Source organism: Triturus cristatus, chromosome 5_2, assembly GCF_964204655.1.
Source record: "Triturus cristatus chromosome 5_2, aTriCri1.1, whole genome shotgun sequence".
NCBI classification, from domain to species: domain Eukaryota; kingdom Metazoa; phylum Chordata; class Amphibia; order Caudata; family Salamandridae; genus Triturus; species Triturus cristatus.
Window position 1 is genome coordinate 460,240,066 of NC_140588.1, and position 72,089 is coordinate 460,312,154.

Below are 72,089 nucleotides of genomic sequence, written 5' to 3' on the forward strand. Positions count from 1 at the left end.
ACACCCAGTAGTCAATCAATTTCAGACAAACCGGAAAGGACATCAAACTGGTTAGGGTGAATGAATGGGGTTGGCTGTATAAAGGGATGTGAATTTGAGTCCGTCCATACTGACTTTTTTCTTGCAGTAAATTCATGATATGGAGGATAAAAAAAAGCCCATAGGGTGGATCTCTATCGAATCACCAGGCAAGCCTCTGAAATGCATTAGGGCAAAACGGGCGCACCATGCAATACTAAAATTAAGCACAACACGAGCCCCTTCCCCATGTTTGATCGTATGACATAGCCAGCTTACTCGCCTGGCCATAATAATTTTTTCAGCCCAATTTAACTTCTGCGAAATTCTCTTATAACACCAGTGAGCCGATTTATTAATAAGGCTTTGGCAAGTTTCTTGCTGGCCAAGGGCCAGGCAGGGGACTCCCTTCAAAATCAAAGTATATGGTGTGCAATCCGGGGGTAGGTTTACAACATCTTTTGCACCCCTCCCGGTTTTTAGATCGTGCACTGAGCCAAATAAATTTGAAATTCCATGTAAAGGTCTACCCCTGTCTATCGTGGTCGGTCTTGATTGGTTTGTAACTTTCTTAAAGACTGAATGTGTAAAGGGATTATAACTATAGGTCAACTATTTTCGGATAGGGCCCCTCTTGAATTTCATGATATTCAACACAAATTCTGAATTTCCTTCCATTATGCTGCCCGATACGAACACCTCAGGGTAATTGTCCTACAACTTCTTTCTTCATCCCCAATGTTACCTTCCAACACTCAAACCTCATTTTATATCCTTGATTTCTTCTTGGAAATAAGTGCATCCTTAATTTGTAAGACTGTAAACAAATCCCTGGTCGATAGACGAAAGTCTGATGTTGTATTACAATGGGAAAACAATCTTCAACAAGTTTTCTCTCCTCATATCCGTTATAAAATTTGGTCTCAAATTGACTCTACTTCTCATTCAGCTAGTACAACACAAACATTCGACTTTGTTTTCAACAGACTATTTCTTACCCCTATGTAACACCATCAGTTTAAACTCTCCAATGACAAGTGTTGGTCCTGTCTTATGGACAGTAGTGATTTTCTACATATGTTTTTGAATGTCCTCATGTAAGTGCATTTTGGTTACAAGTTTGGGATAAAACAAGTAATATTTTTTTCTACAGTATTCCTTTGGCTACACTACACATTTTTTTAGGAGACTCATCTTCTATGTGGCATTCTCAAATTTGCTGATTTACTTACTGCTATTGCATTAGGAATCATCACGTCTAATTGGAAGTATACTATCAAAATGGTTTTTTTATGGTGGAACATGCAGTGTCCTTATCTTAGAATGGATAGAGCTAATGCCACTAGTACTCACTTAGTGATAAAACAAGACTTCGTATGGTTGTCACTCACATCCATCTTATCTAGACAAGCTGTCACCTTTATTTATTTATTTTATTTGAAGAGTTTTATATAGCGCTGGATAGACCTGGAGGTATCAGATCGCTTTACATGAGGTTAACGTTACAAACAGAAAAATAAAAATAAAAACAGAGTTACATAAATTACATCAATTACTAGAGCATAGCATAACACAGAAACAAGTCCATGGAGAGTAAAAGTTAGTGAGGGAGAATCAGGGGGCTGGAAAGTCGATAAGGTCTGGCAGACCAGCAATGGAAGATAGTACTTCAGGGGAAACATAAAAAAAAGACAGAGTTAAAGAGTCAAACAAACCAGTTGGGGTCAAGTAAACACAAACATCCAGTGCCAGACTCCCTCATTGCGTCGGATCACATAGGATATGGAGCGGGTCAGAGGGGGGGTGGATAAAAGGGTGCCTCGCAGTGACTAAACAAGATGAGAGGGGTGTAGTCGTCCTGGGGGGGTCGACTTGAGGCAAAGGTCAGTAAGGCAACACAGGGAGCAGACCAGCAGCATGCATCAGTCCGAGATTCGGTCGAAGCCGCCAAGATGGAGGACCCAGGTCACGGACCCAGATCACATCATCACAAGATGGCGGGATTGCAGATAAACAAAAAATCCAATCCAGAAAGCCACAAGGAAACCGACTCTATGGAGCAGGACTGGATGGGGTAGGCAGCCACAGGATCAATGAGGGAGGAAGGCTGGAGATCGCCGATCTCAACCGGGTCATCACGTACAAGCACTCGGGGCTACAGGGGCAGCAGTGTCTTCATTCAGCATGTTGTAATGTCAGGGGAAGTCAGCTCGGGTGCCCAGGTAGCAGCCCCGGAAGAGGGAGGCAACAGCGGGGTCAGGAGGGCACGCTTCCTCAGACTCGAAAAGTAAAAACAAGCTTGGGGCACAGGGCAGCAGTGTTGCGGTATTCTCATTGCTGCATTGTCGGGGGGAAACTAGACTCGAGTGTCCCAGCCGCCGATTCCGGAAGGCGAAGTAGGAGATCAATCAACCGTTATCAAGCCCAGAACGCAGGCGACGGCCTGAGGGATGATCCCCAGCCCATCTCCTCTACAGCTACCTAGTCAGCTCCACCGCACATCAGCCAAGTTGAATTGGCCTCACTATTCGGCAGATTTTCAGTGATTCATCGGAAGGCGAGGGAGGTAGGAGACATAGCGGAGAGACGAGAAACTGTGACCATGTCCGGAGGGTAGGTGACGGCTGAGGGGTTGATCCACAGCCGACCTCCTCTAGAGCTACCTAGGCAGCTCCACCGGGCATCGGCCATGTTGCTAGGGCTGATGGTAGAATTTAAATGTTCCTCAGAAGTTGCTGAAGCAGACTTAGAATTCGATCGCGGGAATTGGAAAATCAAAGGACCGCAGTCCATAGATCCCCAGGGGTGTAGAGAGGTCCATGGAGGGGGTAGATTCCAGGGGATTACAGCCAAAAAGGCAATCCCCAGCTAGGGAGCTCCCGGCCAGAGCTCCTCACCTGTCGGACATCTTGGTTCCCTTTATCAAGAATTTGTAACCTTTCAGTTACCAATGCTACCTTCGACCCCCTTTAACTTTTTTACAGGATTATTAGGCTGCTTACCTATTACAATGACATTGTTTGTGTTTACATCTCTATAATTCTACTATGATGTTTCCCCTCCTTTTCTCTTTCGCTCCCTTATTTTTCTCTTCTTTTTGTTCCTTTACTCTTAAAATGCTATTTGCTTGGATGACATTATTATAGCACTATTCTATATGTATATTATGCTATGTACTTAATATCTATCCTATATACTTCATGCTCAATTCAATTAGCTTTTTCTCCTGGTCAGGGACTTGCTCTCCCCCGCTGCTCCGCAGTTGAGTGCCACCGCTCCGGGAACTTCCTTGCTCGCTCAGGTAGGTGTTTGAGGCCCTCCTTCATCCGCAGGCTCCTACCTGCGCCTCATCCCTGGTGGTCCAGTGGGAGAGCCTTACTATTCTGCTGGCCGCTGTTGTCTGTGTCTGTTTTTGTGCTGTTTTTCTGTCATTCTGTGCCTGTGTCTGTCTTTGTGCTATTTTTCTGTCTTTCTGTGCCCGATTTTCTTCCAGCCTCCTCACTGCATCTCTATTGTGCCTATGCTATTTTTCTGTGTTTCTGTGCCCGTTTTCTGTCTTCTTTCTAGCCTCCTTACTCTATCTCTATCGTACCTGTCTTTATTGTGCCATTAATTGTACATGTGTCCTCTTTGCTGTTTAGCCATTTCCTGTCTCCGTGCCCCTCTGCCCTCCGTGCCCTTCCTGACTCTGCTGCCCCTGTGGCCCCACCCCCCTGCTAGCTCCCACTTCCTGCCTCCCAACTGAGCTTCCCTCCTCCTCCCCTACTTAATGACAGCCGCTGCATGGCCGCGCGCCAAAGGCAAGCCCGTCTGCGCCCGTCCGCGACCCGACCATGGCCAGCAACAGGAACCCTGGATCTATGACCTCCCAGCGCTACAACTCCACTGCCCTCCTCGCACTCAACCCCGGAAGGAACGACAGTTGTCAGCAAGCGACGCCAAACACCACCCTCGGACAGTTCTCCTGCCGACACTGCTGACAATCCTTCACCATCGACAGCCCCCGTACGACCGCTGAATCCACGCCGAATGCCCGTACCACCGAAGCCCTGATGTGCATCCTCCTCAACGTGCGCTTCTTACACAGACACGCCGTAGATATGTAGGACCTGCTCGACACCCTCTCGCCACATGTCGCCTTCTTTACAGAAACATGGACCAACGCCACCTCTGCCCCGACATCACCACCGCCATTCCAGACAGATACAAGATCCAGAGAAAGGACTGCCACTAACGCCGAGGAGGAGGACCCGCCATCGTGCACAAGAGCTCCCTCCGACTCTCCACCGCCAGCATGAGCGTGCCCCTCTCCAACACAGAGCACCTCCACTTCCAGATCCAGAACCACGCTGCGCGGGACCCTCACCCACAGACCCTCTGGGCCTCCTGCCTCTTCCACCACCACCATTGCCGACCTCGTCGCACCCCACGCCATTGCCTCCACGGAGTATATCCTCATCGGAGACCTGAACTTCCATCTCGACAACTGCTGTGACCCCGACTCCACCACCCTCCTGGACAACCTCAGACTAAAGCAGTTCATCACCACCCTCACCCACAAAGCCAGACACATCCTCGACCCCATTTTCGCATGAGGGACAAGCATCCACTTCAGCCACACTACACGCAGCCCCTCTGGACAAACCACCACTGTGTACACTTCACCTTCAGCACCACCCTGCACCCAAGCTTGTCCCGCACTCGCCACAAAGGAACTGGAGCAAGGTCACAGAGGAACACCTTAACACCACCCTGTTCCACGACCCCCCCCTCCGCCACGACAGACACCAATTCTGCAGCCAAAGAACTACACCACTGGATCACCAGCTGTGCAGACAAGCTCGCACCCCTCCGCCACCCCATCAGACAACACCCCCTAAAGGCCATCTGGTTCACCACCGACCTCCAAGAAGCCAGGCCTTCAGCAGATGCCTCGAGAAACTTTGAAGGAACAGGAAAACCACCTAAGACCAGAACACCTACAGGAACGCCATGACTGAATATCACCAGTGCATAAGAGCCACCAAGAGGACCTTTATCCAGAACAAAATCCACACCAACCCCAGTAACGCTAAATAACTCTTCAACGTCATACAGCAGTTCACCAAACCCCCCAGCGAAGCCACGGATGTCACACTATCCCAGGACCTCTGCAACAAGCTCAGCTCCTACTTCCACCTGAAAATTAAGGCCCTCTATGACAACTTCAGTGAACAGACTCCAGACACATGCCTTCTCTCCGCCACCGACAACCACACCACCATCACCTCCTGGAAACCGGCTACCACCGAAGACACCGCCACGACCACGAAGAACACCCACTCAGGAGCCCCCACAGACCCCTGCCTGCCGCACATCTATGAAAGAGCCGCCGCCACCACAGCACCCGAACTATGCCGGACCATTAACACCTCCTTCGAATCCGGCATCTTCTATGATGATAGAGGTCAAGCCCCTCCTCAAGAAACCCTCGGCTGACCCGACGGACCTGAAAAACTACCGTCCCATCTCTCTCCTTCCCTTCACTGCCAAAGTCACCGAGAGATTTGACAACGCCCAGCTGACCACCTTCTTCGAAGAGAACGCCATCCTCGACTCCTCCCAGAACGGATTCCACAGCAACCACAGCACCAAGACCGCCTTTCTTGCCACCATCGATGACACCCGCATGCTACTCAACCAGGGTCACACAGTGGCCCTCATTCTACTAGACCTCTCCGCAGCCTTCGACACCGTCTCCCAACGCACTCTCGCTGCCAGACTCCATGACACCGGCATATGGGGAACCACCCTCGACTGGATCCACTCCTTTCTCACTGGCAGAACCCAAAGAATCAGACTTCCACCCTTCCACTCGAAACCCACAGAGATCAACTACAGAGTACCCCAAGGATCCTCGCTCAGCCCCACGCTCTTCAACATCTACATGGCCCCGCTCGCCACCATCGTTAGAAAGCATGGGCTCAGCATAGTATCTTACACCGACGACACCCAGCTCATCCTCTCCCTCATGAAGAACCCTGAAGACACCAGACTCACCTTCAAGGAAGGAATGAAAGACGTCGCAGCCTGGATGAACAACAGCTGCCTTAAGCTCGACTCGGAGAAGACAGACCGGAAAAACACCTGTGGTCCTCCACCCTCGGAAACACACCCACTCCATCATACCACGCCCGAAACCTCAGCAGCATTCTAGACTCCTCCCTCACCATGACCCGCCAGATCAACACCATCGCCTCCACCTGCTTCAACTCCCTCCACATCCTCTGCAAGACCTTCAAGTGAATCCCCCCCAAATGTAGAAAGACCGTCACCCATGCACTCATAACAAGCAGACTGGACTAGAGTAACGCCCTCTATACCGCAATCAACAAAACTCTGCTACACAAGCTCCAAACCATCCAGAACACCGCAGCCAGACTTGTCCTTGGAACCCCACGACATGAGCACATGACCCAGCACATACGAGACCTCCACTGGCTCCCCATTGAGAAGAGAGTAACCTGCAAGCTACTCACCCATGCCTACAAATTCCTCCACAACATCGGACCCATATACCTCAACAAAAGAGTCTCCTTCCACATACCAAACAGGAACCTCTGCTCTTCCAACCTCGCCCTGGCAGAGACCCCATGCATCCGCAGAACCAGAGTAGGTGGAAAAGCCTTCTCTTACATCACAGCAAATACCTGGAACGAGCTCCCAGTCAACATCAGACGCTCCCCCACTCTGCACACCTTCAGGAAGTGCCTCAAAACCTGGATCTTTGACTGATCCGGAGCTGCACCCCTACCAGTGCATTGAGACCCTCACAGGTGAGTAGCGCGCTCTAAAAACCCCTGACTGATTGATTGATAAGTGCTTTTACATGCTCATTTCAACTTAGAGCATGTTATACTATTTTTCTTCAATAAAGATTACTAACCTTATGAAAAAGCAGCACTCTGTCCTTAGAAAAATATATGTCTTAATTTACTTAAAAATGCTTAGTCATTTTATGAAGTATGATGCATTAAACTCTATCTCTTAATTTAAGTATCACAGTTACAGTGTGGCTTAATCTAGAATTTCAGACGAGCCTCCTCTATTCTACTGGGATACAACTACACAACTTTTCATAAGAAGTCTTCCAATAAGTGCAGTTAATTGTTCAGTTAATCGGGTCCCACAGTCTGATACCTTTCTTGGGGCTCAATGTGTATGTTGTGGTATGTATACTCCTTTGCAAGGGCACCGGAGCCAACAAGAAGATCCACCCACCCGATTAAAATGCAGGCTGACATTTGGTTTGGCTATGGCAGTAACTACTCTGTAGCCAACATAGCCAGTTTGTGGCATGCTGATGCAGTCCTGCACCAAACAGCAGATTGCATTGACAGGAACCGCCATGATAGTGGTTCTTGACGATAATTTATAGCTGTGGCGGTTGAGACCTCCACCAGGGCGATGGAGGTATTTACTCCATCGCTGAACAATGGCCGGACCGCCAAAGTATAAATGAGGTCCTTAGTTTGCAGTTGGGCTCGAATATATCAAAGAAATAATCACTGCGGTACTCCAGAGACCATTTAATTTGAGCCCTGGTCACTGATTTTACAGCCTGTGAGTTCAGAAAAAGCAAAGATCATTCTTTTCTCTAGAAGATTGTGCAGGAATGGCACAATAGCATGGCTATATTCATTGCCGCTCGAGAACAAACTTGTGAGCTGCAGTGAGCTTAAATGATCTTTTCTTCTCCATTCAAAGAATATAAATTCAAACCCAGACCATTGTGCCTGGCTTTATAATCAATTCCACGGGGAATGGGGGATCATGGAGAGCTGCTCAGGCAGGGAAGGAGACAGCAGCCACCATTAAACATTATGGAGTCCCCACTACTTTAAGAGTTATATACATCCAGATGGAATGCAGCCAAGGCATACCCTCTACTCATGTACCAAAACGTTCAAGCACACAACCAACAATCAGGGGGAGTGAGAGGGTCCAGTCATGACATACTGCACGGTTATACTAGGGAGATCCAGTATTCATCTTCCCATTGGTTGCAGGTCTAAAACCTAACACTATAATCAGCATCAGCAAGTGTTAGTGGTGTCATGGCCTGCTCTTCCTTTGACAGAACTCCTTTAAACATGGACAGTAGCCACACATATTAAAAAAATCAACTTTTGGTATAACCCTTTCATCTAATAGTTTAGTACTATATTGGAGACTAACATGTCTGTTCATGAGGACCATTTGTCAAGAGTCTTGTGAAAAGGTACTCCTGAAGAAGGTAAAATATCAGATTAGTCAGAATGGGAAACTAACAAGCAGATCGCCACATAGACAATGTATTGGAGACTTTCCAAACTATAATACAATCGTATAATATATTAAGTAACATTAAGTCATAGAAAAGCATGGTAACCCAACATAGCAATACATAACACAACTTAAGCTATCATAATGCTTTCCAAGTTCTGGAGACAATTTGTTTACCTCTGTTTGTGAACATCTAATTTTAGTTGCAGTGGATGAACCTATACCTACATAATCTCCATTACCGGATGTGGAGAATGTCACTTATTTGTCCTTCACTTGGGCTATTATTAAACCTTCATCTCTCCTTTTAATTTTCTCCAATCTAACCATTTTTTTTATAAATCCCAATTTACATCATTGTTCGTGTTTATGAGTCCTTATTCAATGTACAACTAGAGCATCGTATTAAATTTCTTAAAGTAGAGCTTACATCAGTTACTGTTTTGGAAAACATAGGTGGTAAGGCTTCAGGATTGTGCATGCACCAGTCTTCGATTTGACAGAAACTAGTAAAAATGCAGGATGCACCGGAGTAGATACACGAAGCACCTCAAATCACCTTTGTACAGCTGCACTAGCTAAGAGGATATGTGCGTGTAATGTTTGAGAGAACAGAATTGCAAAGTAGAACGTGGAACACAGGCATAAGAAAAAGTAGGAAGTGGTTTTAGTCCCAGGAGTAACATAGTGAACATTTGAATGATTTCTAGATTATACAATTCACCGAAAGGTTTTTCTTATCATAAATATTACATCCATTGGTGTATCTCATTCTAATGCACGTTTTTCTTTAGGAAAAGGACAATTAATAATTAAGTCTGCGGCCTTAGAATACACCTAAACCACCTTCAAAGGATCACATACACAGGTTTTGCAAAACTACAAAAACTCTTAGATTCAGAATTTCAAAACGTAATTTCTGGTATATCTGCAACAACTATATACCTATCGAAATTGGCCTTTAAACGAAAGCCACTAATTTAAACAATGTATTATATTTTTAAGGGCACACTTAAGAGTAAGAGTTCATGGCAGATGGATTGCCCAAGGCCTCAGAGGACATCCTGGTCAAAACTGCAGCAGCCCCTTCCTTTGTCTTTCCTTCACCAAGTGCATTTGCAGTCAACTATATCACAGGAAAGAAAGTGGCCGGAAACCTATTAGAATTAGGCAGAGGAGGAAACAAGCATTTAACATCTGCACAATGCATTTCTACAGTGCATGTGGTAGACTGGAGAAAAAGATATTTCCTATCCATTGCACTGCCCTAAATTTCACAGCCCATTGTTTTAATTTTCACTTATTGAGTGTAAACAAATGAGTGTAAATTAGGAACACTGAGGGAAGGTGATAGTATTTTTTGAAACTCGAACATTGTCAAAGATTCCTGACGTTTAGTGGAATGTTGTTTAGCTGTCTGGTGGAAAAACTTTGAAAACACAATTCAAGCCACGAAGGTGACTGTGAGATTTGTCAAGTAAGACATGATTGTTGTATCATGTTTGTAAAGTTCAGTTTTTGAGGTGACAGCCAGCCATTATCTTTTTCTAAACATACTGAGATCTATAACATAATACGCCAGGTCCATCGCCTGATGGAAGTCATAATGACAGTCACCATGTTCGTAGGGCAGGTATATAAGTATTAGGGCCGTTAAGGCCAGTAACACCAGTGCTTTAAATTTCAGTTTTGTTGTAATGTGCAATTGAATTTCGATTTCCAACTTTTGCTGAGCTGCGAATTTTCTAATACAGGAAAAAACAACAAGCTCACGCAGAATAATCATTCAGAACGGTATGTCTCAAAAATCTTGCTTAGGGCACTTGGACGTTGTAAATCGTAGTATTTGTAAAATAATTACCTCAGTGACACCTGTAGTTTATTTTTCAGTACTAAATTAGATACAAATATAAATAAATGATGAGCCAGCCATTGGTAAAACAAAAATAAAAAATAATAATAATGTACAGTTATTTTAATGTGTGGTGTGGGACTTAAACTCCGACAATGTCAGATAAACTGTTAGATTCTAATTGCAATTTAAGGTTTTACATATGTTTTTCCCAAACATGTAACTACAGCATACTTATTTAGCCACTTAAAAGGGCTATGAAATTAAAACCACGAGAGTGCAATGTGTCAGAACTGATCCACTATCCTCATTAATTACCTTGCAGCGTCATAGTGAAAATATGTGGACACTTTTATTTAATTAGTTTGATATGTTTTACCAACGATCAACATGAATCACTTTAATTTTTGTATTACCTCAAATGACAGTTGTTGGACTCAAAATGTCCACTTTTCTTGACACTGGTTTAGTGGAGGGATTTCACACATCACTGGCAGCGAAGTATTAGTACTGCTGGCTCAAATCTCGTGATTTTTCCTCCCGTCAATATATTGTTGTCCATGTAACATAAAACAACAGCTCCCTTACATAGTGGGCCATTTTGTGGCTCAGGATAGAAAACCCAAGGACTCATTCCCAAAAAGTCAGAAGTGAGTTTCTTTCAACATATGGGGTATATTTTGAAGATTTTGTGAATTCATAAACGTTTCCAGGAGTATGCCTGGGAGGCTGCAACCGTTGCAGGTTGCCAGGAAAGGACCTTTACAACGTTTGTGAATTCCTATTTACAGCAAAGTAAAGCTAACTGTATGTAGTTTACATTTTTACTACTAAATGCATGAATGCAATTGCACTTTAAATTAAATCCTTTACTCCTGCTCTCGGTAGAAGTACATTTTTCATTAATTCAGCCTATTCTGAGTTTTATAATAGAAATTGGAGCATAACCTGTGGAATCGTTTTTTAACACAGCGAATTCTGCATATTCTGTCTTTTTTCCAGGCCTTTTCCCTCATAAATTGTGACTGGTTTGAGTTTTCGGAGACTCTCACGGGAAAACTGCAAGGGTTTGATAATTAACATAAAACAACAGCTCCCTTACATTAGAGGACCATTTTACCTCCCAGATGGCAATGAGCGAAGAAAGGGGTGCCAAATATACATTGAAGAGTAGCGGGCTCAAAGCCGAACCCTGCTGTATCCCACACCACAGTGATTTAGCTTCGGACTTAAAGGGTTGGAGAGTGACCCTTTGCGTGCGGTCACTGAGATGGGATTGTAACCAGGAGCGAGCTGTCCCCCTAGTCCCATCAATTTAAGAATTGCTAATAGAATTTGGTGAGCCACCGTGTTGAAGGCTGCGGACAGATCCAAGAGCACCAGCATCGCTGAAGCTCCTGTGTCCACAGTAATTCTTACGGATTCCACCACCTCCAGCCGTGCCGTCTCGGTTCTAAAACTGGACCGAAAACCGGACTACGTATCATGCAGAATGTCATACCTATCAATGAAGTGGGTCAGTTGGCGCTGCACCAACTTTTCCAGCATCTTTGCAGGTGCTGGCAGTAATGAAATCGGGCAATAGTTGTTGAGCTCTCCCAGATCCTCATTAGGCTTTTTCATGCGGGGCAATAGCATAGCATGCTTCTATGAATCAGGGAAGATGCCCCTGGAGAGTGAGGTATTCCATATATGATTCAGGGTGGGATTAATTCGGGTGAGCCAATGTCCTCCACAGTTTTGGGGGGAACTGATCCTCTGGGGACCCTGATTTACATTTCAGAATCTCCACCATGGATTCGTGCTGTGAGATGGGAGAAATTCTGAAAAAGAATCCTCAATGTCGCAGATTCCCACAGCTTCCTTTTCAGCTATTTCCATCCCTGTCATGAAGGTGACATAGACCTGCTGAATTTTGTTCTCAAAAAAGTCAGATAACTTTGAACACAATAAAGGGAACGGTAATATCTCACTCTCAGGCGCCACAGACTAGGAGCTAACTAGCCTGAATATTTCTTTTCTCGAGTTCTGCTCACTATTAATGCGCTTCACAACGTAGTCCCTGCTTGCCACCCTCATTGACTTGTGTAGCTCTTTTAGAGCTTCCTAATAGGCCAGTTTGGCCGATGGACTATAGTCTTTCCTCCAAAGGCGTTCTTTTCTTTTACATTTGCTTTTTTCCACTCTGAGGTCCTCGGAGAACTATGAGGCGATGGAGAATTTCTCAAGATTCTGCCTAATCTGGCCGGAGCTTTGTTGTCCATGGCGGCAGAGATCCACCTGGTCATAGCAGGCTTGTCTACAGTAGGGTCGTTAGTTAATTGCGGTTGACTCTCCAACAGCACTGGACCCAGGGAATCAGCCGTTAGCTTCTTCCAATTTCTTTTTTGGCATGTTGCGGATTTCTCCACCAGATTGTAGTATTTCCATACTAACTGAACAAGCATTTGCAATGCAATAGGTCTCGCCTTTGGGACCTTATATGTATTTAGCTATGCTTTACATTAGCATGGATGCTGAAACATCTACTGTTCTTTAACATGAAGGGATAGTAAGCACCAAACTGCGTGACACGCCAGGTATGGGATCACATGGAGGGAAATATTGCCTTTCAGCGGGAAATGGTATAGTCCAAAGCTCTGTTTTGAATATAAAAGTAAGGCCTTCGGTGGTCATATCACTGAAAATACAAGATTTGAAAAAAATATAAAGTCTACGGGTGCTCGTGGAAGACAATTTCTATGTACTGGAATCTAGAGAATGCTAAAGTGATTCTGGTATTTTACTGACCTCTACTGGTCGTTTTCTATCAAGAAAGTTAAATAGAGGCAGTTGCCAGAAAAAAATCCCCCCAAAAAGTCCCTCAGCAGAACGCAATTCTGGTATTTTACTGAACTCTGCTGGTCGTTTTCTATCAATACAGTTAAATGGAGACAGATGAACAGAAATAAAGTCTCTAAGCGGAAGCAGACAAGTCCTAGGGTTGATCTCCAAAGCCCACAAAGTACATACACATATAAGTATATACTAAAGTATATACTAAAGTATATATCCTAAAGTATATACAAGAGGTCTTGAATGCTCGACCTAAAAAAGGACCAAGTAGTGGTCTGTCCAGACCACTTGTTGGGGGTCTCAGCAACCAAGGACAGGATATTCAAGAATACTAGATCTAAAATGTGGCCTGCACAATGGATCTATCCTTTTGGTAGAGTTATGACTCAGGTCAGATAGTCCCTGATGGACATAGTTCTACAGAATGTAATTGGTGGTCGATTGACCAAATTGTCCCTAGCAATTGCACCCATCTTCAAAAGGTTCTAGTGTTTACTTATGAGCTTATGAATTTGATTGTTTTCTGCTGTATTTTATAACAAATCTATGGACAATGTGCATGTCAACATGGGTTTGGCACCAAATAAGAGTTCATTTCTAGCTTTGAAATTTACCTTCACCTTGGCCTGATTCACTATCCTATCATTATAGCCTCTTGCATTATCATCTAGCTATGAAGATATCCTGTTCCTTTTCAAATGATTCTGGTGTGCTACAATTGTGTTTAACTTGGAAGCACTCCCTAAATGGTAAGTTATTTTTTGTAGATAATGGGTGGAAACTCTGGGAATCAAAGAGACTCTCAATCAGCCGATTTGTGCCTAAACAATGAGGCACGGATCTTATGATCAATGTATCAGTGGCAGAAACTATCACATCCAAACAGTCATGTCTGTGGCCACTGACTGTACTTTCAAATTCAAATTGAAACTGCTCTTATTCAATATATTGATACATTTCTTAGCATCAACCTCTGTATCTTTCCCTATAAGGAAGAGGTCATCAATACAGCACAACTATATGATTATACCCTGTATACATTTTGCTAGATCACATTCATATTTATGTTATACATTTATATATTTATAGTACATGTTGGGATGCTGTTAATACATAAAATGCAGTGGTATTAAAACACATATTTCGCACTGAGTCATCAATTATTGGAAATAATTCACAGTTTTCTGGGAAATATGAATTTCGACTTTATACCGACAGCCCCCAAACCACTCTGTAGAGCTTTGACAGTGTCTGTGCTACTAGGCCAATTTGATATAGTTTGTGGACCGTCCACATATCCAATGATGTAGACTGAGCAATGGTCCGTCCTATACAATAGTCAGACTATTGTCCACAAACTATATCAAATTGGCCGTTCTACATAACTTTATGGAAACCTTGTATTAGAAATTCGTTTCACAATGTACAGTCACTTGTTTGGTTCCATGTTTCACTGGGGGACACTATGCACAAGTTTTTGATTTAATGAAGTGTATATATAGAAGTGTATATACTGATTACTGTTTTTCATAAAATAACTAATTGAATATACTGTGTAGAGAACTTATTTTGCCCTCTGACACCATAGTCCATACAGTGCTATTGCGATTGTGCAATATTATCATTTATTTGATTCCTTATTATCCACTGGAACCGTTGTCTTTTTACATTACTAGGATTATGCAGCATGGAAGACAGAGTTATGTAATCAGGTCTTCAGAATCATGTGTCAAAATTGCAAACTATATGGCACAGTCTCTCAGAGCATTATTTTCATATATTTTAGTTAGAAATCGCGGGACAGATCTACAAGAAAGTGCCGCAAGCCGTTTGGCTGCGCGACGCCGCAGCACTTTCAGACCACAGGAATACAACATATTTACAATAATATGTTGCATTCCTGTGCTCTCCCCTGTGTTGGCACACAAACAGCTGCCGGCGCCTGGGAAAGCACCCTTGTACCATGGTGCAAGGATGCCTGCACCATGGGGAGATTGTTTTTGTGTAGGAAGAGGCAACTTCCTGCACAAAAACAATCGCTACATACATTGTCCTCTTTCAATGCGTGCTGTACAATGCAGGATGCATTGAAAGAGGAAAAAACCAGGAGAAATGAAAACATTTCTCCTCGTTGCGCCTGGCTACGCCACCCATAGGGTGGCCTAGCAAACTCACGCATTTCCAGGTTTACTATTTCTCGTAAATCTGGAAATGTGTCTGGTTCCATGGGTGTTGCGTGGGAACACCCACAGCAACACCCATGGAACGCCCCTTTCATGCAAAGTGCTGCGTGTAAAGGGGCCATATTTACTTGTAAATATGGGGCAGAGAAATGTGCTGCCAGTGAGTCACAAAAAGTGACGTACTGGCAGTGCAAGGGGCTTGTTAATCTGCCCCCGCATTTTTTCTGTGAAATCTGCAAATTTTGCAATTTATGCAGGAAATTGCATGGCAACATTAGAAAATCCGCAATTATGTGGTAAATAGTGCAGCCATAGAATCACATAAATCCTCTGTCTCTCACCATTCACTGTGTTAGCAATTATTGTACTTAATTTAATAATGAAATGTAAATCTACGTATTCTAATTGCAATTATTACTAGTTAGCGCGATGTGGAGAAACGCCCTTTTCAAGATAACTGAGGTAAACTAAAGATGTAATATGAAAATACATAACGGTAACATTTAATATGGTCCTTTATTGACATCTAAGGGTTCTGGTGACATTTATACCACTAGGCCCTCGTATATATAGAAAAAATGTAAATGTATTGAACCCTTTCTGTTGATGCCTCTAGTCAAACTACCTCTATGTTTATAAAGTGCAAACCTTGTCATGGACACTTTTACACCAAGATAGAGTTTAGTGTGGTGTGTATACATTGCAAATCAATGAGTAGAAATAAAATGTTAGAAGTAAACAACACATCTTATTTTTCCTCAGTGCTCAAGCACGAACAACATTATTGATTAGTAACCATATATATGATTCATGTACATTATGGTAACTCAAGATACTTACTTTTTCCAGTCTGCGTCCTCACAAGGTTTCACCACGTACAAAAAAAGCAGTGTGAACCATCAGCAAAATACAAGCTTTTGAACATGATGATGTTTAGTTTAAGCTCTCATGGTGTCCCACGGAACTGTTTGGGGGAAAGACCATATATATACCCACAGAGAAATAAACAGTGCTTAATTTGAGTCAGTGGTTTCCGCTGCTCGGCACTTGATTGTCAACACCATCGGTTGTGGCAGTCTGCCACACAAGGTGATGCTGTCTCAGATGGCCACAACAACAGTCAATTATTTATGCAATATACATTAAAAATGAATATTACCTGCTGTCTAATTCTTATAGCTTTGGGGTCCTGGAATAGTCTGAAATGTCACACTTGTAGGAGTGTGATGCTTAGTAGTTTTGTTGTTACTATCACTGGCAGCATGGGACAATGTGTGGTGCAAGCTGCAGTGGTCTCTGACGAGAGCCCTGACACTTATTTCTTTTTTTTTACAAATTAAGCACTGGAAATAATAATGATGTATGCATTTGCTTAAGACCTAGAGTGTCTTCTACTATTAAAATACTCACGTCTGGAAGGGTGCAACTGCAGATACTTTGTGGCTTACCTTTGGAATCCCATGCTAAATGTACTTTCAGAGGTGGCAAGCTAACTTAATTTCCGGAGAGCCGAACAAACTGCTTGTTTTCATTGTTTTTAAAAGGAAGTGCATCAATGGATAGTTTATCTTAACCTAGTGCTTCTTTGTTTGTGTTGGGAGGCATTGAGCAATATTTTATCTTGCATCCTTTTTCAGTGTAAACAACAGATAATCTGGAAAAACACATTATTATAAAAAACATAGCATTAACAGATATATTCCTTCCCACTATTAAATATACTGAATGTCTCCTCATACAAAGATCTTGTTTTGCAGTGCATCTTCCTTCACTGCCAATTTTTCATACATGTGAAAACATTGTAAAGATGAAAATGGGCACACATTTTAGTCAACCACATTTTATTCAGAAACCTCATTTACATGCAATATTCTTGTCTGCCTTGAGTAAAAGCAAAATCATGTATAGCTATTTCTCAGGTAAAAGCCTTTAAGGACAGAGGCTGCCTTCACAGCCGAAAGTTTCAGACCAATGACCATTCCTCTGGAGGACCAATACAATGGAGCAGTAATCCATAAACAGAGCACATATTGATTTAGCAAATAAGGCTGGCTTTGGCTGCTTAGAATTGTTTTTACCAAAGTATAATCAAAAGCATTCAAAAATGCATGCCAAGGTGAGCAGCTTCACATGCAGTCATCTTGGAAAGATTTGGGCTAAACTATTTCAAACATCATTATAAGATGGCCCTTATGAGTACTCATTCTACCCACTTATAGGCGGCCTTGAACAGTTGACAATGGCAGTATCATTTTGAAAGCTATGGAAAATTGAGGGTATTTGAGAGTGCTCTGTTTAGCTATTGCATTAACCTGAATGCAAGATTTTTTTAACCAGAAATAGGTAGTCCACAGCTTGATGATCAACTGCCAGATGATTTTTATACATTTTAGTCCTCTCCTTAGAGCCCAGAAGTGCTTGAGATCATTCAGCTTGCTTGTAAAGTTTCCCTCAAATATGTGGTTTTCCCAGTGGAACCCCATCTGCTGCAATGCATGTTTAAGGCGTGCAAATCTGTAAATGATTATGCGAGGAGGTGCTACTGCCAAAGCCAATAAAAAAAACTATTTAAAGATGGCAGTCGTATGTGCATGCAGTTAGACAAATGAACACATATGGGCAGCCTTGGAATTGTTGATCAGCCCATTATGTCATTTGCAGTACTATCAGGATGCATAGTGAGAGCCAAGCGGCAGTGCCCGGGGAACTAAGTGTCAGGCCTTTGCAAAAGAAAAAGAATAAGTAAATATGGGCATATGTTGAGACAATGAGTCCAATGAAGAATAAAAAGGAATTTATTAATAAATAGATAAATATTGTTAAGGCCCACACGCAGGTGGGAAGCATGTAACTGACTAGATGCGTCTCAAAGTCAAGAATGCACGAACATTCCATTACATCATATATATAGTGGTGAAAGAGGGGAAGCGTCATAGAAGGAAAGGATAGTGATAGGTTGGGAAATGGTGAGAAGAGGAATAGGGATAGAGTGAGATAAGAGAAGGTAGGTAGGTACAACTAGCACAACAGCATATTCAGCTACCAGTACCTGGTACTGATGGGGATTACATTTTAGAATATGTGCACATTGCTGTCACTATCAGTGATGGAAAACAATGGATAAAGAGGTCTGAACCATCACACATCACTGTATGCTGTGTTAGGTGGATACATAATGTGAATGGCACTACAACATAGCAATGGATGAAGCGGGCTGACTGAAAGGCCACCCCTATGGCATGCAGGTGGATGACCACCATGTGTCGAACCTTAGTGAAGCATGAGGGAGAGGAAGAAAGACCAAAGAGAAGACAGCAGAATTACCACATTTTATACTTTCATTTACCCTTTAGAAAGGGCTGTTGGTCTAGGAAAAACAGAATTGATCATAACTATTCCTGCAATCGAATCTGAGTAACCAGTCTCTGGGCAGGGGATTATCTCACGGGAGAGGGATACCATCACTCTATTTTCTTTTGGAAAGTATATTGGAGTTTACCAAATACAATATAGGGATACAACATCATATTGTAGAAAAGAATAACATGTAACCACTCAATAGTACATATACAGTAATGTCAGAAGATATAAAAGAACAACATTTTACATGCGTCTCACTTTTCAATCTGGTTGGTTTGGCCTGTCTAGCAGCCGAAAGCTTGTCCAAGCCCAGTGCAGTACTTCTAATAGAAATTACCAGACCTGATCAATGATCCCTACTTTACCATTGCCCAGTAAGGCAAGTATTGACTGAGTATGTTTTAAGAAATGAAGTAAGAAGAGGCGGGGGAACCTAGTAATAATGCAGGTCTTTGAGGGATTTGGGCATCTATTTTTGGTTAGTTCACAAAAGATCATGTCCAGGGCTGAAGGTAGGGCTGGAGCTATTTTTTCTGTAGTAATGTACATTAAAACTGCTAGGAATCAAAAGTTGTACAAAAAGAAAAAGCTGGTGATGGTTAGACCTTGCTGCAGACTGAATCAGGTCCAGATCTGTGATTTATGTAAAACACTTGCCAAAGATGTTGTTAAAGACGTCCAGCTGATCATTCAGTTTATATATACATTTCTCATGAGATTCCGCATCTGCTAGGGCTGTCATCCGTTCTTCAACTGATGGAGATGTGGCAGATTTCCAATGTACAAAATACAGATCATGGCTACCACTAGGGCGGTGTCCAACCAATGCGTTTGATGATTGGACATGCCCTCTATCTCCTGTGTTGCATGCAGGAGGGTCTATGTGGGAAATGGCTGAAGCTGAATGTCAGTTGCACTCAAGTATGTCCATGACTGTCTCTCAGTAAGATTGGATGATTGAACAGTCCCACAATATATGTATCATATTTCCCCTCACATGGGTGCAGCTCCAGCAGTTGGGAGAGGCTGTAAGTTTTGCCATGTGTAGTTTAAATAGTAACCAATGCAAGTTGTAAAGGATTTTAAAATAGCAAAAGTTTAGCTTAGCATCTCATAGACTTTTATCATGTGAATGAAGAACTTCCAGCCAGTCCATTTCATTCAGTGAATCCGAGAAGTGTGGAATCCATCAGTTATATAGTGAATTCATGGTGAGTTTCAAGTATAGGTGATCAATGAGGGTTTCGTAGATGCCTGAGATACATTTCTTGTGGTCAGGTACCATTGTAGAGTTGAGTCGCCCTGGGCCTGTGGGTCATTGCCTAGCTTTCAGAGAGGGATCAATTTCAATGGACGATATTGTAGAAATTGCTTTGGCTCCAAATGAACTTCGTGTTGGAGGTCTTCGAAGGTAGTTATTTTGTAGCATGTGACTCACTGTCAGAATGCCTTTTTGGGACCATAGTGGCTAAGCAATCAGTCGGCTGTCTAGGAGGATATCCACATTGTTGTAGATGGAAGCAGAGAAATGGAGAAATCACTTTTTCTTCAAAAATGCATAGCTCAATTTACAGACCTTTTGTGTGCCCTGAAGGGTAGGGTTAGATCAGGAAAGGGATGTCACTCTCCCTTTGTATAGAGTTGAGATGGTGTTTGATGTGCTTTGTAGATCTATCTCCAGGAGTAACCAATCTAGGGCTTCAAGTGTTGAGTGAAAGTAGCATGTGTACTGAAAGAGGTGTACAGCCCTATGGTACTCCTCAAGACTACGTAGAAGCAAAACCTCCAGCTGCTCTGCTGGCATGAACTTAATGGTGGCGATTCTTGGAAATTCCCCCTGCCAGGCATAGCACCGAATTTGTGAGTCACGTTGTTGCATCTGAAACATTTTGATTGTTTGTACTCTTCTTCAGAGTGAACTTTGTGGATGCTTTAATTGCACAAAGTCTCTTTGTATTTATTCAATAATGTTTTTGATGTTGTCAATCACCAGGGCTAGTCCTGATCAATATGCCCAGGTATCTCATTCTTGTCTGCACCCACTGAATTTGTAGGCCATGAAGACATGCCAAGCCAACATTAGCTCAAATTCACTTGCTGGCATGTGTATCCCTTTGATTGAGGGCGCCCTTCAGATGGCACCCGCTGGCTTGTGTAGCCCTTCTATTGGGGAGCCGTTCAGATGGCAATCAGTAGAGTTTTGTCAGTGCGCAGATATGTTGGTGCACAAATCTGTCACCCTTTTAAATGCCCAAGGTGCACCAACAGCTCGGACCGGGAGTTTTGTAGTTCCTGTATGGACTTTGGTGCTCCCTGATTGGACCTGTCTCTCTATTGTAGATCTTACACACCAGGATATAGCTGTACAATTCTGAATAGGAATCACAGACACAAGTCAAAGTTGAAAAGTTTATCTATGGGATATTAAAGCAGAAATACATGAGCTGGACTTTCAATCAGCTAGTATAGTGGTGCATAAATCATAAGTACAAAGAACTCAGTAATGTTTAACAGAAAATCCAGCAGGGATTGACCTCCTGAAGCGGGAAAAATGGTTGCTTACTAACAATCAAAAAGCGGGTCTTTTTATAGGACTTTAGACAAAAGGATTTCACACATTCACAACATAAGAACATGGTTCCCAGGATTTCCACCAATGGAAAACGAACATTAAGAAACCTTTTACTACAAAATACATTTGAATATTCTCTCATAATAATATTACATTAGATTCAGTGTTTCTCAGAGTCTATTCAGGTAACATGAGTTGATGCAAAGTATGAAATACAGCCTTGGACAGCCAGTCGGGCCTTAGTTAGATTCATTGCGCCCAGTATGCCTGGGAAAGCTTCAGTCTCTTCAGTGTAAAGCTCACAATTCTTTATTACAGTGAGAAAAATAACAGCAGAAGTGATCCTGTGGTGTACTGCGGTGTCTCATTCAAAATGAAAGAAAACATGAAAGTGGTTTAAGTCCGTGTACGTTTGATTTCTAATACATTAAACACTAAGAAATGATTCCATAGGTTCCAGGGCCAGTATGAAGAAGAGGAGGGAGAGTAGGCATCCCTTTCAGGTTCCTTTGTAGATAATCAGTGGGGTACAGTAAGAGTCTTTGTAGCTTATCAATGCTGTTGGAGCATGGTATAGCCATCTAGGCCAAGCCAGGACGGTCAGTCCTATGCAAATTTTCCACCTGATTAAAGGCCTACTTGGCGTCTAGAGACAGGGCTATCTGTGTTGTTGGACTGCTGTCCAGAATAAGTGGGACAGGGTCAGTAGGTGGTTACGCGATGAGCATCCTGGGACAAACCCCACTTGATTCTTATGGACAAAGAATGGAATGTATTTTTCAGTCTGTTTACCAGAAGCTTGGCTAGAATCTTCACATCCAAATTAATATAGGGAGATCAAGTGTTAGTCCTCACATTTCTGGTGATCTTTCCTCGGTTTCCAAATTGGAGAGGGAGTGGCCTGGGTGAATTCCAGCAGCGGACACCCCTGAGAGACAGCACCTCGAAACAATCGTCCATTGAATGGGATGGAGTGTTTAGCAGTGATCTTGTAAAACTCAATCTAAGATCCATCCACTTCTTTTGCCTTACTGGAGGACATGTTTTTGATGGACTCTGCTATTTCCCCATCCTTGATGTCATGGTCAATGACTGTCTGCCATAACTCTTGGGATTGGGAGAGATCTGAAGAATCGGAGTTCCTTCAGTTGGGGCCTCTGAAGTGTAGTGATTAGAAAAGTATGCAGTGAATTTCTCAAGGATGTTTTCCAGATGTATGAACAGTCTACCATCTCATCCTCATATTATTAGAATGGAAGTTTGCACTGATTGTTGTCCCAATTAGAAGGTAAGGAATCTGCCTGCATTTTCCACCTGTTCATAATGTCAGTTTCTAAGGCGTTAAATCTCTTTCTTTTTCTTACTGTGAGTAGTGAATCAAGTTTGTATCTTTTTCCATGAGGTTGCAGAGATTTATTTTGTGTCGGCTTGCACGGATATTCATGGGTGAGGGTGGTGACTTCTCCCTCTAGGTCTATTTTTCATTGTCGGGCCTATTTACTAGCTATCATTGAGTCCCAAACATCAGCTCCCCTCATTTAAGCCTTGCTCGCAGCCCATAATGTTGGTGGGGAGGATGCGGTTCCCTCATTAAGTTTTGCAGATTCCTGTAGATAGCTGGAACATATTGCAGGGTATCCATCCTCCAGATCCCCTCCCATGGAGCTTGTAAATGAAAATTTAGGGTTAACGATATTGATGCGTGATTCTATATGCACTGCTGTTCTATTGAGCATGATGTGACCCTTGCAGAGAAGAGAGGTATATAGTAAAAAGTAGCCAATTCGGGTTTCCACTTTATGGGGTCATGAAAAGAAGGTGTAATATTTCTCCATTGGATGAAGTCTCCATGGGTCGATTAGTCTGTTATTAGATTGTAAATCACACATGGTGCTTTGATCAGTATTGCGTCTCAGGAAGGGATGGCCGGGGTGGTCCAGGACTGGGTCTAGGACCAGATTCTAATCCCCTCCCACTGCTAGAGGATGTGCCCCTATTTCTATTATTAGTCTTAAAAGGAAGTCTTTTTTCCTCTCCTGTTGATGCTTAGATGGAATCTACCACACATATGTGAGTTTGTAACATCAGGCATGCAAATACATAAGCCCCAGTGGGTCAACCCATGTTTTATGAACTGAGGCATTTATGCAAGAGAATGGCCATTCCTCCTTTCCTGTACAGGTGTTTATTTGTGAATGTGTATAGTGATTAGTAAGGACCCATATCTGAGTCAGCAATTTCACTTCCTACCTAGCCTCTCTTCAATCCATCAATTTCCAGTAAAGACAAGTAGGTTTCTTGAATCATTGCAATGTCCTGTTTCTTGGATCCTAAAAAGGACAGCATTTTCCTACGTCATACAAACGTAAGAGGTACCGTATACGTTAAGGGACCAGATCGACAGAGGCTTCACCAGATTATTCGCTTTCTCTCCACTGTTGGGGACGTTCTAGGATGCTGACAGTGCTCAGGGAAGGGCGGGGTGGGCAACATCTTTTGAAGATGGGCAAAGAAGTGGTCCAGAATTAGTAAGGGATGAGCCTGTGCCACTGCAGATGGCAGGGCCAGTGGTTCATTCAAATGACAGCAAAAATATAACCTATTTGTGGGTAAGTATGTTGTGGCGTGTTACTATGAAAGCTTTATACGTTTGAGCTACTGTTTCGATGCCTTGGCTGGAACCTGATGTAGCTGAGTATGAGCCTGGGGGTATAAAGGTTACATTTTTGAAAAGTGGATGGCAATCGCACATCGATGATGTGGTGAAGTGAAGACATGGGGGGTTTTGAGGGGTAGGAGCGATCCATAGGTTTTGACAATAGGAGTGAGGGGATTCCTAGGATTATAAAGATTTTTTCTGGTCTCTGATCCCTTCATCTGTGGGCTAATAGGAAAGATGTTTTTGTAAGTTTTGAATCCTATTGGGTACCTGATCTGTGTCATTCCTGAGTGTGTGTCGACTGTATCCCAGGAGTATTGCAACCCCTCAGGGTATCCATTGGTGGGGATATTGCTGCTTCCATTCAAGCATTTCCGGTGTATTTGGAAGATTTTCCAGGGGTTGTGGATCTGTGAATTGATGAGTATGGCATCAATAATCAGAATCATCGTGGTTGGTTCCAACAGAATGTAGCAAATCTCCTTTTGCTTTAGGAGGGGACAGAGGGCGAGAATTTCTTAATTGGAATATGCATGTCATATGAAGTCTGCAAAGAAGGTCATGTAGTTCCCTTCGTAGTCATACAGGCCATTTTGCCATGCCAGTAGAAGGATTTGTCTAGTTTGTGTAAGGCCCAAGTGGAAAATTTAATTACACTGTCAGAATTGGAGGAATTTGGTGACTCCGTATTACTCTTGTAACGCGGAGTTCCGGACAAATCCCGCCAATTGCTGCATGGCAGAATTATTTTCTCCATGAAGGCTCCAGAAATGTGAGCTGGCAAACAAGAGCAATATTTGGCTTCTAGTAGCGTGATTTCTTTTATCGAAATTTGCTAACACAGGCGGCTGTGAGCGGTTACAGTCAGAGGGCTGCTTCTCAAGTAGGTTTTCCACTCAAGCGGCAGTAAAGTCAACTCAAATGGCTGCACTTCTTGCACACTGTGTGGTACGGTTCCTGCTGATTTTCCAGCATTGAACGTGCTACTGACACTAAATTGTAGCTTGAGCAGTGTGACCTGCATATTTCCACCCATTGGCAGAACACCGTGGAATCTCATAGAGTTTTTATGTAAACCTACTGAATTCTGCATAGTGAAATTTCACAAGTTTTGCCCACCCCTAGTTTGTGTATGGCACAGAAAACACGTGATTATCGGGCAGGGCAGTTCCAGCCATATAAGTGGCACTGTTTCATCCTGTGGGCCCTTTCAAACTCCAGAGGCATTGAAAAGTCTATGCAAATTATTCTTGGGAGGAAGTCACGAAGGAAAATGTGGATTTCCTCACTCTCTTCGCTTTCCGGAAGGCCATACAGTTGGATATTATTGCATTAATGCGGATACTGCTGCCATCTGCTGGGGACTTCATACCCATAATCCAGCATCTGCCGGGGGAGGAGCCGAATCGCCAGCCTCGCGCTTAAAAGCGTGCAACATCACCCGCGGCACGAGACCCGTGCAGGTGGCGCCCGGGCCAAGGGTGGGCCCGTCCTTGCCTGTCATTGACAGGAAGAGGCAGGGCAGGGCCACCCCCCTTCCGCGTGCTGGACATTTGCAGGTAGAACAATTCCCCATCTGTACAACTGCGTCAGGTTTCCTGAAGAGTGTTGCTAAACTGATAGCCAAATATCATCTAATCATATAGCATTACATGCTGTTGTTTTGAATGTGCTGGTTTTGGGAGATCCTAAATTGATTGCTTTAATTGTTAAAAGTTAAGTCTTGTATAGATATCACGAGACTTAGAGGCCACTAATCCATCAAGGATTGAGTATGGGGAAAAGGAAAACAATGGATGGGAACAGTGGAGATCTTGGAGGGGGAGACAGCGGTAGAGAACGCAGGGGAAAAAGGGTGAGAAAAACGTTGAAGCAGAAGATATCAGGTAACAATTGCACCATAGATAGAATAGATACGTTGATCAGTGAATGTGAGGATATTTTAGACAATGCCACACCCACCCAACCTATTAGTATTGAACAAGCTGTACCCTCCTCCCAAATGGACAAAATTAGTGCAGGACATCATGTAACCATTCCCGCAATGTTCCACAAACCAATGAAAGGAATCCCACATTGAAGGTTCTATGGTTACGAGGCCTGAAAGAGCGGCTTCAGTGATAGAAAGTGTTGGTAACTCTGAAGCCGGGGAAACAGCGATTGCCTGTTCCAACAGGTTCACGCCCCTCATAGATCTGCAAGAGGAGGAGAGGGTGGATGTTTACTTGAACAATTCCTCGTCGCTGTCCTGTAGTTGCCCCCCTACTTCCAATTTACGGCAGAATTCATATCCCACAGCGGATTACCAGGGATTACCGTCTCTTTTTGTGAACTAAAAGCAGAGGTAGCTCTCATGCGAACAAAGCTAATAGAATTAACGTCTTTGGTTGAACTTTTATCACAAAGGATTCCTGCACATCTCGAAACTCCCAACTGTAGGGTAAGGCAGCCAGAACAACCAAAGAAAGTAAATTGCCAGGAATGGTACCCAGCTACAATAACAACGCTCCCTCGGAGTAAGGATAATATTCCGCCCTGCCATAACACAGGGGAAGAACGTAGACTTGAAATAGAGCCAATATCATTGGGGCATCCCGCTCAAGCATCTAATCAAAAATCAGATCTATCACAAGTGCAAATTAGGCGCCCTGCCATACCAGGATTAGGGAAGACTTCAAATAACTGCAGGCAACAAACAATCATACCGTTAGGTTTAAATCTGCCCCAGGCGCCAAAAATGTACATGGTTAATGTCCCCAAATACGTTAATAGGAATAGTATAGAAAACGCAGATTCCCTTACCAACAAAACAATCCACTGGATCGGCCATGTTAGGGGATGTCGCTCGGTTATTATAGAAGACATTTCTAGAACTCGTAGAATCTCCTCCCGAACAAACCCGCTGGACTTTATTAAGTTAACATTAAAAGGGCAAGATCTAGTTGAAAACTTGTTAGCCTTGGAATTTCGTACGTCTTCGCCAGACCATTCTTTAATACAGTTTAGACGTTTCCCCATTGTAACTGGTAAGAGCTGCGTTCCAGGGCAAGGAGATTCCCTCTTAGGCGGGTCCTCAAACCTAGAATCTAATGATTGACTCTTGTATGTGTCCCAGAAGGAATTAGGTACCAATGATGTTATCCCATTAAGTAGAGAATCAAGTATTTGTCCGTTCCCTTCTAGAGAGGTGGAATGTAGAATGAGCAATTTACCCCCAGATAATAACATAGTGACAAGCAGAGAATCCAGTATTTGTTCTTACCCTCCCAGAGAGGTGGAATGTAGAATGAGCAATTTACCCCCAGATATTAACATAGCGACAACTAGAAGAAATATATAGCTTGTTGATTATCAAGGAAATTTGTTAAACACAGTGAAAGCCCAGAGCCCAGGTAAAAATCCACCGGCTAGATTTTCCGTGTTATCATGGAATGTAGCTGGGATAAAAACCAAAATAGTATCTCCAGATTGGCAGACATTTGTTGCAAAGCATGATATCTGCCTCTTTCAGGAGACCTGGGTGGTGGATTCTATCCACAATGCAGGTTATTTAAACTATTATGTCCCTGCAATCACTAGTGGTAAGGGTCGACCCTCGGGAGGGTTAACAATCTGGGTTCGACAAGATATTGGCTTTGCTGTGCAGGTCCTTGAGGATCACAACAAGGATATATTAGCGCTCAGGTTGAAGTGGGGATAGTGTGAAAAGCTTGACATCTATAACATCTATGCAAGAGGGACAAAGGGTAGGAAATCCGAGGTTTTAGTAGCTTTGGAAACTTTACTAGACTAATATTCTAGGGGTATAAATGTAATAATAGCGGAGGATTTCAATGCAACTTTTGAACCCCTCCTAAATGGGAACCCAAACATTATTGATGAGGAAGATGACCTGTGGAGAATTCCTAAAGTAGATCTTATTCCAGTAAATAAATGGACTGATGTGGTGGTCCATACAAATTCCATCTGTATGGAGAAAGGACTGAGGGCTGTAAATGGTGCATGTACATTTAACAACGGCTCTAGTTCTAGCTGCATTGATTACTTATTGATTAATTGCCAGTTTTGGCATGCATTAAGGGACATGAAGGTAAATGAGTGAATAGAGAGCGATCATAACCCCTTGTGCGCAGTCTTTGATGGAGTGATAGAGAAAGATGTCATTTATTCTGGTAGAGAAATGATAACCCTAGATCTTGTTCCCACAAATGACATGAGGCGCCTGAAATGGGTAAATGTAACAGAGAAGCCTGAAGTCCTAGATAAAATCTCACTAGATGTTGACAATGCAATACTAGAACTAGAAGACCTCCTGGTAAACCTGGCACCTCTTGAGTTGGTAACTGAATTTAATGCTGAGTTCTTCTCACACCTACGTACCTACTTTCATAAAAATTGTAAAAATAGAGGCATTCACCACAAAAATGGAAATAAATGGTTTAATAAAGACTGTAAGGAGGCTCGTAGTTCCCTGGGGAAAGCAATTAAGGAAGGTGATCTGTCTAGAGTGCAGCATACCAGGCAAATTTATAAGAAAGCTCAGGAGATTGCGAAGAAATCTTTGGATGAGAACAGATGGCAGGATCTTAAATGTGCCTGTGAAAGTAAAAATCGTAAACATTTTTGGGACGTAGTCAAATGGGGCAGAGATGCTCGACCTGTAGAGCCGATAAATCATGTAAGCCAAGATCAATGGGTAACGCATTTTCAATCTCAATACGCCTGTAGTGTAGATGATAAGGATGCGTTTGAGTTTGCATATACTTACTTTGATGTTCCGGCTTTTAGTGAAGCGGATGTTCACATTGCTTTGGGCTCTCTAATGGGAGGTAAAGCACAAGGCCCCGACGGGATTCCCGCTGATATATTTCTTTCCAATAAATTTAAATGGTGCCGATATATCCTGATTTTAATGAATGAAATTGCTAAAGGTACGCCGGTACCAGATTTATGGAAAGGAGCGGAGATAATTCCAATATTTAAAAAGGGGGACAGGTCACTGCCTGGGAATTCTAGACCCATAGGTCTAATCGACTCATCACAAAGATTATGGGACACCTTGTGCTAAATAAAATCCAAGATTGGATTGATAAGCAAGATGTATTATTCCCATTCCAGGCAGGTTTCCAGTCACGTATAAGTACTATTGACAAAACCTTTCGCTTCACATTGCTCCACTGCACAGCTGAAGGAAAGATACTGGGGATAGGTGACTAATAACACCTTTAGGAATAGTGATCCTTTGACACTAACAGGTCAATTCCTAGATGTAAAACCAGTACAAAAGCTGGAACCATATTGGGACGCCATAACGAAGCCTCAGGATAGAAAGCTCGATTACTAACTTAGAGTGGGCACATCACCCATAAAGTCATTTATTGCGAGATGGGACACTGAAAGTGATACCTCCTGCCCTATTTGTCATGTAAACTTGGAGTCTTTGTCCCACCTATTATTCGTGTGTCCTGCTTATAAAGTTCTGTGGCGTACTTGGTTGGCCCCAATCTGCAGAGCCCTAGGTACATGAAATTATGAGGTACCTCTTAGATTAATTCGCACTGAAACATGGTTAACCCTTGCCATATCTTTAGCTAAATTTTTAGGATGGGCATGGGTGATTAGATCAAAAGCGATTGTTGCATTGTAATGAACGTTTACTACATGCCTAACCTTCTTTTTTCTTCCAGTTGCTTAAATGATATTGGGGTCTGTCTTTCTTATTCCTTTTAACGTTAAAGACTTTCTTGTATATATGTATCTAACATTGAGAGGAGTTTATACATTTTATTGTTGTTTTATAATATTTTGTGGACTTTTAACTTTGTGGGAAGTTTCTTTTTAAAAGTTTTAATATTTTGGTCACATATTTTGTATTGTACTCAGCTTTTATGACTTTTTGTCGAATAAAGCTATTATGACTGACTGGCATTAACTGCGATCTTCCAGTTCTGTAATCTTCCGTTTTATATCCAATAAGAATTGTACAATTTATCCTACAGTGCTGTGACCCTGGTATCTGTCACATCAAGTTTAGATATAAAGGAGGATAATTCGGAATGGATAATTTTTAATTTGCTCATGGTGGTTGAGGAGTCCTCTTCAGTTTTCATTGTACTTCTAATATTCTTCAGTTCTTTCATTAGAGTCTCCAGGGTGATAGCCTGATCTGCTGCCATAGTTGGTGCATGAGGTCTTCCCTATGCACCAGAAAGCGCTTCCAAAAACATCAATTGTCGTGATGTTTTGCCTTTTTAAATCAGATAAATAATGTAAGCTCAGGGTCTTGAGTACTGCTGGGTGGGCCCTTTCTTATAGCCAGCTCCCACCAATGTGTGTTGCAATTGAAGGAGCGATACAGGGCTTCAGGACAGGGACAGTGGCATCATATTGTGTAGGAGTATGGTCTAGTTGTGTCGCTGTCCAATATGTCCTCCTACTAATCTGTTATCGCTTCCCCCAAAGATGGCGGCCTCAAGGTCCAAGAAGTATATGTCAGGGTAAGCCCATTTACATGAATGGTCAGAAGTCCTTTGGAAGGGAGATCATGTTGGTCCGCTTCAGAAGTCGGTGCCACTCCCAGCTTGCCAGGGTATCAGTGTGTGGTAGCATCAGTACCTACCTTCCAATAATGTATGGGTGCAAACAAAGGGGATCAAGTTTGGGCATATAAAAGTGTTCAGTCAATACACCCATTTAGAGAACGGCAATTCCTGTCCTGTTTCCAATCCAAGTTAGCCATCATCATGGTTTTGCAGACTGCGTTCAAGCGGGTGAACGGCAATTACAATATGGGTGATCATGGCTACAACAGGTGTACGACCAAAGATCTTGGTACTTGGTCTTCGGAAGTGCAAGCAGCTGTCCTTTCACAGGGCCTGGTTCCACACTGGGATTGCAGATGTGTGTCTTGCCAGGAGCTGCTTGCCATTGTAATGATTTCCAGCAGCACCTCCACCCCCTGTTAGGCCTACATCATAATGAGGCGCATGGTATTTATATAAAAAAGTTATTTTAAAAAAATTGTAAATGCTTGCATGGTAAATGCATGCATCGTATTGTAATGCATGGTAAAGTTCATTTTAGTGTTTAGGAATGTAAATGTGTGGTAAAGGCATGCGTGTTCAAATAAGTGTTGCTAAGGTTTTTGTGGTAAAGGCATAGTGGTAATGTTGTACAACACAGAATCTCTATCTCTGGGGTCAATTATATGCCACATAACCTTGTTGACCAAACATGTGTGTTAAATAAATACTAGAGTGTTAATGGTGTAACTGAGGTTTAAAAGGCATAAAATATGTAGCTGTACATGATGCTAAAGAAGCAAGATGGGCCCAATTCACAAAGGGAAACGCAGATGTTTGGTCTTAACTTAGACCAAATGCCTAAGGGTTAGACTTTGGAAATTCACAAATGGCATTTACAAGTACCATCTTTATGTCTGAGATCCGTCCTAAATACATACATACTAAGGGGCTCATTACGATGGCGGGCGGACTCATTGTTGCGGTGGTTGGGACTGCCCGCCAGTCATGCGGCGGTCCCACCACTGCAATTACGATTTAACATTGCCGACGGTGCTGCTGGTTGCAGCACCGTATGCAATGTTAAATAGCCATGCTGTGAATTTCCCTGCACTACGTGGCAGGCACCATGCGGTGCCTGCCAGGCAGTGCAGGGAAATGCAGTGGGGTACCATGGGTACCCCCCCAGTGCAGCAACGCCTCCCTCCAAGGGGGCCCGCCAGCCTTTCCATGGTGGTTCCACTGCCATGGAAAGCCTAGCTGATGCCACCATTGTAATCTGGCGGGCGGTGCCACCGTTTCCCCGGTCATGTCCACTCCGCCAGGCAATCCTAGCGATTCCCTGTGGTGGAAGCGTGGCGGGCTGTCTTTGCGACCACCACACTTGCGGAACGATTCCAACCGCCATTGTAATGTGGTGGGGGAAAGTGGCAATCGGATGAGGGATGGCCCGTCACCGCATTGCTGGCAGTGGGGGGCCTTCCGCCATACTTATGACCCCCTAAGTCTTTCGTAATTATAGCCGGGGCAAGGAAAAGAGACACAATCCCTTATCTGCACTCGGACTCAGAAAGAATAGAGGTAGTTGACACTTTTTCCTACCTGGTGGTCCTTTTTGATTAAAATTTATCATGGCTAAAGCTGGTGGAAGCATGGAAGCTGATAATGTAGAGAAGTGTCTCCACCATAAAATCTTTTATTAAAAAATTGGGCGCACAACCATTACTACCGATCAAGAAAATTTACCAGGCCAAAACAAAGGCGGCAGTAACATATGGGGCTGGCGTCTGGGGTACGGTAGCGATAGACACACTTCAAACTATTGAAAATAACTTTTTTAAGTCCACAGTGGGCCTCCCTCTCTCTTCCTCAAATTATATCCTACATTTGGAACTGGGCCTGCCTCACATTGCAGATACAATTCTGTTAGCCCCAATTCTCATGTGGCACTCAATTTGGTGGAGGGATACAATGACCTGGACCCAAATTATAATAAGGAATTGCCTAAATATGGAAAACGACAGAAGGTCTAGGTGGCTTCAGTATGTAGAGTTAGCATTGAAGGATATTGGCCTTCCTGACCTATTTGAGGACCCGTTGGCATGCAGAAAGGTCTCAAAGCACAAGGTCATCAATATATTTTATCGAAGGCAGAGTTTAAGCGAAAGGAAAAAAAACGAGAGAAACAGGTACCTATCACCAGAGCCCGCTACTGATAGAGGGAGGGTACTTCTACCTAGCAAATGTCGCTAGTGCACAAGACAAATTCATACTACTAAGATTTTGTATGAACATGATACCGTTGATGTTAGGCTATCCAGAAAAATCTTATAACCACTCAGATCTAAGAGTGTGCCCATGTGATAACCTCTCAGCACAAACTGAATCGCCCTTAGTCTTGTTTTGCAGGCTCCATGAGAAAGAAAGGAACGGCTACCTAATACCAATTTTAAAGCAACGAAATTTCAAACAATGCCGGGTTGCATTATATTGTTTAAAATTGTTATCTGACCCACTGATCTGCTTCTCAGTAGCCAGGTTCTTATGGGCCTGCATCAGAAAGAGGAAGGGGAGGTTTGTAAATAGTACTGGGTTTGCCATGTGGTAATTTTGTACAACACAGTTTGGGGCTGTTGGTTGCAGTTGATTTTTTTTTATCTGAGATGAAATATGAACTATTTACTGTTTTATCATGTATTTATTTGCGCTTTTATAATCGTTTTTTACTGGATCGAATAAAGAACCAATTTGAATATAGAGGCTCTTTTTGATAAGCAGACATAGAAACTTTGCAAAAACATTAAAGGTAAGTATATTGCAAAACACATTGCCTAATGAACTAATTTAAAAATGAAATGCATTTTTCATTTTTGTATGACCAGCAAAACACAACTTCATTAAAAAAAACTCCCGAAGTGACAATCTCAAGGTAACTATATTTGCATTTTTCACAGCAAATAAATGATCGATGTTCTATTCCAAAAAGGGAATTAATCACCAAAATGTTTTTCCTTCCAACAGAATACAACAAACCAATGCATATTCTTTCAAATTACATGGGTGAAAGTTTATAAAAATGTATTTCTCTCAACAGCTTTGAACGGAAACGAACAAATATATCCAGACAAAATGCGAAACTATCAACAACTATTACCAACATCTCCAAAAGAGAACGAATCTCTACAAAGTCACAAAGTGAAAATTGTAAGTCAACTCTTAACTATTTGTATGCAGTAAATAAGTAAACAAAATGTGATTTCTTACTTTTTTAAAACAGAACTAAACTCATTAGCTATTGTTTTATCTTACTGCAGGTTAATTCAAATCTAAAACATTTTCTTTTTCTCTGCAGTATAAAGCTGAAAGGGTTAACATTTTATAACAACATATTTTCTTTGAACTTAACAAGTTTTTGTCTTTCTTTTCAGATCTTGGAATTATGGAAAACCCATGTCATGCTAAATATGTGAGATTGAAAACAAAAAAGCATCTACTTAATATTGTAGGTACATTTATTGTAAGGAGAAATTAACTGAGCCCTGGAGTCTTTGGAGGTGTGTTGATTATTTCTGAACCTGTTGCAAAGGCAGAGCAGTTAACCTTGGTGACAATGTTGAGTGGACCGCCAAGCATAACCTCTCTCCCTCTGTGTTACAAATGGGGTCTCTAGTTGGCAAAGGTATGCACCCTGTCCAAGTGGGGACCACCAATATCGATCAAACATAAACCCACTGCCTGAAATGATTAATAAATAAGCTATATGTCAAGGATCAAAAGAAAGGGAAATACATTATCCCATCGCTGTAAGGCATGGAACAGTGTGCACAAGAAAAGAGGGAAAAACTGTACAACTACACCATATAGCAATTATTTTGGGACAAATGCCTTACGTTTATTATGCAAATTAATAATATGTCAAAGTATCAAAATTACATTAATAAATATTATAATAAATACAATGACAGATCTATAAACAGTTGTACATACAGGTCAAATATACCATATTACCAACTAGCCACGCAACCCATTCAGAACCATACTCATTCACTCCCACAACACACTGCACAATGGCACTCCACTACATCAGACGCCAAGAACCTCAACAGGGAATGGTCCAAGATGTTATACAAATAATTACAAACAGGAACCATAATAGTGGTTCCATAAAGCACAATTTCCACAGTTCGACAATTTTTATCCAATAGGTGGTTGATGCATATTTTTTGAGAACTTCGAATGCAGATAAAAGGGAGCCATGAAATGATGATTATAATGAGGAGGTCGTGCTGATCAGTTGGGGACCTATGCCGATGCGCGTTTTGGTGGACACGGGTCACACCTTATTCTGGGTGCTAAAATGTAATGCAGCAGGGGCTGCAGGCGCCTGGGGAACCTGAAATAATAATAAAAGACACAGCTAGAGCCCCTCCACAACTTGTAAAAAATAAGCACACTGATGACAAAGGGGTGGGAACAAAAAATCCCACATGATACCAAAGGGGCAGAGACGTGTAGAGGAGGAGAAAAATGAACCTTATATCCCTAAATAAGTGAAAGCGTGCCAACTGAGGAAGTGGTGAGGTACAATGATAAGAAAACACCACAGTTGCCCACAGGCCTAATAATCACACCCATCTTATTTGTATTCAATTAAAAGCTGCCTGGGCTAATGCAAACTCGATAATAACCGAATAATAGTTCGATAATAACCTTTTCTCATAGGTGAGGCTTCTAGGGCTGAGGCTCCCTACATGGAAAATATAGGGGGACACTGGAATTAGAACAACCACCACTAAGTTAAGAACGATTTGAAACCCTAGGTCCAAGAATACAATAACTTAACAAACCTCAATAAGTAGCTATGAAGTGCCAACTGCATAACACTGGCAGAAGAGATGGGTAAAGGAGTCTTCTATCCAAGAAATGAGGGGAAATGGAAGTTCATTCAAGTTGGGTACCGGGGCGACAGACCTGAATCAAATAATTTGCGTCCCAACACTCTAGACGAATAAGAGATATACATGTCCAAGTCATGTAAAGAAAAAAACAGGTGAAGCAAGCTCCTCATCTCCAAAGAAAAATCTAAAGTCAAAATGGAGGAATTGGTAGCACATACCCCGTAACCGTGATCAAAATACTCAAAGACGGGGGCCATCAATGGAGTAACATCCAAGGGGAGACCTTGTAAAATTAAAACAAGCTTCAAGAGGGGAACACACTGTCCCTCATTGCTATATATGAGCAACCTATATATAGATATTCCAATATTTAAGAACCAAGAAAATAACCATAAAATAATTAGCGGACTGGGGAAAACGGCAGGAGGTCCCTTATAGCTGGATAATAGAGGGCCCTCCTGACCGGGCAAGAGTTAAAAAGGAGGACACAAGACATAGTCATGAAATCTCGAAAGAAAGGGAATAGTACCTAAACCTCCTGGATGAGACAAGTCAAAAGGCAAAGCTCCAATCTACTTACCTGCTGGGATATCAACTACAGGCATCGTGACTTGACCGGATGGGGACCACCATTCTAATCAGGGTAGGTGTAGTACACACTAAAAGCTTACCTGTGGTCACCCACTGGTAGTTTGGTACAGAGCAGTCAGGCTAAACTCAAGAGGCAATGTGTAAAGTATTTGTGCACAAACACACACAGTAAGACAGTGAAAACACCCCAAATGTACTCCACACCACTTTAGAACAATAACCAATATTTATCTGAATAAAACAAAAACAAAACAACACATCCAACATGCACAATTCAAGATATGAATTTTGCATGATTAAATTAAAATACAGTGCTTAGAAGTCAATAGCTCACTGTGGAGCTATCTGGTCATGCTTCACCAGAAAAAAACAAAAGTTCCGTCCTACAATGACGGAGTGTGGGCCAGATACAAGAGTCACACAGACCCGCTGACAGTACCTCGGCTGCGTCGGAAATCATAGATGATGTGGTGCGCGAAGGAGGTGATGCGTCATGGATGTAGGTGATGCTTCGATTACTAGAGGCGGTGCAAAGTCATTGAGACATTGACGCTTGGGAATGATGCGGTATGCAATGGAGGAGATATGTTGGTTGCTGGTGCGAGGCTTCAGTTCCTGAAGGTGACACAGTTTTGGTAATGCCAAGAGCCCGGTGTGGCTGTTCCACAGAGTTGATGTCAAACAACTGGGCTGAAGGCAATGCGTCAGTTGGAAGCCACGCAAGACCGGGAATATTTCAGAGTCAGTTTGGTGCACCACGGACATCGGTGATGCTGTGTCCTAGACTCAAGCAGCAGCGATTCTTCAGAGGTGCTGCATTGTAAGTTGAGGTTGTTGCGTTGCGCACACTGCAAGCGGTGACCCCCGGCTTCAGTGCAGGTAGCGGTGCTGTGTTGACAAAGTCGGGCTGTGATGTAAGTCAAAGTTGAATGCATTATGCACTCAGCAAGCGGGGACCATGGCTTTGGTGCAGGCCACGGCGAACTGTTGCAGCACAAACACTCACTTCCAAGGGCCCAGGACTGGATTTGGCACCACTTGGTAGAGCGGGACTCTCAGAAGACTAGCTCAGGTGCTGTTAGCAAGATGTGGGTGAAGTCTGTGCTGTCTCTGAGACTTCAGCAACAGGAGGCAAGCCCAATCAAGCCCTAGGAGAACCTTTAAATGCAGGATGTAAAGAGGAAGGTCCAGTCCTCTCACTCTTAGTCAAGAAGCAGAAGGAAGCAGGCCAACACAGCAAAGTGGCACTCCCTCCTGGCAGCAAAACAGCTCTTCTTCCTGGTAGAATGTCTTCATTCCAGAAGTATTCTGAGTATATGGTTCAGAGGTTCAGTACTTGTGCCCATTTTAGCCTTTGAAGTAGGGAGACTGCAAAGTAAGGTCTTTGTAGTGCACAAGACCCTTCCATTTCTGGACCTTGCTCCGGACACACTAAAGGGGGGTATGCAGCTCTTTATCTGGTGACAGGCACAGTCCTATTCAAGTGCAAGACCGATTTGCATATGGCTACGTCCAAACTGGGGTGGCGAGGTGAGCAAAAAAACAATGGATTAAACACTGGGGGTGAATATTTGATGATTTGTTCAGCCTTCCATCCATCATTTATTATTTTTTCAACTTTCTAAAAGTGGCATTTTCAGACCTGCAATTTAAAAACCAACTTCACTAAAAGATGTATTTTTAAATTGTGACTGCAGAGACACCAAACATGCACTTTCTATCTTTTCCCAATTTGAAGTTACACTTGTAAAATGCTACAAGCAACTCCAATGCTAACCTATGGGAGTGATGGGCCTTGCGGTAGTGAAGAATTAATTTAGCAGTTTTTCACTACCAGGACATGTAAAACTCAACAGCACATGTCCCACCTTTTAAATACACTGCACCATGCCCAAAGGGTTACCTAGGGTCTAACTTAGGGGTGCCTTACATGGAATAAAATGGAAGGGTTGTGCCTGGCAAGTAGGTGAACTTGCCAGGTTTTCTACACACATATAACTCTAGAGCTTGCTAAGGGGGGTAACTAGAGGCTAAGGGGTTTTCAGGGTAAGAACTAAGGGGCTATTATGATGGCGGGTGGATCGCCACCGCAGGGCCGGCGGTGGCGATCCGCTCGCCATCTGAACCTGATTTACCCCCCGCTATATTAGTATGGCGGGGGTACCGCGGCGGACGGAAAGACTGTTCGCCGCTTTTCCGCCTGCAGGCAGTCGTTACGATTGCCTGTCATGCGGATCTGGGGCATAATATGGTGGCGGTGCTGAGCAGGCACCGCCATCCATATTAAGATGTGCAAATATGAAGGCCTTTCCACGGTTGCGATGCCGCCATGGAAAGGCCGGCGGAGATTGCTTTGGTGGCCCGTTATGGGCCCCAGGGGGGTGGGGGGTGGGGGGCAGCACTTGGGGGGTACTTATGGAACCCCCTACATTGCCAAACACAAGGTGGCAGGCACCGCACAGTGCCTGTCACGTTGTGCATGGCAATGCAAACCATGCACGTTTAACATTGTGGACGGAGCTGCACCCAGCAGCACCGTCCGCAATGTTAAAGGCCAGAATGCACCCGCCAGTGTGGCAGGTGCATCCTAATTGGCCACATGGGACCGCCGCACCTCTGGTGGTCGGTCCCATTTTCCGTTACAGTACGCCCGCCATTGTGATGGGGTCCTAAGTGTGGCGCCATGATAAACTGAGAGGTTGAAAATCAATGCAAACGCCAAATACAATTTATTTGTTAAGTGTTTGCTCGATATTAAAAATCAAGCATGGAGAAATGGGGAGTTAAACTCTCACTTTATTACGGGCCCCAGCTTAGTTCTTAGAAGTGCCTCTCTGTCTCCAGGTGAAGGCCTGCTCTCTACCAAACTCAGTTTCTAGAGAGCGAGGGCTGCCAATGATGAAGCATGACACCAGGTGGTGTGTGAGGACAGCCCACATTTTTTTAGATGCCCTGCACCTCACTTAATCAAGTGTAGTGTGCCTATTTTCACATATAGAATCAGAGATATATTCAGGGTAGCTTCTTTTGTGTATACATATTTAACTTGCCAGGCTGACATGGCAGTTCAAAAGTGCATACACAGGCTCTGCAGTGGCAGGCCTAAGACAGGTTTGAAGGGCTACTCATGTGGGTGGCACAATCCGTGCTGCATGCTGACTAGTAGCATTAGATTTACAGGCCCCAGGCACATGTGGTGCACTGTACTATTGATTTACCATTAAATCAAATATGGTAATCATGGAGAAAACAAATGCCATTACATTTTAGACACAGAGGACATGCATTTTAGCACTGGTCAGCAGGGAAAAAGTATCCAGAGCCCTGAAACTACCATGAAGTTCAGCACACAGTAAAAAACTGGGGTCAGAAGCAAAAAGAGAGAGGAAACCACGACAAAAGATGCCAGGTCTAACACTCTGCAATTGAGCTACAGATTGTGGAAAATGTGCAACAAATTAAAACACTTGGGCAAACCTCCAATACACCCTTTGGTTCAGTTTTCCGGAAGGCATGTAAAAAACTCCCCCATGCACACTGCCAGTAGGATGCCCACAATCTCAAATTTAACAAGAATGATACAAAAGGCAAAAACTGGAGAGCTATTCACATCTCAAAACTCCTCAAACCTATCCTGACATTAACATCCCCTCTGAATTAATGGAATCTTTCAATCATAATCCTTTTTTTCTCCTCAATAACAAGCACCCTCAAAAATACATATACATTTTTGCTACGCTCCATAACTCAGATAAGCCTGAAACCACTGAAATTTGGAAGATGGATGGCACTATTAAATTCACTCCCCATCTATTCAGCCAAATCTACACAGTACACACTTCCATAAATAATAAAACATTCATTTAGTTAATCCCTTACTTCCTCACAAAGAATTCTCAACTTACACTGAATTTTTATCAGTGTTCAAATCAAAAATAATGGATGAAAGTCCTGGGAAAACCATAAGTGGTTTTGAAATTTAGATGATTAACACTATTATTCCTTAGTGGGCAGGATGACCAGTCTCCCTGGGCCACCCTCAAGTATGGGCACAAATGGCAGTTAAAATCACCGACTAAAATCAGTTGTGATTGGGCCAACCCTTTCTCACGTGTATGCTCCAACCATGTGTTTAGTTCTTGGAGACTGCTTGATCCATGCACATTTGACATTCCATTATAGAAATTTATTAAAATTACCCTAAAGATGTTATTCGAGAATTGTAATCCCTGGGCATCATTTGAATCCCATGCCAGGTTCTTCCAACTACTCTGTATTCCCAGGTCTATAAACATAATCAGGCCCCCCTTTCCTCGGCCTGAGACCGATCTGACTGCTGGGCGGAGGAATGTTTTATATCTTTCAATGAAAAAATTATTACCTATCTCCCATGTTTCCTGTAGGCATATTATGTGGAACTCCCTCATATAGGTGAGCCCCTGCTCATCCCCAAGTTTACTCGACAATCCTGCTATGTTCCACGAGATAATTTTTATGTCTCCCCACTATACATTACAACAGAGTCAGCAAGCCCAGTTCTTCTCGGCAGGGTAGCAGGTCTAGCTGTATAAGTTGCCCCCAAGGTGCCAAACTCCCTACAATCCAATTGGGCTTGTGATGTTATCCTTATTTGGGGGTCCTCGCTCCTCTTCGCTACATCCATATTAGCCACAAAAGTATCACTGAATCTCTCTCCTCCCTCCCTGTGGTTTAGTCAATCAATATAATTCAAATCTCTCAGAGGCGCAAATGTGTTGGTTACTGCCATGGGCCTAATACCCCACCCAGGTCCCTACTCCTGTTCTGCGTAACATTGTATGGGATTAAAACTTGGCAAAGGTCTGTAAAAAAAAACATAGGGAGAGGTTTGATACCAGAGTTTACGGCAAATAAGCCAGCTGAGTACGAAAGGATCCTGTGCGTTAATTCAGTGAGTCTATGCGTAACAATTACGCAAACTCGTGGGAAAACTTTCCTCGAATTGGCAATCCAGGAAACCCTCCTTGCCCTAAGAATGTGCCGATGCTTTTGAATATTAAAGTTTGCATACTTGCACATCTAGTGCGCCACTTTGTTAATTAACTGGGCAGTGGACTCCTCTTGTGTGTTATTATACCCTGGCACTTCTGTCAAAACCACTGTATATGGGGAGCTTGCCGGTGGAAGATCTATTTCTGGCAGCTCACTGCTGCTGGGGGCAATTAACCTATCTTCCCTCCTCGGTTGGCTCGCCTTTTGACGGTTCTCCTGTTGCGCCTTCTCAGACCCTGCCTCCGCTGCCCTTGATTCCCTTGCTCCCTGAATACTGGCCTGGGCGTGTTACTACAGAATTGAATTGCAGGGTGTGATTTACCGTGTCATCCTGGCTATCTGTTCGAGGCTCAAAACCCATTAATGGAAATGAGGCTGTGATCCCTGAGGCTGGGCCTCCCGCCTGCGGCACCCTCTGGGACACAAGTGTAGAAGATAAAGCCGGTAGTGGATGAACAGGACAATTGCATCGACAAACCCTGTGGTGGATGGATTTGGTGGGGCACCATTTAACTGATCATTCCGCAAAAGTTTCTCCTTGATTGCCCGCAATTTACATAATAAGGGATCCAATAACACAGACACCAATGTCTCGAGCCTTCTCTACTGATCATTATTACAGTCAGAAATCAGTGGGCTAGAGGATGTACCCTGCAGCCTGGTGCTCTGTGATGACCCTTGTATGCCTTCCAGGGTCGTAAGTTCTTTGTTGGACAACTTCACAGGCAGCTGCTTTGGTCTGGGCTTTTGGGAGGCAACTCACCTGGTCAGTTTTGCCAGTGGTTCATTATTTGAAGTTCGTCCTGCCACGCTGCCCCTTGGGCTGGCCCTTAGGTGCTTTTTGGATCTAGTGGTAGCCTCTCTGGGCACGGGATTTAATACTGTTTGTACTCCACTAGAGGCCGGAGGTGCAAGGGGCACAGCGGGCAAGACCTCTGAAGAACGGGGTGCCACCAACACTGGCGGAGCTCCACTCCGCACCATGACCGGCACCGGCACCGGAGGAATAAAATCAGCTAGCATGGACAGTTCGGCATCAGCATCAGTCAATTCTATTGCTATATCAGCTGGCCCCCCAGGTCTGTCCTTAGGTATTTGGTGATCATGTGAGCACCCAACAGCTAATTGGGTGGCTGCGGGGAATCTGGCCCTGCTGATACCACCTAGTGATGATCTTTTATGTGTCACAAGAGTGTACAGGGACAGCCTTGTTTCCGTTAGCTCTATTTTATGTGTCAGCACCGATTCCTCCCGTGTTAAAAAAGCGTTGAGGGTCCCCACCAGGCCACCCCCCCCCCCGAGGACATGAGGTCATCCTTACGTTTAATCTGTTTGGTCATTATAGTGTAATGGATAAAACGGTTTATAATAAAGAACGGTACCTCAGCTGTAAGAGTCCTGCATCACAGATCTGGTGTCAGAGGGTAGGCCCAGCCCAGCCTCATCCAGGCTCTGATTGCACAGACGGACCTGCGTGTGTCCTGTGCCGCGGGAGCCCGCCTCGATATTTAAAGCACTTCCGGGCGCGGTGTGGCATCGGTGGTGATGGTGGCCGCCGGGGAGGCTGGGGCTTGTAGTCCGTGCCCCCCTCTTCTTCCCTTTACTGTGGCAGCAAGCTAGAAACAGACAGGATTTCCAATGCAGGCTTCCCGCACCGCGAGAGCCCGCCGCGATATTTAAAGTGCCTCAGGGCGCGGTGTGGCCGCCGGGGAGGCTGGGGCTGGTAGTCCTTGCCCCCCTCCTCTTTCCTTTACTGTGGCAGCAATCAAGCAACAGACAGGATTTCCAATGAAGTCTAAAAATGAAAAGCAAATCAAAGGTGCTTCTATTCTGTGTTCCTTCTTTTCTTCTCCTCTTCTTGAAATAGCGATCAAACAACCAGACAGAAAATAAGAAACTTTGTTTTAAAAAAAAAATTAAAAAGCAATTTAAAAACCTTTTTACATTTTGTAATGAAAAAATGGCCCAAAGTGAGTTTACGAAATCAACCTGAGTTGGGATTCAAATCTTGTTAGAGCACAAAATGCATACAATACTTTTTTAAATTACATAACAGTATCTCCCTTTCTTTCTCCTTAAAATACATTTCCTAACCTGTGTTTTTAAGTAAAATAGAATGATCCTACCGACGTGGCTGCAGATTCTCCTTGCTTCTGATGTGACCGCAACACTCCACCAACTGTAGAAAAAGATGCACAACCATAAACATCAACATAAAAAATTCAAATTTAAAAATGGGCAAGTCATCCTTTTTACATCAATGGAAAACAGAGAGAAAATGTGTAAGTATTATTGTTTTCATCTAAAAAATTTTTTAGATGGCCTAATTTTATAAAACTAAGTTAGCATTAATAAAAATGTGTAAATTGGATATTGTAATGTTTTTGAATATTTAATCATGTTTAATAAAGATTCTTTTGTATGATTTAATAATTTGTGTTTTTTTAAACATTTATACATTGTTAGATATTTTTAGGAATTAAATAAAGAACTTGATCAATTATTAAACGTATTTATCACTCTGGCATTTTATTTTATTTTTTATAACTTTTAAATGTTTTTAAATTACTAATTAATATTTAATTAAATTAATACTCAAGTATTAATGCACTTCCCCACCCATTATCTCTCAAACCCTTACAGCCTGACACTAAACAATGAATTAGCATTTTATAGCATACATATATTTCAATGTTATTTATTATAAATTAAATATTATTAATACCCAGGTATTGTAATTAATGCCTAAGTAATAATCCACTTGCCCACCCATGACCCCTAGAACCTTTACATCTTGCCCCTTAAAAATAAATGTGCCTATTTTTAGCATATATCCATTTTAATTTTATTTATAACAAATTAAATATTATTATTAGTACCCAGATATTTTAATCAATATCTGAGTATTATTGCATTTCCCCATCTTTTAACCCAAAAACCCTTTCATCAAGTTACTTAATCTACATCTACTAGCAGATATGTATTTAAATTTTACTTATTATAAATGAAAAATTATTATTAATATACAGATATTTTATTAATATTAAGTATTAATACACTTCCCCACCCACTGCCCAGTTCCCTTACATCCCGTCCCTTAAAGCCTGTTGCCTGTTTTACATAGTTGTAATATCTAAACATTAATATTAAATAATATATAATTAAACATGTACATTTATAAATGTATTAAAATTAAGGTCAAATATTACTCAAAAACATACTGACATATACTACTCATAGTAGTAAAAATATGAATGGGAAAGGCATGCGTGGTAAAGTCTTGATTATTAATAATAATAATAATAATATTAATAATAAAGTTTGTAGAGCGCGTGGCTACCTCCAGCGGAGGTGTCCCGGCTCTGGGTTGCAGATTCACAGCAAGGGAAAAAAAAAGAGGAGGAACTACAGAAGATTAAGAAGTCAAGTTTTCAGAGCTCTAATAAAGGCAGGGTCTGGCTCTGTCATGCGGAGGTGGAGGGCCATAGCATTTCAGAGTTTTGCAGCTCTCACCGAGAATGCTCTGCTGCCTATCCTGGCCTTAGGGAAACGAGAAATCCTGAGCAGTTTCAGGAGGTTTGAGCTCAGGACCCGGACTTGATGGTAGCGTCATAATCCATGCCTCAGATAGCCCAGGCCCCACTCTCTGGTGGCTCTGTAGGCTAGAGTGAGAGCCTTGAACTTGATCCTCCTATTGAAAGGCAACCAATGGAGGCTCCGCAAATGCCAGAAGATGTGATGATGGAATGGCACATTCCCAATTAATCTGACCGCAGCGTTTTGTATTATTTGCAGCCATTTGCAGCCTGTGGACCAGATAGGCAGGTAGTACTTGATCGAGACTATTTGAATAGTCAAGTCAGGAGGTGACTAATGCGTGAACCACTGTCTTCCTGCAATCCATTGGAAGGGAGTGGAGAAATTTCCTCAGAGCTTTCAGCTTCCAGAAGCATGAGGAGGAGACCAGGCAAATCTGGGTTTTGCATGAGAGGTCAGTATCGAATTCAAACCCCACGTTTCTGGCCGAATCCCCCAGAATCGGTGGGGGGTTCAGCTCTGTGGGTAACCAGAGCTTTGAAGGTGGAGGTGTTGGCTGGTTGAAGAATGCAACCTCTGTTTTCTCGGTGTTAAACTTTAAGCAATTCTCAGTCATCTAGGCCTAGGTGTTGCTCAGGCATTGCTTAAAGTTGACAAAGTCAGCCTCCAAGTGTTCTTTGAAAGAGAACACCAGCTGAGTGTCATCAGCGTAGGAGACCACTCTCACTCCCCATGTCTCAAGTCAACCAAGGTCGCAAGAGGAGTTAGGTTTACATTAAACAGAAAGAGCTCATTGCAGAACCCTGGGGTACCCCACAGATAAGGAGTTTCTTGAAAGAGGCGTACAAGCATATGTATACTTGTTGTGAGCGGTTCTCTAAGAATGACTGGAGCCAGTATATAGCAGTTCCCATCACTCCCATGTGTCTTAGTCTCTCCAAGAGAATCGAGTGAGCCACGGTGTTGAATGCTGCAGACAGGTCAAGCAGCACCAACATAGCTGAGCTGCCCTGGTCCATAGAATCACGCACACATTCAGCAACTTCCAAAAGTGCTGTCTCCATGCTATATCCACTTCTAAAACCAGATTATGAATCATGGACGCAATTGTTAGATTCAAGGAATTCAGAAAGCTGTTTCTTCGCTGGAGCAGGCAGCAGGGAAATGGGCCTAACATTCTTGTGTTCTGCTGGGTCAGCGTCTGGTTTCTTAAGTATAGGCAGTAGATAGGCTTGTTTCCAGGCATCTGGGTAGATACCAGTTATCAGGGAGGAGTTACAGATCTGGTTCAAGGGTGAATTGAAACAAGGGGCAAGCAGGTAAAAAAAATATAAAGATACCTTGTGGTAATGTGTGCGTGGTAAAGGCTGTTTCCCTTTTTGTGCAGGTTCTTGGCTGCAGCCATTTAATCCCCACACTGACTTTTCAAATTCATGAAAAACTATTGTACCTTACATATTTCTTACCCAGATTTAGGGTGCCTCAGCACGTTTACCAGATCTATTTAGATTCTTTACAGCCCCCATTCTGCCTTTTATTTAATGCTGATAATGCACTTCATGTAAATATTTGTTGTTGTCGCAACAATGAATTGTATAGTGACAACCACATTATATGTTCCCTACTTCTGAAGGTTTTCAGCGCCTACACATCACCTGCCATCTTATCATGCTGCCAATCCCATTTTTTTACCAGCACTATATTATACTAATTTATTAAACCAAATTTCCAGGGATAGCTTCCCACTGGTTATATTGCATCATATTGAAAGCTTGGTGTAGTGCTATTTTGCCACCTTAAGACACTGTTACCTGTTTGCTTCTGAAGGGTATTTTAACAATCTGCCGCTTTTAGTTGGGTAACAGTATTTGTTGACATATCTGTAAGAACTTGAGTTTTTAGCTGAGTGAGGTGGAAGGACCCACTCAAATAATAAACAAAATCCTCTTCAGTGTGCACCACAAAAATCACAAAATTAACCTTTGCTTGCTCCTCTTGTATCTTGGAATAAAACAGTCAGATTTAATTTAGAAACAATGTTTAAAGTATATGTGCAGCACTCAAACAGTAATAAAGTGGAAACAACACACAAGAAAAATTCCGAACCAATTTAGAAAAAATAAAGTAGATTTTAATGAATAAGAGTACACTAAAAAGAAAAATTTAATCAATAGAACCGGAGATTCCAGTGTTTAAAGTTTGGAGTGAAAAGAGCACCACGAAAAACAATGTGCCATTGGCTGTAATCTGGTCAAAGTTACAATTTTAGGCAGGCCACGAGGGAGCGCAGGTCAGATACAGGGACCAGGGGACTGATTAGGATGGCGGGTGGACTTTCGTTGGCCCGCCACCCTATTGTAAACTGGACCGCCTGACAGGATGTCGGCAGCCCGACAGAGGCAATACAATGCAACCACCATCACGGCGGTCACAAAGCCTATATTTTGCATTGCGGCGGGTGTTGCTGGCTGCAGCACATGCCGCAATGCAAAAATTGGATACTTTACATATTCCTGCACTATGTGGTTCCTGCCACATGGTGCAGGATATGTAGGGGTGCACTATAGGTGTCCCTCACAATGCACAGCTTGGGGCAAGCTGGTAAGGGGGGGCTAGCTGCGGGCATCCAAAGTCCCTTTCCACCTGCCTTTTCATGGCTGATTAACCCCCATAAAAAGGTGGGCGGAAAGGGACATTGTAACCATTGTAGGGCATACAACCCTCTCCACCACAGTGGCGGACTCAAGGAGCCTGCCAGATGCATGGCGTCGGTCTTTCTGATCGCCAACAAATTGCCCACCATTGTAATATTGCGGGCTGGGAACTTGTTTGTGATAGTGGTGAGAACACCACCGACGGGCTGTCGGTGGCGGTCATACCACCGTTGAAATCACCCACCTAGTTAGTCCTATTCTCAAGTCCTGCGTGAAGGGTACTATTTGCATTGGTGGGAGTCCAGGAGGAGGAGGCTGTTGGCACAAGAAGCAGGTTGAGCGTAGCAAAGATTAATTGCTGTAGTGCAAAGAGCTAGTTGTGCATTGTGAACGGTTGCTGGTGTAGTGCGAAGAGCTGGTCATTGCTGGAGCTTCGCATTTGCAATAATCACAGGCTGTCACTATTAGCGCAAAGTGCAGGTCTAGTGTTGCTGGCCAACATGGACGGTCGCTCTTGGCATGAAGAGATGGTCCCACTGGAGCTTTGCGCTGACTGTTGTTGTGGGCGGTCTATTCTTGGTTCAAAGACGTCACATTGCGGTAACTAGGAGCATCTAGTGGAACATCTGTGTCTTAGCCTTTTTTTCGAAAAGAGTTAAACTGGTGCCAGACAAGGGTCCAGAACTTGGAGAATCAGGATTCACTCAAGAAGAGTAGAGTTGCAGGCCTCATTCAGATCCATGCAGATCCAGTTGGTGCTGTTAAGCTAGGCAGTTTCAGGGAGGACTCTGGAAGGTTGTTGTGTCCCTGTAGCTCATTCAGCCAGCTGACCATTGGAGTCACTCTGGGTAGCCTCAGTTCAAGCAAGGAGGTCCAAACTTCCTTCTTTAGTCTGCAGGGCAGTCCTTCTTTCTTAAACAGCAGGGCAGTCTTTCTTCTCAATCTTCCACAGGCTCAGGAGTGTTCTGATGAGACGTTCTGAAGGCCTCATTTTTATACCTGGTGCCTACTTTTGTGTGGATGAAATCCCTGGCATACCCCCAAAACTGGTTCTGGGCAGTTCCTCCCCTTCCCCTGGCTCACAACTGTATAGATTGACTGAGGTAAGGGCAGGCCTGGTGTCAAGTTCCTTTTCGTGTGCTGCAGGCAGAGCCCTTTGAGTTGTATCAGTGGAGGCTGACCCAGCTCTCCAGCCATCATATCAGGAAGACCCACGCCCCTCACACAAAGGCCCTCTATGTTTCCATATCTTGACAAAAAACACAACACACAACAGATGAACAAACCATTGACAGTCTTGTGACCCAGGTCACTGGCAGAAAGGCACAGTTAATTTGGACATGAAAATGGCACCTTTCTAAAAGTGGCATTTTCAAAATTTAAACTTAAAATCTGACTGTGTAAACATCATATCTCTAGCTGGTCCCAAACTTATGTTAGTGCTTATTAAGTGTAATAAGTAACCCTGTGTTGGTCTATAGAAGTGGTGTGCCTTACAACAGTGAAAAACAACATTTGGAGTATTTCACTGTCAGCACATAAAAAACGTAAACACACATGTCCTACTTTTTAAATACCATGCATTCTGTCCTAGGAGACCTTATAGCCTACCTTGTGGGTGACAAATATGTATTAAAAAGGAAGGTTTAGGCCTGGCAAAAGATTAAAACTGTACAACGTGTTGCAGCACCAGACCTGAGACATATTTTACAGGGCTACTTTAGTGGGTGATACAAGGAGTCCTTCAGTCCCATTAGTAGCATTTAATGTACATGCCCTGGCCACATGCAGTACCATTTACTAGGGACTTACAAGTAAATAGAATGTACCAATCAGGTACAGGCCAAATTGTACCATGTTTTCAAGGGAGAGTACAAGCTCTGTACCACTGATTAACAGGGAAAAAGTAAACAGAATCCTAAAAGCTAAAAGAAACTGGTAAGGCAAAGGAATGCAAAATCTGGGTTGACCCTGCAGAAAGGGCCAGGCCCAACAATATCTAAACTAAACAATAGAACATATCAATATAATATAACAAAGCAATTAAAATATTACAAAGGCCAACAAAACAGTCAAAACAGAACACAACACATCAACCGCAGTACAACACAATAGCATCACATTGCAGCAAAAAACACATTACCACAAAAAAAGAACAGAACACATCACTACCGCAACAAGATGCCACACAACATTCTTGTCACTCATTGAAAGATCCATAATCTTGCCTAAACCAAATGGCAGTAAGATGGATTTGCACCAATACTAAGGGCCTCATTATGAGTCTGGCGGTCGGAGGACAGCCAGACTAGTGATGGCGCAGCTGTGGCGGATCTAGCCACCGCCGCATGGCAGCCTGACCGCCCGATTATGACTCAGGCAGTCAGACTGCACTAGGACTGCTGGCTCCACCAGGGAACCACCATTCCCTGGTGTACGAGCAGCATCCAGAGGCTGCAGTATGCTTGGCGGGAGCGCCACGCTCCCACCAAGCATATTACGAGTTTCCTCCCAGCCTGCCTGAGAGGAAACGAAGGGGGCCCTACAGGGCACCCTGTGCCTCAGACAAATATGGATGAACACAGAAGGCCATAGCATGTGCCCCCCTGTGTGCATGCACATAGGTTCCTACATGGCATTGACTTTCAAATCCATGCCATGCAGGAACCTTGTGTGGCGTTCCCATTGATGTGCCTTTTTCAAAGGCACCACTGCCTTTTAAAGGGCACCGCAGAGGGGGCCGCCACGCCACCTGCCCACCAGACCACTGGAAAATAGTTCTCTGGTGGGCAGGTAGAGACGAAGTTTGGCAGAGGGATGGTGCCATGGTTTCCACCACCGTGTCACTGCTCTGCTGAAAGGTCGTAAATTTGCCCTTAGTATACTTTACCATCAAAGGAATGCAACAGGGCCAGTCAAAAACTTTTTGTGATCTGGCCAATGACTGTCTCCTACATGCTCCTGTGGGCACAGGCAGACAGTCACCATTAGAGTGTAATCTGTATACTGCACATTTTTAGGTAATGGTGAGCATGTCTGGTGTGAGCTTGGAACACAGCTGGCTGACTCCAGTGCCCATCAGCACAGTATGTCTCCATAACTTGTACAGTGCAAAGTTGTCTAGTGGTCAAAAACTGTAAACATTGGAACCCTGGAACTGGGGTGTATATACCAGCTTAAGGCAGTTCCATTGGCACCATCTGTTAAAAAACAAAATGATTTCAAACATCCAAAACATTGCAATATAAGTTCTGAATCTTAGTGGCACGTTGAGAAAATGGCTTGAAAAATTATCTCATCATATCCCACTATCTTACATGTAAATCGTACATGTAAATCTTCAACTGATATGAATCAAGATTTATATAATTATATGGTGTAAGACACTACAGTTTAGGCAATTGTTTTTAAAGAGGAGTTTGACAATTTATATAACAGTTTAAGTAAGAAAGATGATTTTTATTCAATGTATGAAAAAATAAAATGAGAGGAAGAATTCCATCATTTTCATCAAATGATGACTGTTCGTATCTGTAGGATAGAAGGCATGTGTATCTGTGTTGCAATTGGTAGTGCTGGCAGACCTTGCATAATTTAGGGGGATGGAGTTACTATAAATAAATCCATTTTAATTGGACTTAAATGGTCCGATTCACAAAGGGGCTCCATACTCGCTGTGGAGGCCCTGCAGTCGTGGGGCAATCTCTGCACTTGGGGCCGAACCTCCACAATGAGAATTCGCTGTAGTGCATCACACCATATACTGATATCTATCTTGATTCATATCCATCTAATTGAAGATTTACTGTGGGAAGGAGAATTCTCATTGCGGAGACTCTACCCACGACTGCAGGCCTCTGCCATGAGTGTGGAGGCCCTTTGTGAATCAGACCCAAAGAGTTCTGGACAAGAACAAAATATTACATGTGACCAGTGTAAGTAACAGATCAAGATGATAATGTGCGTGACAATTTCCAAGGCATGTGAACTCGGCAGAACAAGTATGTGGCAGACACAAATTGAAAACTTATATGCAAAATAACTGAGAGTCTTGTAAATAAGAATATTTATTTTACGGTTTTATATCCTGCAGTACTTGCTAGGAAAGAGACAACCCGGAATTTTAGACTCTGAATTGTTGTTTATCACGTGAGGACCTCACATATTTTTTCTGAGTGTAATCTCCTATCCTTATTTTTTCACTGGAGTTTGTTATGCTCCTGTTTCCCCACTAGATCTGTATACTCTCTTTCCTATATCAGCTTAAGCTTCATGTTCACTCCATGACCAACTTCCTTCTTCCACCTGTCCCACACTTTGACCCGGATTACGATTGTACTGGTTTTGGTTCTGGGATAACAGAGGGATGGAATTCTGATTCCAGCTAGTATTACCTTACCCAAACCATAGAATATGAGTTTTATACTTAGAATATGGAATAACCACAAGCAACTGGAGATACTGGGTCCTTTTCCTTGTGGTTTCCCTGATTCCTGTGGGCAAACCTTTTTTCCATCTGTTCTGATCAGGTCGAAAGTATAAGCGGGAGGGACGTTGCTGCTACAGGTGTTTGGGGGGACCAGTCTGGGATCCTGTCACCAGCCACTTCACTGCTGCTTGTGACAAGTTTATGGTGTCTCTGGGCCCATAATTATTGAGCACAGGGTTTGGGGACCTGAAAATTCCAGGTTCCCTTACACTCAGAATGGCGGATGGCAAGATTTCACCTGAAGTGTTCCCTCCAGTTGAAATTCAGCCACTCCTAATAATGGCCCTTACGTATACTCTGGAATGTTGTTGGATGCTTTGATGTGCATTGTTTCCCTTGCTGGATACGGGTACTAACATAGGGTGCTTCCAGAATTCACCTTATATAGATTGAGGGTGGAGCAAACAACATTGTCATGGTGGCAGGGGAGAGAAGGACAAGGATCAAGAGACAGTTTGGAACAGGAAGAAAAGGATCAAATGAAATATAACAGATCTAAGCACTCAATTTTATGATGTACAGGTAAAATAGATCATGTAACTGGATATACCTAGAGGAAGATAAGGTGTCAGTCAGTATTGACTCCTCTGGTAATAATACAAAAAAGGAAAGGAGTAGGTCAGAAAGGTACACCCTCATAAATGCAGGACTCAGTTAGAGACGAGAAAGCCTGCCAAAGGAGGATAGTACTTTCTGTATGCTTCTCATAATGCGTACAAAATATTATTGAGAAGTTAAAGGCTTAGGGGCCAATTACAATGTCGGTCGGAAAGCATTCCGACCGACTCGGTTTCAGGATGGTTTCCAACCGACTCGGGTTCGGGAAGTACGACCGATTATGATGATTCAGAACACTGTTCGGTCAGACTCCCACAGACTTCAGTGGAAGCCAGTGTTCCGACCGACTACACAGGCTCCAATTGAAAAAAGGGATGGACGCGTAAAACCTTGCACCCTATGGCAGGCTTCCCATGGTGCCTGCCACACTATGCATGGTTGGAAAGAGGGGACCCATGGGTACCCCCACAGGCCCCAACTGGATAGACTGTCCAAATAGTAATCGCTCGGTCAGAAACACGGCCTGTAGAGTCGTATGTGCCAGGGGAATCTACAGAACCCTAGTTCTGGCAGTCCTTAAATGAGAGGTCAAATGTCTGGCAACCCTTCACCTAAAATACTTCCATATATCTGCTCTTTTTGTCAAGAGAATCCTTCAGAAAAGGTACAGAGCGAAACCCCATCCATGTGCTAAAAAATGTCTAAATTCATGGGAGGTGGTACCTTAAGGAAGAGTAGGACTTTTTCAAATATTCAGAATGTGTTTTTTTCATGGGCTGGACAGTACAGATTGTGAGGTATACCTCCAGCAGAGGGTTTTGTAGGCTCAGGGTGAAAGGAGCCAGAGGTTGCATTGGTGTTCTCAGCTATAGTATGTAAAAAAAAAATCTTCTTGAGACCTAAATGGCAATTATGGTTTTCTTTATAATCCTGTTCAAAACCTTTATCTACAGAAGATACACTTGGGAAGACTGAGTCTGAAGGCATTAAACTTTAAGACCATCAGCCTATAACTGAAATACAGAATTAATGCAAAAGGGGAAGATCTGTATTCTACAGAGTCGTGTGATCGGCAGGCTCCAGAGTCTTGCAGTGGAACATAACCATAGATTGATACTTATATTCATGAAGTTGAAAGACCTTTTTATGCTGACTGAAATTTGCCACTAGTGAAGTGGCATTCTCTACTGGTAGGAAAAAAAAATCTTAGTGTCTCTTTTATGTGTTTTTAGTTTGCTGTAATAGATGCATCCTGACCTAAAAATCTTTTAGTTCGACTTTACAAATTATTTTAACATTTTCCTGAGGAAATTCCTGCCTTGCTCAAACATTCAGATTCAATTATCTTTCCTCCACAGTTGAAACATGCCATTCTGCTTCATTAAACTATAATGTGTTGACAGCTTTCCAAAATGATAGAAGAAACATGCTAAGACCAAAATAGGTAATCTTGTCACTTTGGGGACCACACCTTTCTTCTTAGTGCCAGACAGTGGGACAACTCTGCTTCAGCACCAACACCATTGATAGTCGCTTTCCCATCAAGACCTAGCTCATTAGGCTATCCCTTTGAAAGTGTAACGAAAACCTTTCTGGCTCTCTCGCTCTATCTCTTTTTTCTCTGTATGTCTGTCATTTCCTTGTCCTGTATCGCTCTGTCTATCTTCGTCTCACTTTTTCTCTTTCTTTCGTCCAGATACCCCAGTGGTAACTGTTATGTGTTGCAAATTTTCTAAATAGGTTGAGGCAATTAAATACATAGCTTGAAAAGTTTCTGGTAAGGGTTGGTCTTGAATTATATTAGAATACTTACTGGGCATGAAAAGACTGTTAAAAACAGAGGTTGCCATACTAATGATCAATGGAGAGAGGCTTTGATTGAAACACTTTGTAATAATTTGGCAAAAGGAATAAATGTTTTAATATTTAGATAGCTTTCATTTGCTCTACTATAGGGATGTGCAAGCTCTTACGTCATTGTGACTATTGATAACGCACTATCCGATAATACTAGGTTGAAGTGAAGGCTGTGACAAGACCTTTCGCTCTTCAATATCATTTCTACTTGAAGTTTGAACATACGGTGGATTTGCAGCAAAAAATTAAAGACGTAATTCATGCTTGATACAAACCATCAGCAGCAGTGAGGGCTGAGTAAAAGGGGAAGCTATGGTCCTTTTTGCAGCTTGATTTTAAGCCAAGTCAAAGGGAGTTGATGTTCATAAACGTGTGGAGACAGAAATTGGCCCATGCCCATGTTCTCCTTTTTTTTCTCACCAGCATGCCTCACAGTGTAGGGGAAGGACACATCAATAAGATGGCAAGGCAATTAAAAATCTTCACACCATTCACATCAAGCAGATACAACCAGACAAACCCCTGTACCAGGATGCTCAGAGATGTGCTGACAGAACCCCCTCCACTTCTTACTGGGGCTATATAGAATTGAAATCGGAAATACCACAGTAGACGGGGGAAGATAATTGTATGGTTAGAGGTTTGTGTACAATGGCCCATTATCTTTTTCCACAGGATCAGTGAGGCACACCTTGAAGTTTTAAATATCCAGAAATACGAATACTTGGGAAACGTACAATGGTGTGGCACCAGGGAGGAACTACTTTGACATAAGGGAATGTTTCTTAACAGTATTTAAAAGTCACTGTGAATAAAAAGCATGATCCCCTGCACTTACCTGTCTTCATGTGATCCCTACCAAAGATTGTTACATTCCATTTTACCAAACATTTGGTATTAAAGCATTAGGAAATTCATGAAGTGTTAAATGTAATCATATAATCTAATCTCTTTGACCAGTTTGAGTATTCCCATTAACCTGTTTATCATTAACCAGGGCTTGAACTGCTGTTCAAGCCCTAGTACATCTCACATTTCACGTTTGACTGGTGATAAAAACCTGCCCACTGGCTAATTAGGTCCTTCTACCCCCAACAGCATTCTTCAAATTATCTATAGCCTGAATATTCTTGGCTACACTAGCTGGTCTGCATTATGTACAAAACCAACTGTACCATCTATAAACACCTTCCACCAGCCACCGCATTCACTGGCTCTCAGCACACCTGCAGCCAGGACACCATCAGATTGGAAACAAAGAAGTGCAAAAAAAGTAAAAGCAAAGTAAAAGCAAGGGTAACAGCATCCTTGTATCAGTAAGGACTACCAGAACCCTGCTCTAATTTAGGAAAGAGTTGAAAACACACCTCTTTAAAGAACACCACATCATAATGAAGTTATATAATAGTCCATTTCCACTCTCAGAACTACCCTTCCAATTACTCATTGACTGAATCTTTGCCTTTGACCCTCCACAGCGTTCAGCTGCGTGGGCTCATTCAGGGCTACACAAATACCACATACAAAACAGACAGAGAAACCAGAATCATTAATAAACTACACAAATGGACATGGCTACAGTGGTTATCTAAATGTAAATTAATTGAAATGATGAAGGCATTCCCCTTGGTTATACTTATTAGGATAATCATTTTCAATGAGATTACAGCATTGTCCAAGATTAATATAGATGCCTCCGGTGGCACAAATGACTCAAACCGATAAGAACAGTGAGAACACTTTGCAATGAGTCTCTGGATTAATGAAGCCTGCCTCCATTTCAGCTACATTAACATTTGATTTAGAGGAACTAAACTAACAATAGCACCACAGCTGGACTTGGTGAGTGGAACACATGACCCGCATTTTGATTGCAGAACACTATAAACATTGGAAGACAGGATCAGATATGTGAAGATGCCTTTTAGGAAGTCAGACTAATAAAAAGATTCATAAAATGCTAGTCTGGTATGTTTGCCAATTCTTTGCAGTATATTTATATTCATTCCAATTACAACCAAGTCTCCCAAGTTGAATTTCTCAAATAAAAAATGTGAAGTGTACACAATGCTGTATGTACATTGTTGAAACACTTTTGAAAGTATCATCAAAATGATGTGAAGTGTGGAAAGGAACAGTAAAAAAAGGCATGACCTTCTACACCGCTCCTTTTTCCCACCATTAAAAAAAAATCACTAAATATAGTAAAAAGTGACTGCCAGCTACTTCGTCTGTATCTGTATGGTTGCATATAGAGGAGTAGACGTTTCTGTCTTTGGAATTGTTGATGACAGCGGCAAATAACCATGTACTCCATTAACAATTAATAGCGTAGCAGGAAGAGATAGTGGCCTTTGCAAGTGTAGCATTGGCTATGAAGCAAGCAAAGAAGTTGGGTCTCCAATCTCCTAGCTTCATAGTAAAAAAAACAGCTTCTAACTAGGGTGAAGTGGTCCCCTCACACCCCTGGGATCCTAGTGACACTTTGTATACTGCACTATTAATAGCTAAGACCTGTGTGAGGAATATGTGAATTGTGTTATGCAGAGACATCTCAGTCATATGCATTCAATACAGACACTTATATTCGATTATAATAGGTACTCACAAAATAAGATTCTTTGACAACAGGTAAACATTGATGGGAATTGGATCTTGGTGATATTTATGATGAGGAGGAATGAGACAAGTCTTTCCTTTGTCTCAGGACAAACAATGCATCCTCGACTGAGTTCTTTTTTTGTGTGAAAGATAATAATATATATTTATTGATTGATTATTTAAAGCCTTTACAATAAAAAAGCAACAAAAGTGCAACATTACTATTGATCATTTAAAATTGCAATAAAACTGTGTGATTTCAATAATCAACTATATGTTCCCACTTTTTTTAAAAAACATTTAAGAGAATACAAGGTGATGAATTTTGTTAGTCAAGGTGCATTTTCAGAATGACAGGGTGAACGGATGAAAGGTGCTTTGTTGGCACTGTCCAAGGAGGTGTCTGTCATCCTCCTGGACCTCTCTGCAGCCTTCGACACGGTATGCCACCGTACCCTGATACGCCGCCTCAGCAACGCCGGCATCAGAGGCAAGGCCCTGGAATGGATCATCTCCTTCCTCTCCGGAAGAACTCAAAGAGTCCGCCTCCCCCCCTTCAGATCCACAGCCACGGAGATCATCTGCGGCGTCCCCCAAGGATCCTCCCTCAGCCCCACCCTCTTCAACATCTACATGACCCCCCTGGCGAACATCGCATGAAAACACGGACTCAACCTCATATCCTACGCCGACGACACCCAGCTCATCTTATCCCTCACCAACAACCCCACCTCAGCAAGAGCCAAACTACACGAAGGCATGAAGGAAGTAGCGAACTGGATGACAGACAGCCGGCTTAAACTGAATACAGAGAAGACGGAGGTCCTCATCCTCGGCCCTACTCCAACCGCCGGGGACGACTCCTGGTGGCCTCCCGCCCTAGGCAGCACTCCCCAACCCACCGACCACGCACGCAACCTCGGCTTCATCCTGGACTCATCCCTCTCCATGACCAGACAGGTCAACTCGGTGACCTCGGCATGCTTCAACACCCTCCGCATGCTCCGCAAGATCTTCCGCTGGATCCCCACCAACACCAGGAAGACCGTCACCCACGCCCTCGTCACCAGTCACTTGGACTATGGGAACACTCTGTACGCCGGCATCACCATCAAGCTGCAGAGGAAACTTCAACGAATCCAGAACGCTGCCGCACGTCTCATCCTGAACATACCCCGCCACCACCACATCTCCGGACACCTGAAGAAACTTCACTGGCTACCAGTCAACAAGAGGATCACCTTCAGACTCCTCACCCACGCACACAAAGCCCTGCACAACCTCGGACCAAAACTCATCAACCACCGCGTCTCCTTCTACACTCCTCCGCGCACCCTACGCTCGACCGGACAAGCCCTGGCAGCCGTACCCCGCATCCGCAAAGCCACCGCCGGAGGAAGATCCTTTTCTTTCCTGGCAGCGAAGACCTGGAACTCTCTTCCCAGCCATCTTCGCGCCATACAGGACCACCTCTCCTTCAGAAGGCAGCTCAAGACCTGGCTCTTCGAGCACTGACCCCACCCGAGCGCCTTGGGACCCTTACGGGTGAGTAGCGCGCTTTATAAATGTGATTGATTGATTGATTGATTGATTACCTCAATCAAGAAGCGGTTGTCCAAGGAGGTATCTATTTCCTCAAACAGGAATCGGTTTGTAAGTCTGTTGTTAAGGCAGGTTGGAATGTGGGCCCCTGGCAATGTTTTTCAGCGTTTATGAGAGCCTTTTCCACACCATGAATGTACTTAACTATTCTAGCAAAGGAACTTGCATCCGATGAGTTGATGCAGGTCAGGATTGCTTCCCTGCAAGTGTGCACCCCTTGCTGTTTCCAATGGGGGTGCAAAAGTATCCAGCGAATTCCTAGTGTGGTTGGGCAGAGACAGATGGTGAGGACCAGGTTTTCGACTGCCAACCCACATTAGTTGTAGGGCATATCTCTAGCTGTCCTCATCCAGGGCTTAATAAATGGTAGCGACGGGAATCCACAAGTATCCACAAAAATTTGGGATATGTAGCTGTTCAATACAACCCAAGCGTGTTGGTGTTTCGCTAAGGTTGCCCTATCCTCTAATTATGCTGATACTTTAGATGATTTTGATAGCGCCTTTTTGATTTGATCTAGGCTTGATCTAGGCTTGCTGAGCTTAGCCACAACTCCTTCAGGCCAAGCAGTTCGATGGTATCATTGAAATATTGGTGAAAAGGTGAGCGTGGCTCTTTTGTAATCTCCTCCCAAACATAATAATTAATGGAATTGGGCTCCGTGTTGTTAAGCTTATAGTAGAGAGCAGCAAAAGCTGCTCCTCTTGCCTGAGTCTACTTTGTTAGCCCAAACTCAAGTCTGATTTGTGCTGGTGAAGTGCATTGGAGGTGATGAAAGATTTGCCTGTATATATGTATTAGGATTTTGTTCAGGACCAAGATGTCTCCGCCTCTCAATGATCACACCGGTAAGCTAGCGTTGATATTATTTTTGCTTTGACGGTTTCAAGAATCAGGGTATAGGAGGGCCCATTTAGGTTCCTCAAAAACCCTGCCAGGCCTGCTGCGAGGGCCATCCCTTTCTTTCTGATTTCCTCTTTCTTGGACTTCGGGTTCTTAATGGAAAGAGGTGATTTGAAATTTTGAGTCTCAGTGTAAACCTGGCGCTATACGGGAGAGTAGGATTTAGGGAAATTGTCAGCAGGGAACCTAAGACTATGTTTATTGAATATAAAGGATTCGCGTGTTCAGGTCCCATCATCACAGGGAGTTGCAGGGCTTGTTATGCATGTAACTACCAAATGAACAGTCTCCAAATCAATTGTTTTAGGAGCGTGGAAATGTGGTGAAGGCACACTAAAATACACTGTGCACCTTTTATTTTGTGACAATTGTGTATGTGGAAACGAATTTCCCTATTTAGGTTTGGAGGAGAGGTTTGACAGTACAAATAGATGGGAAAAGTCAAAATTCATAAATGAGACTGAACCCATTCCTGTTACTACTAAAAACACAATAAAACATATGTTAAAAAATACATCATGTTAAAACTATAACATGTCACTGCTAACGTTGAGGAAGAGGCGATCAGTCTTGAAACATCCAGGCTATTGGATTCTTCAAATTGGTCATTGGTTGTTACACTGCCTGCACACAAGCAATTTATTTCCTGATTGAAGAAAACATTGGGGCGTATTTACAATGCCCCTGAGACACTTTTATGGTGCTAGAGCGTCACATTTGTGATGTTCTAGAGGTGCAGTGTGCTGGCCCATTTTCACAAGGCCACTTAAAGCTACCCTGCGTGACCTTGTAAATATGGCCCCCTTCCACGCATTACTCTGCATGAAAGGGGTGTTTCCACGCAGCACCAATGAAATCTGACGCATTCCCAGGTTTACAGTTTTTATTTTAACCTCGTAAGGTATCAGATTCTAATGCCTCCCCAGGGGAGGGATTAAAGTGGAGCAATGAGGAGAAATAACTTTAGTTATCCTTTTTTTATGCTCTTTATATGTGTGCTGCATTATGCAGCACACATAGAAGGAGGTTATCGCCATCAATGATTGTTTTTGTGCAGGCCGGTTTGGGTACAAAAGTGGTAAAATCCACATAGTTCCCCATTTAGAAAATAGCTATTTATCAGCCCCTATAAATAATGATCTCCTCAGGCTCAGTATGTATTAGGTCTAATAACTGACCTACCCCCACTGCTCCAAGTGTAATGGGAGTTTTAGACTCACCATCGGTAGTAATCATAATAATAATTATCTATCTCATTCATGTTTTATAAAACAGTTTATACACGTCCTGTCACTGCCCAATCCCTATAGTTCTCAAACCATTAAGCCACTAGAGTGTGAAATGAGGTGTTATTTTTTAATTTAAGTTGTTATGCCCTGCTAAATAGGATGCAGGAACCCCCAAATTAATGTATGAAGATTAAAATAAGTCATTAGACTAGGAGTATTCCCAGGTTCTAGCTATTTGGTATCTTTGCCCTGGTCATGTTGTTCATTTTCAAATTCAGTCTTTCTTATCTTTTTACGTCCTTTATTGTCAATGAGGGCACTCGCTTGTTTCCAAGAATGTTTATTTATTTATTTATTTAATTTATATGGCGCAACAGCTATCCAACAAGGGTTTCCCGGCGCCTGGACAGTGCTGAAGTTATGTTCTCATGCTCTTAGAGCTCAGGGCGCATGACCTATCTTTAAATCACAAAACACAGGCAAAAGAAGCTCTGTTGGTCTCTGAGGCTTCAACTTCAATAGTTAATTTCAAGACCAGGTCCCCAATGAGCAGTTTTTCCTACTTTTATTAGTTTCACTGTAGCCATTCTTTAGTCAACAACATACCTTGGAATAACTGTAGCAGAACTACTAATGGAGCGCTCTGAGTAAGTTGCCAGTTTATCTATGGAGTGAGACATTCAGCTTTATCATATTATTGAACAGATCCCTGCACCATGCAGTGCTTTTACCATCCTGGTCTGTTTTCATTGACTGGGAAAACAGGGCCTGGAGAGAGGCTCAAAATTCTGTGGAGCTAAAGGAATTCACACAGATGCTCCTCGTCCAAGGAAATCTCTGTAAACAATCTAACTTGTTAACATTTCATAGACACATTGATATCAGGAAAGTGCATTGCAATTGATGTTATTATGGCAAATACCAGAACAATTTATTTGAATCAGATCATTACCAGATTTTATTTAAGTGCATTAGGCATGGATTCAAGGAAAACAGACTAATCGTTAAAGGCCCCTTTTGTACTTGCTTTATTCTCCCCAGCTATGTCTGGACAACTTGTAACAGATAGATAGCTTATACAACAAAAAATGGAAATTAAAAGTAAACTGTTTTTATCCTTCATTAATCATATTAGAAAAACAATCAGATATGTTTGGAGTTCTTTAATAAAACTTAATAGCAGTTGCTTTAGAGATGTTAGGGCAAGTAAATGCATTTATTAAACAAACGTTCTGCAGTCAATAGTGCAAAGAGGAAAAGTAGGGCAGCCTGAGCTGATAAAAGTCATTGTATGAAATCAGAGTAAGCTTGCATGTCCTACCTCTGCTTCCTAGAAATCCCTTTTTATCTGCACTGTCTGTTAAAAGGGCAAAATTAGGTCAACGTGGTACAACAAAGCAAGTGACAGTCATACATACCCTTGCTCATCCTGATGGGGAAATGTTTTCAGAAGATGGTAGTGTAGGAAACTGGCTCTATATATAGTGATCCAGAAAGAGGTACACTGTGAAACGAGTCCCCAAAGGAATTACAGGGCATACATGACACCCCAAATGCTCTCTTTTGTGGTATTGTGGGGGAGCAATTAGGCATATCAGAGGATAGTGCTAAGCATCCACTGCACACACAAAGGCAGTAAATGAGACACCCAGTCAATAAAGAAATCCAACACCAATTTATAAAAATAACACATACTTTTCTATGAATTTAGATACCAAGTTCATTGGAATCAGGTAAATACTTTTCGAGTTATGAACTTTTACAGTTTTTCAGAAGTTGACACTGCAGTTTTTTGGAGTGGTAATGTTATCCTATGGGGGAAAACATGTACTGCATTCATGCATTCCAGGAATGTTCTTTAGGACTTAAGGTGAGTATGGGACAAGGTCCAAGGCCAAAACAACAAGTCACCTTCGGAGATCTGGGCATTCAGGTGCATAGGTGTATTACTGCATCCGGGGTCCCATTTACTTCAATTAAGAACGGTCCGATTGCAAAGAGGCTGCAAGCAAGGACTGGGGGGACATTCTGGGGTAACCCACAGGGGGGCTTGACCTTCGAGATCCTCAGGCAGGTGGGGCACCATTGGTCAACTTCTCCTCGGGCTGTGGGGCTCGGTTGCAGTGCTGTCTTTTGGTGTCGGATTTCTATGCTGGAGTCACTCGCGGTTGGAGGGGGCCTGGTGAAAGAGGCCACAGGCTGCAACCAGAAGTCCAGTCTGGGCAAACCCAAGGATGGGTTTAGCTCCTGTGGGCCTGGGGACCCCTCTGGCACTGTCACCTTCCTTGGACTCGGGCTTTTGAGCGCGGGTTCTTTGAGGTGTCGACTGATGTAGTTGCAGATTCACTCGTCGTCTTTTGTTCTGCTACAGAGGGGAAACCAGGACAGCTAGGCCACTCTCAATGTGCGTCTCAATGCTCTTGAAGTTCCTCAATGTGCAGGTGAGCCTGTCTCAGCATTGGTGTCCGGACTAACACAACAAACTTTGGTTGCTGCAAGGGGTCCGGTACCCCAGGCATTGGTGTTGTGAGGCTTCAGTCAGTCCTGGCATCCCCACACTTGGAGGGAGGACAAATCTGACCAGACAGAGCACTACTACCTCATCCTGGGCAGCTGGTGCATCAGAAATCTCCGTAGGCAGCAGGTCGGTGTACCTGGTCTTGCTGCTTTGGTGCCAGCAGCTGCAGGGCCGTAGCTCTTCTACTCCAAGGGAGTTTTTTGTCCATTGGCGAAGCACTGGCAGCCCTTCGGGTTTCTTGGAATCTGCACAGTGGCAGGACGAGTTGGTTGCTCCACAAGGGTCGGGTACAGCAGGCAGGCTGACAGGGTTGGGTCCAAGTCAGTCGTGCTCCTCGGTTCTCTGGTCAGTAGTGTTCTTTGTCCACTAGTTCTTTTGTATCCGTTGAAATCTGAAGGTCCGTTATCAGGGGGTCCCGTAAATACTCAATGTAGGTGTGGGAAGGGGAGTGAGGGGTTGTCACCAATTAGCTATTTACCCCTAGGGTCACTACAGCCTCCTAGATGACCACTTACTTTGGGGACTGGCATCACCCTTTCCCAGAATTCCTAATTCCACCACACACAAGATGGTGGAATTTCTAAATTCTCATCAGGCTTGGTCACCCAAGAGATTAGTCCAGCCAGGAAGTGCAACACGCCTCCTGCATAGCAAGTTTCCCACCTGTCCTGGTGCCAAATGGGCCCCGGTCAGGGGGGTTGACGTCCCCTCATTTCTGATGGAAGCCAGATTTGCATATCAAAGAAGGTGGGCTCTTTGAAGCACCCTGCCTTTGAATGCTAATTCACCAGCCTTCTTGGGGAAGGAGGTGATAACACCTCTCCCCAGAGCAGGCATTGTTTCTGGGCTCTGAGAGCAGGGCTCTCACCTCCGAGGGGGTTAGAAAATCATCTGAGATGGAGGGACTGGACTGGACTAGTCAGCCAGCACACTAGAGGGTTGGTCTGTTTCAGTGAGTACATCTAAGGTGCACTCTGGGTGCACGTATTAATACATCCATCACTGGAATCAGTGTGGGTTCATTAAAACGAGGTGTTTGTTACCAAACACCATGCTTTCCAGTGAAGCCATTATGTAGCTGGGGACTTGTTTTGACCAGTGCCCAGTACATCATTTAATATGGTTTTCCTGTTCACTTGTAATGTCAGTATTTGAGTTGACCAGCGCAGGGGCAGAGCTGCTCCTGCAGATTGGTCCTCACATGTAATATAATGCCACCTGCCTTAGAGCTGTAAGGCCTGCTGCAGGGATGACTTACAAATATTACATGCAGTATTAGGGGACATGGCACACAAGTGTGCGACATGTAGTGTTTTCACTATTTGGAGCCCCTTGTCACTGAGCCTGCAGTGACAATTTGTATGAGTTTGGTGCAGGGTCCCTTAGAGTGGCACAAGATATGCTGCAGCTCTTAGGAACCCTCTTTAGCACCTATGCCCTTTGTACCAGAGGTACCACCAACTATAAGCTTACAGCGGTGCTAAAGGCCTGGTCACTTGGGGATCAAATGACCAGTTGTCTTTTTTGGGGGAAAACAACACGGGGTCTGGATGGCAGGAATTCAGTGCGCTTCAGTCAAAGTTGCATCAAATACCAGGCAAAAAGTGGGGGAGCTACTGCAACAAAACCCCAGTTTCCTACTGGAAGGTCTAAAAGTCCAAAATGAAGTCACAACCTCCAAAGGTACCATAAAAATAGGAAGCCAATAGCATATGCAGCTGTAGTCCCCCAATTAAGGAGAAGGAGTCTCACCCCCTCCTGCTGCCAGAGCAGCAAAAGTGAAAAATAAAACGGTAACAAAATGAATTAACATTTTATTTTTCCTTGATCCCAGCCCGAGCAGTGTTTGGGGGTGGTGCATTGCTGCTGACTGGCAGCAGGTGACTGATTCCCACTCCCAGTTTACACTGTGCAAGTCACTTTGGCCCACTGTCTTGCGACTGCCTGCCTGGCATGTGCAGTGTAAACCTCTCCACCTACCTGTCTCAGGCAGCTGAGTGGAGAGCTGGCACAGTTCTTCTGTGCCTGCTGGAGCATCGAGGCAGCTCGCTCCAGCCAGTCCTGGTGCTGCTCTCATGCTGCAGCATGAGAGCAGCATTGGGATTTGCAGAAGGGGGTTGCCTGAGGATTCATTAGGGGCCATCACACTGATGCCAGAAGAAAGAAGAAAACAATGAGGAGAGCAAAACACAGGCAAGTACATTTTTTTAAAAAATTATCTTTTTGCACCTGATTTGTCTGTCGGTCCCTTCTATGGCCCTCCTGTGTTGATAGCCACTGCCCGCCACTTAGCATGTGCGTTAATTCAACTGCACAGGGTCTCTGTAAAAGCTGAAATTAATATCAAAATTCTCCATTCAACGTGCACACACCTGCCAGACACCACATGTTCTACCAATGTGAAAAACTATTTTCATGCATCCCCATCAGTCCCCTCTGCACATTTATTTATATATCAATGTATGCATTTTTTTTTTTTGTTAAATGGTTGTTTGGCACTAAAACATCAAAGGAACGTGCTGCCTTTGGCAATCTAGAAGCATCGGTTGAACACATCAGAATCAAATAAGACAAAGCTAAATAAAAGCACAACATAAACATAAAACAACACAATACAACAAAACAGAATGCAATCCAACAACCACAGAATAGCAAAACAAATCAATGGAACAAAACAGCACAAAAAGAACAACACAGACAACAAAATGACACACTACCATCATAACAAACTCAAAGAATATAAATATGCACAAACAATTTGGCCACACATTATGAACTCCAGTAATCAATGTTTTTAAGGTACGGTGTTAAACGTGTTTGCACCAAGGACTGCTTTCCTTTACCCCAAGGATCATGTGTAGGTGCCGATCAAAAAAGTGACGAATTAGCAACCTGAGACATTTAGGGGCATATTATCAAGAACGGCGTTAAAATTATCGCCGCTTTATTGGCAGGTCAACTGCGATAATGGGCTTGACAATATGCCCTAGAGAATTCCAATAGAAGCCCATGTTCTGGTGTGAACATGGACTTCTATTGGAATTCTCTAGGGCATATTATCAAGCCCATTATCGCAGCTTTAGCGGCAGTTTCCTGACGCTAAAGCGGCGATAATTTTAACGCCGTTCTTGATAATATGCCCCTTAGACTTGTATGGTATGCGGTATTGCAAAAAACACCTACTTGTAATTCATATCTGCTCTGCATATATCTTCCTCTTAATTGTTTGGACCTCACACAAACAACCAGGGAACCACAGATTGTCGCTACCATATTGATAACTGTAAACAGACTTGTTTTTTGTATTTTTGTGTGTGTTTGATCTTGGTCTACATTCTGTATATGAGGGTTGCATGAGGACAGAATCACAAGCAGTTATTTCAGCAGCACCATAATTGCTGAGATCTGATGTGGTTTAGATGAAGTGCCCTCTCCTATCATGCACCATTACAAAGGTAGATATTGGAGCATTTGGATTTAATCAAGTATTTTTTCCTTACCACATGTTTGTAGGTGGAACTCATAGTGCAGAACAAATCACAGTAGTCCTACTTCATTTTCTCATTAGAAATACTCACGGTGGAATCTTAGCCCACATCCTTTGCTCATTAGGAAAACACATCATTACTAAAATATAATGATAGTTTAAGATATTAGTAAGGATATCTTGGAGAACTGTGTTGTGTTTCAAAGTATGGGCAACTATTGCATTGACACCAAGTTTGTGTAAAGAACTGTGACATAGAATTTTCTATTTGCGTTACTGAAGAAAGTAATACAACCAGGAATTTGAGATATGGAAGGAGAAAATGTTTGCAAACCATGTTTTTCAAACGAACTTTATTAAATTGTGGCCTATTTTCAGCAGTGTAATACATACATTTCATTTTGTGAGAGAACCTGGGATGTTAACTCATTCTACATACCATTATGAATAGTAACAGACCGTACAATATCAGAATTTAGAATGCAGATCGAATAAAGAAGACACAGCGTCGCAACAGCGGTAATAACATTTGTCTGTCATGGTTTTCACTCTGCCTTGTTAAAACCAATTCAAAATTCCCCCACCACTCATTAACTGGACATCTCCCCTATAAATACACTCTTATTGTAAAATGTGTATAAAAATTCGGATGGTGGTTAGCAATCTCTTTAAGGACCTGGAATGTCGTGGTGTACAATTCATGGTATGATTGTGCAACATATATGTTGGGGCACGCTTAAGGGCCCCCCTTAGGTTGTCCAGGTGGCATGAAAATGCTGGTGCCGCCTGGGTATATAATTATGAAGTGGACAGGGGCTCCACAGTAGGTAAGGGATCAGATATCAGTAGTGGCTTGTGCTTTATAATGTTCCAACAATGCATCCCACTTCACTGCTATTGGATTTTTCCTCAATCCCCTATACTCTTCTCTGCGTAAAGATGAACTTTCTGCCAAACTCCATCTCTCTGCCTCCTCCTTCTGTTGTGTTATAGTGGGTGCAGTCGCTGTTTACAACCGCCTGGTCAAGAGGCGTTTAACGAGTAGTTATGACAGGTCTGCAAATCAGTTTTGTGCACTCGGGTCTGGGATACAGTCCAAGTATACAATGTGCCAGGTCTCCCTTCCAGAGAAGTCCGTCAGTGACATTCAAATCTGCATCCAGTAGGAAGTCAACTCAAGTCCATATCATATCTGAGTTATCAGCATGACAGCAGGACATGCCAAGGGCACTGCAGGGTACATTACATCAAGCCTATGTGGAGTGAGGTATGCTCTGTGTAGTATTGAGAACCGAATAAACATAAACCAGGAGTTAAGCAATATTTTTTTAAGATATTCGAGCAGGAAGGGCCATTCCTTAACCCAGAGTTTCCGACCCGGGTCCTCCTCCCATTCAAAACGCAAAGGTGTTAGTGAAATACCGTTTATTTTATTGTGTGATACTTGCATGTCTTAAAAACAAAGACCCTTATATGTTCTGAGCGTTAGTGAAAACTGCATGACTCAAGAGAATTCAATCTTCGAATATGTCTTCAACCGGAGTGACCCCACCCCGCTCCCACAAGTGCAGCCTGTGGCTAGATTGTACTCCAGTGGCCATGTGAAGGCCCATTAAGGTGACATTGAGGGCCTAGGGTGTTGTCGGTGCTGTCTAGCGCATGGCTAGTTTCCAGTAAGCAAGGGCAATGAGCAGCAACAGGGGGGGCACACATGGTGGAGTGGATCCAGGGCAGATCAGCCTGTGGAGCGTACTCTGGTTGATCATAGCTGTGGTGTATCCTATCTCTTGTAGGTTCCTCCCTGCCAGCCAGTACAATAGCCACTGCAGCTAGTCTGCCAAGCAATAGGCTTTAAAGTCTGGGGCAACCAGTCCACCCATGTCAGAGGGCAACTGCAATTTAGCAAGACTGACCCTCCAGCATCCAACCCCCTACATCAGGTCTATAAGCAGGTTATTCAGTGCCTTAGAAAAGCGGGATGGGATCACCACAAGTGAGAGGGATTGTAATCTATATATCTTTGACCTACTATCTGTTGCTCTACAAAGTGGACAGCTTTAAAACATGGCACAATCCTCTAAAAGTGGTTGTTTAATTCACTGTGCCACCAAAGAAGAACATTCAGGGCTCCAGAGGCAGAGTAGTAACACAAAAGGTGTAGGCGAGTTTGGATGCTTAATTTTGGTCATTCTGTAGCCTACTCAAAAGGCCTTGTTCCTGTCATAAGAAAAGGAAATTACTGTAATCCAAGTGGCTCAACATGGTAGACCGAATTAGTACACAATGGACATTCTTGGGAAGGTAGAGCAAGATTTTCCTTATAATTTCAGGAGGAAGAAACAGGTTGACACCATGTTTCACCTGTTTTGATAATGACAAGCCATGCTTCATGTAAATTCCCAGATCTTTGACATATTTGGCTGGGGTAGGTGGAGCATGCCAAGATGGTGGTCAGAAGTCTAGTGGCTTTGGGTCGGGAAGCAATAGTTTTTGATCCTCAGGTCCACTGTCTTGTCTTCATTAAAATTCAATGAGTTTTGTTGTAGCCAGATAGACACTGCATTCAAGCATTCACAGAACGGTCTGAAAGGGTCACTGCCCGCCTTGTTCAGAGTGATTATCAATTTGACATCATCTGCATAGTTCACACAGTAGAGGATTTAGAATCTGATTAACTTCACCAATGCCCATATGTATATATTGAAGAGGGGTGGGCATAGTAAGGCCCCTTGAGGAACCTCTTGCTGCAGTGTCTTATATGTGGACATGTATGGTGGTAAATAGACTGCCAGAGAACTCCCAGTGAGGCAGGGAAGGCACCAGTCCAATACCTTTCCTTCCACACCAGTCTCCAGCAGCCACTCAAGTAGAATGATATAGGGTACAGAGCACAGTGGACAGATCATGTAACGCCAGAGCAGAAAACTCAGTATTTGTAGGTCATCCACCGCAGCTAGCAGGGTGGTTTCTATGCTGTGTGATGGGTGAAAACCTGACTGGGCAGGATCTAAGATTTGACCTTCCATCAAAAGCTCAGACAAAAGTCCTCCATGATCATTATAGAAATTTGAGAGGATGGATGGATCTGCATTCTGTGTTTTAGTATTGGCAATGTCAAACCTTTGTTCCACCCATCCATGACCTGCCCACTGATATGCCAGTTATTAAAGACTTCTAATAATGATAGGGGCCAAATCTCATATAAAGCTTTCAACTGAGCAGGTGATGAAAGGGCTGAGCTGTGAGCCCAACAAGATGGAGCATGCAAGAGGGTATGGAACCATGCGAGAGAATTAGGTATCCATTGGTCCAGGGACAAGAGTCGATTCATGTTGATTGTCTGTGATCCTAACTCCCTGCCAACTATCTGGTTAGGCCTACTTAGTATGCCAGCAGCCGTGTTGGAACCTTCTTGGTGAGAGCTAAAGTGTTTAGAATAGTGGACATTTTGTTTTCAAAGAAGTTGAAGAGTTTGTTGGCGAGCACCTGGGAGTTTACCACCAATGACGCTGCACATTTAGGTGTAGAAACATCTGTACTATTTGAAGCATTTCCTTTGCATAACCTTCTGCCCTCGCAGTTTTGTTGGTGCAGATGTCTGCTTTTGCAGTTATCAGTATTTTACATATTCTCTCAGGGCCTTTTTTATTGCCTCTCTTGCACAACTGGAATAATACTGACGAGATAAGTGTTTCAACGTTTTGCAACCCAGTTTGCTTCTCTTAAAGTTCACAAATGCCATGGAGCAGAGGGAGTAGACTTTTTATTATTAATTCTCTTGCTCTGTAGGACAGTGTCAATAGCATTCTGTAATTGGTTTGTTCAGCCGTAGTTAGCTTTTGAAAGTTAGTGTGATTGGAGCCAAAGCAGGAGTCATGAGTGTCTTTTCTATGGTCATTTCATTCTTGTATTAGATAGTGGCTTCTTTTTATCCATTAATATGGGCACCAGATTAATTGAAGAAAGGATCAGGGAGTTAACTGCCCATATCAATGGGGCACTTTCCAAACAGAAAACCTGAATTTTTTTTTACCACAAATTAGGCATAATGTGTGAATGTTTCTGTGAGTAGGACCCTTGACTAGTGTGGTGAGGTCATAAGCAGCCAGCCGAGTTATTAATTTGTCCACTATAGAGTTAATTGGGACTTAAGCCCACATATTAAAATCCCTAACTATCATAAAGTCAGCATATTCCAACAAGAGTGGTAATACCAAGGCCTAGAAAGTTTCAATAAATGTATCTGTGGCACCTGGCAGACAACAGCATAATATCCCTTTGAGCAATGTGATGGTAGGGAAAAAAATAGGTGACACTAAATGGTCACTTTCGCAAGATGTACCAGCTGGTCAACCTTTCATGCTTATGGAGCATTAAGTATTATCAATTGCGTCTTCATCTCAGTTACATTCTTTAGACCTGAAAGTGATCAAAATTCTATAGTGACCCAGGATGTACTTTAGACTGTGCAACAGCATAGCCTAGGAAATGGTGGATTAGACTACAGAAAGAGTTAAGATTATGGCACATGCCCACCAAGACTTCACACAATTTTGCAAAAGTGCACTCAATACACTTCAAGCCTTGCTCCACTTTTCTATAGCCCTGGTTATCCCACTATCATACTGGCACATTATGATCTCTGTAGTTAATTTCTGGCTGCAAATTTTCTATATCATTATGGAGGAAGAGACCAGATTGCCCTCGTGTTTCCTGGTACCTACAGATTTTTTTAGCCTTACAAGCACATTTATCTCCCTTTCCTCTCTTTTTCCTCGAAACTGTATTCTGTTTTTAGTTTTCATACTTCCCATCTTATACTATTTGGCTGCTTCAATATTTCCCTCTCCAAGACACGGTGATACTTTCCCTCAGTTGGTGGAGCTCTCATTCCCAGCACCAGGCTAATTACTCATGCTGTTTTCTCTCCCAACACCTGTGCTTTTCCCTTAAGTAGCAAACTACATATTCCCTGTAAGCTCAATGCTCGGTTTTTACCACCGTGTCAATACTGAGAAGCTACATTAATCTGGTTTGATTTGCTGCTGTGCTGAAAGCCTATTTCTAGTTCCCCTGTGAATTTTCACATTCATTGTTACTTGCGTTTCCAGCACCTGTCTCATTGCTAAGGTGTTTCTGTTCTTGTTCCTTGCTCTTTGATGCCATAACTCCTCTATCGCTTTTCTTTCATACTGTAGTCACCGCTCCTTGTTCTGTCTGTCTATTTCAAGTAACCCTGGGCGGACAACTACACTACGCTCGCAAAGTTTGCGTAGTTTGTGCTACTTCGAGCGACGCAAATTGCACGTAGCACAGTGCAAAATCGCATAGCGAAGCAATTTTTGCTCGCTCGCCGTCCTCAACGTCAAGTTGCCGACCGCAAGCGAGCAAAATGACATCCCGGCGAGACTTTTTTCTCATTCGCGATTCTCAACGCGGGGAGGTCAGGTTTCTCATTGCGACTGGTCGCGTATGCTCGCGACCGCTCGCGATGAGAAACTACCAGTCCGCTTTAAGAAAGCTGCCTCTTGAATAAAAATCTGCTCGAGCAGCAGAAAACGACAGCTCGCTCTGTCCAAGATGCCGTTTTCAATGATTGCACAGTTCGGACAAGCATCCGGCACTGTGCAATCATCGCGAACAGCGCACTACGCAGTTCGCATTGTGCTACGCGTATCTCGCGTAGTGCGAAGTGCACTTCGCGTAGCTACGCGTAGCGCAACTACCCGAATTATGCCCAGGGTTAATTTCAAGTTCTTGTACTGTGCGCATACTTGCAGTCCTGTTCTTGTTTGTATTGCAGATTCTTTCCCTGTATTACAGAGTTCCT